The 72,089-nt window shown below is 36.0% G+C and overlaps 3 protein-coding genes and 5 pseudogenes across 5 annotated transcripts; 5 read left to right on the top strand and 3 right to left on the bottom strand.

Moving 5' to 3' along the window:
• Window positions 1-6,065: 6,065 nt before the first annotated feature.
• Window positions 6,066-6,625, top strand: LOC143560912 (11 kDa late embryogenesis abundant protein-like; annotated as a pseudogene). The gene is made up of 2 exons (XR_013140203.1): window positions 6,066-6,203; window positions 6,424-6,625. The product of XR_013140203.1 is annotated as an 11 kDa late embryogenesis abundant protein-like (transcript).
• Window positions 6,626-15,005: 8,380 nt separating this feature from the next.
• Window positions 15,006-17,258, bottom strand: LOC143560925 (uncharacterized; annotated as a pseudogene). Its single transcript, XR_013140205.1, has 4 exons — window positions 17,232-17,258; window positions 16,218-16,684; window positions 15,399-15,464; window positions 15,006-15,282 (listed from the first exon to the last, which is right to left on the bottom strand). The product of XR_013140205.1 is annotated as an uncharacterized LOC143560925 (transcript).
• A 7,660-nt stretch (window positions 17,259-24,918) lies between these two features.
• Window positions 24,919-26,370, top strand: LOC143560913 (uncharacterized). The gene is made up of 2 exons (XM_077049106.1): window positions 24,919-25,279; window positions 25,966-26,370. The coding sequence occupies exons 1-2, from the start codon at window positions 24,922-24,924 to the stop codon at window positions 26,286-26,288; spliced, it is 681 nt and encodes a 226-aa protein (XP_076905221.1). The 5' UTR covers window positions 24,919-24,921; the 3' UTR covers window positions 26,289-26,370.
• A 3,958-nt stretch (window positions 26,371-30,328) lies between these two features.
• LOC143560927 (uncharacterized) lies at window positions 30,329-30,943 on the bottom strand. The gene has a single exon (XM_077049117.1). The coding sequence runs from the start codon at window positions 30,941-30,943 to the stop codon at window positions 30,329-30,331; it is 615 nt and encodes a 204-aa protein (XP_076905232.1).
• A 5,046-nt stretch (window positions 30,944-35,989) lies between these two features.
• Window positions 35,990-36,706, top strand: LOC143560928 (uncharacterized). The gene has a single exon (XM_077049118.1). It carries the CDS (start codon window positions 35,990-35,992, stop codon window positions 36,704-36,706), a length of 717 nt encoding a protein of 238 aa, XP_076905233.1.
• A 10,012-nt stretch (window positions 36,707-46,718) lies between these two features.
• Window positions 46,719-48,622, bottom strand: LOC143560914 (transcription termination factor MTEF18, mitochondrial-like; annotated as a pseudogene).
• A 460-nt stretch (window positions 48,623-49,082) lies between these two features.
• On the top strand, window positions 49,083-67,503 carry LOC143560929 (UDP-glycosyltransferase 92A1-like; annotated as a pseudogene).
• A 1,273-nt stretch (window positions 67,504-68,776) lies between these two features.
• LOC143560930 (UDP-glycosyltransferase 92A1 pseudogene) lies at window positions 68,777-70,300 on the top strand (annotated as a pseudogene).
• The last annotated feature ends 1,789 nt before the right edge of the window (window positions 70,301-72,089 follow it).

Here is a 72,089-nt window from a genome sequence, read left to right on the forward strand (position 1 = left end):
ACATAACGTGCCCGCGCTGATTCTAACATAGCGCGCTTAATATTTACAACCACCTAATTATTAGGTTGATTACTTAGTTTATAGGATTGAGAAATTTACCGGGTGTCACACTAACTAAGCCAAAAATCGTACAAAGTATTTGCCGAGCATTTTTCGAGCGGTATCGAGCGAGTTCAGAGCATCACTTTTTTTTTTCTTTTTTTCTCTTTAAATTCTTTTATAAAAAACAAGTTTGAAGTTGAATATGATATGCATGATAATAAATTAGTAGTTTTTAGAAAAATTAGTAGTAGCTTGTAATTTTTGATGAAATTGAAGTTTGAAGTTGGATATAATGTAATAAAACAATTAATAATTAAAAATAATTATTTATATAAATATATATACACAGATATATAGCTTATTGTTATAATTATCTTTAATATTGAAATATTGAAAACTAAATATAATTATTTTTTATATTTAAAGTGCTAGAAAATATTCAATAATTAAAAGATATTATATTTAATATTCAAGATAATTATTAAAGCAAAATATATATTTATGAGTATATAAATATATATAAAATGACTTAAAAATATTCGAACCGAACGAACCAAGCGGACCTTTGCTCGTTGCTTGACTCGTTTACAAACTGAACTGAGCGGAGTGACTTGTTTACAATCGAGCGAAAAAAACGAGCCAATATTTTCCGAGCAAATTTCGAATGAGCGGCCAGCGAGTTCGAGCGACGAGCGGTTTTGAGTTTTGACAGCCCTACTCGAAACTGCCTCCTTTTATTTTCGTGGGCCTTCGGCCATTTATCCAGCCCACTAATAATGATCGCAAAACCCAAAATATTCAGCCCATTTGTGCTTTAATTCTGTTGTTATTTTACTACGTAAGTTGACGTCGGTATTTCTTTTTTTTGCCATCCTTTTGCTCTGTTTTATCATAGATTTGCCATCCATTTTTTCTGTTTTGTAATAGATTATCTCATTTTAACTAGGTTTCATCTTAAAACAAAAAATAAAAAAATAAAATAAAACAACCCAAGGTATCATATTATGTAAGCATATCGATAAAACACTTAATACGAAATATGATACGTAGAAAATGTACCGATCAAAGATCTAAACTAGTGCCAAAACTAGGTTTTGTTTTGCAACTTATATGATATTTTATAAGCACATCGGTAATATAATTTATAAATTTATTCAAAAAGGTTTTGTAAGAGCAAAGACCAAAAAACAAACTATCTGCCGATGCGAAATTCGGCAGAATAGAAGCTATGGTATGCTGGTAAAAAAAAAAAACTATGGTACAAATACGAGCTTATGAGTTTCTTGGAATAGATTACTTATACATGAATGGCATCCAACGCTGAAGGATAACCGTCATGAAAGGTAGGTGGATATGGATATAGGCATTTAAAAAGACCGAAATTTTAGTAATCTCTTGATGAGCAACCCCAAATCATTCAAGATTTTTTTTTCTTAAAGTAGTAGATTTACAAAGAAAAAAGTGGTTTTTAGATATCTGACATTGGACCAAATGGATTTTAGGTATCCAGCTATCTGAGATAGCTGGATTGAGTTTATCTCTTCTAATGGCTTTCCATGTAAGCGACGAAGTGTACATCTGTGGTTTCTGGATCAACTATCTCAGATGGCTGGATCCAAGTGGTAGCACAAGATAAGACCAGCCATCTGAGATAGCTGGATTGAACTCCTACTTTATTCCTTTTCACACCATTTCGCACGTGGCAGCAAAAGATAATATTAACCATCTGAGATAGTTGGATTAAACTTCCTACTTTCATTCACTCCAAACTAATGGGTGTACTCCTTTGAAGAAGCATATATAATTTGAAAGAATATAGCTTTAGTTGATGGAATGCAACATCTATTGAACACTATTCTCACTAGTATTCTATGTAAAGTTAATCACAGGAGTTGATAATTTTGATTTCACACACACACAAAAAAAAAAAGTTTTCCTTATATATTTATCCAACCTTTCCATCCACAAGTCTTCCATCTTTCTCAAATTACTACCTCACAATCACAATTTTTAATAACGATTTGCACTTGTGGTCAATATGTTGTTCGCACATCCTGGACTGATCGCAACCTGGATGTAGATTCTACTCATGTCCATGATTTGTAAGAACCCTAATTTTCATTGCTAATCTTCATTTGCCAATTTTCTTAAATTTCAAATATTTTACAGGGTCCCAAATGTCAAAAAATTCTAGGTTGGATAGACTCGGTCATGTGCGATCGTGTCGTAGCTATTATTCATGAACTTTTGCGTTTTAAAAACATGCTTGAATATGAAATTACCGTCCTTCTAGCAAAGCATCGTTTGAAAATCATGCTTGAAGAACAATTAATGAAAGCATGGAGTTCAATCTAGCTTTTTCAGATGGCTGGTCTCATCTTGTGCTGACATCCTGACACATGGCGAAATGATGTGTAAGGGAATAAACTTGGATCTAGCCATCTAAGATGGCCGATCCAGTCACCATAGATGTACACATCGTCGCTTACGTGGAACGTCATTAGGAGTGATAAACTCAATCCAGCTATCTCAAGTGGCTGGATACCTAAAATCCATTTGGTCTATTGTCACTTACCTATAAACCATTTTTTTCTTAATAAACCTACTGCTTTAAAAATAAAATCAATCATTCAATGGTTTCCGTCTCCCGTCATTACCCAAATAGCCAAGACGGAGGTTACTAGACACCCGAAATTAACCTCAGTCTCGTCCACGATTCTTTAATTACACCTTCTTAGGTTTCGGTTTGTAACAGGTATGACCCATTTTAGTACATATAAATCCATATGCTCACCCTTGATTAATCATCGCTAGCAGTAAATCAGTTTGAGTGATTAAATAAAAGTTTGTTTTACTTACATAACTTGTTATTTTTATAATAAAATATTTAAAATTAAAGAATATTACATAAATAAAAATTCTGTCTATACTCACTAATAAAGTTCAAATTTCGTCAGTTTTAACAAATAGCCTGGTCGGAACTCACGAATAGATTATTCGAAGCTCACAAACAAATTTGGCCGGATCATACTCAGATCTAATGAACCACCCGTTCTCAAGTGAACATTTTATAATCTTTAAATTTTCATATACATCTTATAATTGACTACACGATATTGTTAAAATGCGCATTTTGGGAATTTTCCCTTACAAACTTTCAATTGCTTTTTTTTCCTTTTTTTAATTGATCTTTGTATTTTCCCTTAGAAACTTTCTTTGTTTTTTTATTTTATTTTTTTCCCTTTCTTTAACTTATGTGTGTATGAGAATAGTTGAAGTCGTCATGACAAAATAACTCAAAATAAAATTAAACGGCAATAAGTGAATGAATCATAATCAATGTGTTAAAAACCGGTTTTTTATTCATACCGGGTTGAGCTAAAAAATAGTACAACCGGTTGAACCGGATTATACCGGAAGGTTCTACCAGTTGAATAGTTTATCTTATAATTATTTATAAACGCAACTTGAATTCCGAAAATAACCCAAAAGTAAATGATTCCATAATAAAAAATAATCCAAAAGTTAATCCATATTAAAAAAATAATACAAAAGCGGTCATTTTTAAAAAATAGTCCTAAAGTTTATACGTGTCAATGTTAATTGTTGGGTTAAAAGTAATTTTGAAAATATATGGGCCGAAAATATCAAAAAATTCTATGACTTAAAACCGGTTTGCCGGTAAAAACCGATATTTTAAAAAATACCACCGGTTCGACGTCCTAGCAAACCGGCCAAAAAAACCGGACTTAAAATACCGGCTTGTTGTGCGAAATCCGGTTCAATTGGCCAGTTTGAACCGGTTTTTAAAACACTGATCATAATATCTTACATATACTTTCAACTCATTTAAAATACTTACAATCTCTCACCCTTAACTTTTACATGTTTTGTTAAACTAAAGTAATCATACAAGTTGATCATAATATCTTACATGTACTTTCAACTCATTTAAAGTACTTACAATCTCTCACCCTTAACTTTAGGGAAAATTCTCAAAATAGTTATTTTTTAATAGAGAAGTCTTAAAATAGCCATTTTTTCTTCAAAATCTTTTATAACTTGGACTGTTATGACGCATTGAAAAAAGATAAAAATAAAGACGAGATTTCGAAAGAAAGTCAGGTAAAAGACCAGATTTGGGGAAATAATATCGGTAAAGTCCAAATTATTTGTAATTTTGGAGCAAAAGTTCAAATTTTCCAAAAACTTTTTTACTCAAAAAAACGGTCTTGAAAAACTGTTTTTTTATGTTTCCTACCTTTCTCGTCCAAATTTTCAAATTCTTGGAAATTATATTTTTTACAATTATACCCTTAAACCACCACCACCATCTTGAACCACCACCACCATCACCACGAACCACCACCATCACCGATGCCGTCGACCCCACCCCATCACCACCCACTGTCAGTACCACCCGCCCGCCCAGTCTACCGTCCACAGCCTCGCCGGAGCCGCCGCAGCTGCTGCTGCTCACTCTGCCTATGGCTTACCTTCACTCTCCTCATCCTCATCATCCTCGCCGCCGTCGCCGGCGGCGTCTTCTACATCCTGTACCATCCAAACCGTCCGTCATTCACCGTCTCATCACTCAGCTACAGCTACAGGTAGATCTGCTTGTAAAATGCAGCGGGGAGGTTCTAGGTTCTGTAAGTGGATATTGCTATTTTGTATCTATGGTTTGTTTATTTTAGCATGGATGATAGTAGTGCTCCTTGTCTTTGGTGGCAGCATAACATACAGTGGAGCAGGTCAAATCCCATTTGAATTCGAATAACCGTCTGTGTTTTTAAAAACTTGAACTGCCAGTCGATATTGTTTTAAAATGAACGGTGGTGGTGATGGGGTGGGGCCGACGGCGTCGGTGATGGTGGTGGTTCAAGGTGGTGGTGGTGGTTTAAGGTGATGATGGTGGTTCAGGGGTATAATTGTAAAAAATATAATTTTCCAAAAATTGAAAATTTGGACGAGAAATGTAGGAAACATAAAAAAATAGTCTTTCAAGACGGTTTTTTTGAGTAAAAAATTTTTTGAAAAATTTGAACTTTTGCTCAAAGATTACAAATAATTTGGACTTTACCGACATTATTTCCCCAAATCTCGTCTTTTACCTGATTTTCTTTCGAAATCTTGTCTTTATTTTTATCTTTTCCCAATGCGTTTTTACAGTACAAATTATAAAAGATTTTGAGGAAAAAAATGTTATTTTGGGACTTCTCTCTTTAAAAGAAACTATTTTGAGAATTTTCCCTTAACTTTAACATAACTAAAGTAAACATACAAGTTCGTCCCCCATTTTCAACCATATATTATATTTTATATTAATTTTAAAACAACTCCGTCAGGATTTTTAAACTGTCATTTCATACGCTAACTTTCTTTCTTTCTTTTTTTCAAAAGTTGTACCATAAAAACAAGCATTTTATATTCTTTAATTTAAGTATAGTATTGCTAAAATTTTTTCAATTAAAAAAGAATAACATGTTACGTATGGTGTTCAGGGTCCGACTTTGACAGCTTTAAGTTAAACCTATGAGTCAAACCATTAATAACGATTTTTTGTTGTTGAAAATCAATACTAAACTGTTGAAAATTGAAACCAAAAATTGAAGAAAAAAATCAACCGTGATACCTACTGAATAACTGATGACTAGTTTAAGTGATTGTAAGTTTTCATACCAAACTATAAACAATCATATTTTTTATGCAATTACCAGAATCTACGTTCAAGTACCCGTCGCATCACCACAAACACCTGTCAAGCAATTTATCAACAGAAAAATATAAGTTATTTGTATATCTTCCGAGAGGGTAATGTATATCCTAACATGGGTTATTGCCACCATCTTTTGCTACTGCACCACCTGTCCAACGGAACTCGGTGGCACGAAATGCCGAAACCACGTAGCATCCTCCAAACACGTGGCATCAACCTTTACAACCAACCATATAGCTATTTAAAGCATCACCTAAGCAGCTTAGTTTCTCACTTAACCTTAAGCATTCAGTTAATTGATCAGATCAGACAAACCTTCTGGAAGTGAAACAAGATGCAATCAGGCAAAAACGCAGCGGGCTCCGTCAAGGAGTCGGTCTCGAACATGGCGGCGTCCGCCAAGGCCGGTATGGAGAAGACTAAAGCAACTCTCCAAGAGAAGGTGTGTGTATATATATATATATAATATGTTTTTTGTTTTTCTTGAAATCATGAATCAAAAACTAACGGTTTGGTTTTATATTTTTGTAAAACCGATTATGGATTTTTGTTTCTATTTATAAATATAAATTGTAAGTTTATTATCAAAGATAATATTCTGGTTGTTTAGCAGTGGTGTTTTGTGGTTGAATAACCTCTATCCGGTGTTTGTTGTTGAATAGGGTGAAAAGATGACGGCTCATGACCCTATGCAAAAGGAAATGGCTAGAGAGAAGAAAGAGGAGAGGAAACACGAGGCTGAGTATGATAAGGAGGCCGCGAAAGAGCACAACGCCGCCCAGCGGGCAGCGGGAACCATGGGAACAGGCACTGGAACTCACAACCACAACCACCGGCCATCACACAGGGACCGGTGGAATATAAGCCAGCCGTACGTGTTCCGTGAGATGTTTTTGAATGGATTTCTACGCCTTGTGTGTTTTGTGGGTTGATGTTTTCTGAGTATCATGTTGGGTGTTTTTTTCTTTTTTCTTTTTTGGTTGTATAGTTTGCGTATCGTTGATGGCACCTTTATACTTTCGTGGTGTTAGTCAGAAATAATCGATCTATGGTCAATCAGAAGTAATATATGAGAAGAGATATGGTTTCTACTACTTTGGGATTTGCTCGTTATTACATTATTTAATTATTTTTTGGTACCCTTTCTTATTTAATTAGCTAAGTACAATTAGAACATGTAGGGAGTGTTTGGGATTTTCACCCACTTATAACTCCCAAACTTTTTTTTTAAAAGTAATAAGGTGTTTGGGATTCGATTCCTTGTATTATGAAAGGAAAAGTTAAATAAGTTATATTTTCATAACTTGGTAATTTAATAGAAAGTTATTAGGAGGTATAATAAGGAATCCCAAACACCCCTTTAGTGTGCAAACGTATCATTGCGTTTTCCTTTCTTTCCATGCCCACATTAACGTCACATGGATACATGTATTCTTCCCGGTGTTATGCGTAATGATGATAATGGTTGATACGCCACATGGATTTCCAGGTGTAGTGAAACGTCACGGATTTCCCGTATGCGTGATGATGATAATGGTTGATACGCCACATGGATTTCCAGGTGTAGTGAAACGTCACGGATTCCCGTATGCGTAATGGTTGAAACGGCACATGGATACGTGTACTCTTACCTGTGTTGATGGTTGGATTTCCCGTATGCATAATGGTTGAAACGAGTACTCTTACCTGTGTTGATGGTTGGATTTCCCGTATGCATAATGGTTGAAACAGCACATGATACGAGTACTCTTACCGGTGTTGATCGTATCCATAGGATACGAGTACTCTTACCGGTGTTGATGGTACATGGAGTATTCTTACCGGTGTTGATGGTACATGGATACGAGTACTCTTGAAGGTGTTGATGGTTGAAACGGCACAGCGTAATGGTTGAAACCTTTTAAACCGATTAAATAATTATTAAAATATATAAATAAATTAATTAAAAGAAAAACAGAAAGACGAGCGTAGTTAGGGGTTAAAAGAGGTTTTTTCTTTCTTGTCACGTTATATAGTTGAAAAAAAAAAACAGGTTTTTTCTTTTCATGTCATGTTATATAAACGTTTTCTTTTCATGTCACGATATATAGACATTCTTTTCATGTCATGCTATATAGACCTTTTCTTTTCATATTATGTTATATAGACATGTTGATATCCACTGATATTTCATATGTAGTGGGTCTAAAAATGTTTTTCCTTTTCATGTCACGTTATACAGATACGCTGATGTTCTATATCAACATATCAGTAACGGAGGGGCAACATTTTTTACCTTTCCATGCCACATTACATAGACACGAGGATATTCCATATCAAGATATCATCGACTATTTCTTGACTTGATCTAGTAAAAGTTTTTCAATTCCACTAAAGTTTTTCAATTCCGCTATATGAGGTAAGTGGCACAACGGACAAATATACAAAAGTATTTCATTTCCGCAAGATAAGTGGCACAACAAAACCAACACACAATTGCACAAATAAATATCATGTAAAACAAGTAGAAATAAAAGCAATAGGAACATAATAATTTAGCGTGGTTTGTGTCTGGAACTCACAAACGTAGAAATAGTGACGCAAACGCTAATGAAAAACATTATTGAAAGATTACCCCAAATCAAAACATACCACTAAACCCTACAAGAACTCACACAAACTATGAGTTATTCAACATTACAAGCAATCAATTGATCTATAATAAATTCAGATGAAAATAAAGCAAACCAGACAATACATAAACAAGATAAATCCTACAAGAACTCACAAACTATGAGTTCTTCAATATTACAAGTAATTAATTGATCTATAATGAATTCAGACAAAAAAAAAGAAAAAAAAAACTCGCATAAACTATGAGTTCTTCAACATTACAAGTAATCAATTGATCAATAATGAATTCAGACGAAAATAAAACAAACCAAACAATACAAAAACAAGATAAACCCTACAAGAACTCACACAAACTATGAGTTCTTCAACATTACAAGTAATCAACTAATCTATAATGAATTTAGACGAAAAAAAACAAGACAATACAGAAACAAGATAAAATCTGGAAAACTGTTATTCGATGATTGAAATGAATGAATACGAACAAGATCATGCAGGCATACCCAACCGAGAAGAAAGCGTTCTCTTTAGATCCACACATCTTTGAGATATATACACAATAAGGCCCTCAATTTATGAACAACTTTGTTCTTCAAGACTTTCTCCACATCTTAAGAAACATTAATTGATCAACATTGTATTATAGACAAATTGTCCCTTCACAAAAATTTATCACGATAGAAAATTAATACAACTTGCTAGTATATCAAATAAATTTGCAACATTAAACAGATACAAATTAAGGTATACTTTTTAACAATTCGGTCAAAAGCGACATAAATCCGAAGGCTATAACTAAGTTTTTCTTATTAACTAATTAAGAACCAAATATTATAATTACATGAAAGGATATATATATATATATATATATATATATATATATATATATATATATATATATATATATATATATATATATATATATATGAGAACCCCTTTGAGTTTTTAAGAACTCGAAAGAATTCAGTGTAACAATTTTTTTTTCGAATTTTTTTTACACATGCGTAAAATATGTAGGTTACATACACGTAAAAAAATTACAGAATTTTTTACATACCGAGTCGACTTTTTACACATGTGTAACAGACGTAAAAGTTAGTGTAACCACTTACATCTTTATTCTCTCTCATACTTTGACTTTTTTACCATATTTATGTGGTGTTTGTTTTTTTACAAAAGATCTTCCTGGCCTCTTTTGTCTTCAGCGCGCAGACCACGCGCAGACATTGGCCTCTGCAGACTGTTTGTTTTTTCGAAGACGTTTCATTAAAAAACGTCTGCGCCTTCTTCTTGGTGCAGACTTGGACCATAGTCTTCCAGCCTCTTCTAAACTCATTATTTCTATCATATATCAATTAAGTTATTAAGTTTTTGTTAATTGAATTCTTGTTAATTGATTTGTTCAATTGAGTTGTTAATTGATTAGTTTTTTTTTTGTTCAATTATAATTTTGCATAATTGTTCAAGTATTATTAGTTTTTAGTTGAAAAAAGTTTGTAGAAAGTTAAGGATTATAAAAAGTCTATAGAAAGTTTTTAGTTGAAAAAGGTTTGTAGAAAGTTTAGGTTTATGTCATCGGCTTGTGAGTTGTTTTAAGCTCGAGTTTTGGCTCGTTTCATTCATTATGTATGAACTATCTACTTTCGAAAACAATTGAAGAAACTTTTGGAGGAAAAAACGTTCACGTGGAAAATTGTTAATGTAAGTTTTATAATTTGCTAGTTCAGAGGTATAAAATTTGGATTTATATATTTTTAATTGTTGCTGGATAATTTCTGTTTTTGATATAGAGCTTATATTGAAAGTTTTAGCAGTCTGCAGACGTTAAAAAACAAACAGTCTTCTTCTTACAGAGTGCAGAGGTTTGGTCCACCTCTTTAGCTACAGATGTCTGCAGATGTGGTCCGTAGACTGCAGACATTTTAGCTCTGAAAAAACAAACAGCACCTTAATCTCAACCACATATTACAATCCATTTAATTAAAAGTATGACCTAGAATGGAGTTCTTAAGTTCTTAAAATTCACCATGGTTCTCAAAAGATCACTCCACTATATATATATATATATATATATATATATATATATATATATATATATATATATATATATGTTCTGCTAACACGTTCTGCTAATACGTTTCAAATCTTAAACATTCAATGTCAAAAACCCATCATCCAGAACTCAAAATTGATCGATTGAAGCTTCAAATTGATGATTAATTGAATCGACTTCAAAGATTAACAGATCAATCGGCTTCAATTTCAATTTCAATCAACTAAACAAACCTGTGACGAGTTTTGCGTTTTTCCGATGAGTTCGTTGTCGACGGCGATGATGGTGATGAAGACTGTTGATGGCGCCGGCGAGCGGATGTGAAGGAGGTGTGCTGATGTCGGTGAGGGGTGGTGGAGACGGATTGAGGGAGAGGAATGGACAGATGAGTGTAATTGCGATTTTGGGTTTTTGAAAAATCAACGGTTTGAAGTGTCGCATACGTAATGTACGATAAAGAATTATTGTATTTATCCTTTCTCTCTCTCTCTCTATATATATATATATGTGTGTGTGTGTGTGTGTGTGTGTGTATAGGGTAAGGTTAAAATGAAAACCTATTTGAGTTGTGAAAACCCGCGAAAACCCTATGTAACATCGTTTTTTTTTTGGTTACATGTAATATATGTTGTAACATTTAATACAGAACATCGAAACATCAAAAAAAAAAATGTTTTGTTATTTTTTAACATTTTTTTACTAATTTTTATATATGTTTTCAGGAGAGAGAAAAAGTTATATTTATATTTTTTATTCACTTTAATTGTGGACCACAAGATTTAAACATTAATTAAAAATATGTGGTTGAGAATGTGTTTTTAGAGTTTTCACAACTCAAGTGGGTTTTCATTTTATACTTAGCCTATATATATATATACACACACACACATAATAAACAAGATTATGATTAAACACTATTATGAACCAAAATCGTCCCCCCCCCCACCATAAAATAAACTAGACCAACGATCTTCAAAAACATGACACATATCCTATGCGTCCTGCTATCTCAGATAAAGGAGTACCTGAAAACACTTCATGATCGATTTGGATAGTGATCCACCTAAACAAGCAAAAACCTCATGAATACAAGTAATATCATTCGGTGAAACAATTTTTAGTATCACTATTTTCAGTATCATGTGTCCGCATATCATAATACACTATTAAAGTCTTTACTTGTGTCCAGTTTCTCACAAAAAAATCATTAAGGGATTCAAGTTTCATCAATAGATTCGTGTGTCATTGCAAGTTCTCTTAGGGTTAAGCTAAACATACATCTCTTCCCAGAACTTTCAATTCTTTTAACAATTTTTTTTTATATATTACCCTCCTTTAACACTATTTTCATGTTAAAATATTAATCATCACTTAACGTTAGATCTTTTATTCTCAATGCATAAAATTTGTTTAGTTTATCACGTAAATACACTATTTCTTTTTTAAATTTCAATCATCAAACAATATTAAATTTGTTTTAAAAAATGCAAACCATCTTTAAAAACTATTTGAAAAATCACTCTAAAACAAATAAAATAATTATAGAAAAAAGAAACTTATTTTTAAATAATAAAAAATTGTTTATTTATGATAAGAAAAGTTTATTTTGTTATTTTAAAAATATTAAAAAATGTGTTTCAAAAATACCAATAATAAGGAGGAAGTGTATTTAGTAAAAACGAGGAAAAGTAGGGAACGTTTAGCAACACCCCCTTATTAGCTCGTATGAAGATCTCAAAACGCCGGATCTAACATCGAACGAATTTTGTTCTAAATAAGCGAGGTCCCAAAACGCCGGATTTAACATCGAACAGATTTTGTTCTAGATAAGCTATCGTGATGGGTGCGGTGAAATCAAACAATCGACAAATAATATAAGATAATATAAATGACATATCATAATCGGTAAAAGATTCATATAACAAATGAACACCGATCCCACCCAAGGTGCGCTCCCCTTGGGTGGGTGATTTACACAATGAAAAACACACACATATGACAAATACAAATCTCTATTTATAACAAAATAACAAACATTCTAGAAGTTCTCTCCATTGAAGATAAGCGCGCGCACTGAAATTCTCGTCTCGTATCTGGATTCTCGCCCACTTTAATTATTAGCTTGACCATAAATATATTACGAGTTCCGCCATATTGATATCGCAAGTCACAAATTATTGTCCTTACATCGTAGTGTTTCACTCTTATTAGTGATTAAAGAATTGCTACTGTCAAGAGGGTAAAAAAATGATGATGTAGAAATTTGGTAATTAGCAAATATAATTAGCTATTAGAAGAGGATTATATGTGAATAAGATCTACAAAATAGATATAATACAAAGTTTTATAAGTCAAAATGAAACTAACACACCAAGAACACTAACAAAGTATGGTATGTATTGTACATCGTAAGAACAATGTTCATATGCCGTAAGTGTTGAGATTTATATATGGCCGGGTTTCAAAAATTTTAACATAAGAAATACAACTATAGAATGACTTTAGACTCATTTAAAACCTTCTATCAAGGATCTGTTTACATGAACTTAAGAAAGCCAAAAAGAAAAAGACAACTAAATTTACGAACTTTCTAGTAGTGTTATCCAACGAACTCAAGACGTCAGTATGGATATATATGTGAGAAAGACAAGGACATCTTGATCTACTATCAAATATAAATGCAAGCATAGCTTGGTTAGAACACTTGGACAACGCGCATATGCTACATATAAGTCGGATTAAAGGTATGTCTGGCAAGGAGCTTTTAGAACATTCTCAATCCGTTCCATAAAATTATGTGAGGAGGATTTGCAAATTATATGGTATGGTTATGAGTGGTTGTGAGTAGATGAGAGAGAATTTATATGGGAAAGTTAAATTTGAGGTTTTACTGTAAATACTGTATAATTTTTTAATATTTTCATAAAGTAGTTGTGAGTGAAAGAGAGAGAAAATATGATAATAAAAGTATAAAAAATATTATTTAATTAAACAGGAGAAAGAAAATACAATGTTATTTAGTATAACTATCTGAAAATATTAAAAAATTATGGATATAGCGTAGGGAACGGGCTGGGAATGCTCTTAGGAGCATGTTTTAATAAAAAGTCTCGTTTGGTTGGAATAGCTTAAAACTTTTAGGTTAGTAGAAAAAGTTCGTACCACTGTATAAAAATACACGGGTTTCTTTCTATTTTTTAAAAATATAGGATTCGTTCGACTTGCTTTAACAATAATCCTCGATTTGTAATATCATTAATTTTAATAAGAACTTTTAGTTATCTAACTTTTCTTTAGATCATAATTTTTCACGTTCCCAAAAAATTGAACAACGAAGTTATTGATTTTTTTTTTGTTTTCCTTATTTGAATACATTTTCGTTTCCTTGATTCCAGATAATTTAAGAGCATCCTTAATACGATTTGAAATTTGATTTTTGTTAATGGATAACTTTGAAACAAAAACTAGGATAACACAAAACTCACTCACGGTTTTTTTGAAAAAATGATGAACGAATCCTTTGCAAACTCACGTTGATTCAATTGGTTTTCTTCACGGAATCGATTTTTTTGATGATCGGATTGATGATTTTGCAGACAAAACCAATCACTACTTCCTATTCTTTTTTATCGATTATCATACACAACCCATCACCTTTCAGATTCTTTCTTTCCAATTGATTTATTCGAACCGTACTTCCTTCTCCTTTCTTTCTTGATCGATTGAATCCCTTGATCCGTTGCCTTTCTTGATCGATATCTTTATGATACAAACCACTTTCTTATTCAATCGGTTCTACTTCTTCCTTTCTGATCGATTATCTTTCTCTCCTTCTCCAGATTTGTAACCGTGTGCTCTGATACTATTGTTGGTAAATCAAAAACAATCATACATAATATGATGATAATACAATATGAGAATTGAAGAACAAGAGACTCAAATGTATATACTAAACCCTTCTACTTTAACAAATACATAAAAACATTCTATTCTAAATATACTTTCTATTAATGACGCATGGGCCCCTATATTTAGTTTAACTTCTAATAATATGTATCTTATGGGTGTGTAAATAACCAAGTTGCTTAAGATTGGCTAGCTAAAAATCCTACATTGGACAAGGTAAAAAAAATCAAACTTAAATTAACATTTATTTAATTACGGAACTCAAGCAGTCGAGCCCAACTTGTATGCTTAAACTGATATAATGGGTGTTGGATTCTTAGGCTTGGCCAGTCACGAAAAACAGAAGAGGCTGGCCCTAAATGCCCAATCCGCTTAGTTCTTTAACCTAATTATTTGCCTATATACAGACCATCCGTACTTGTAATTTTAACACCTCATAATAAGAATATCCTAGTCACTACCCGTGTTTGTAGGTCAGTTTAGACCAAGCCACGTTAGATTCTCATGCTCGTTTATTTGGTTTCTGTGTGTTTTCGGGTTTTGTGCGAGGTGAATCAAGTTATTTGCCATATGGATTAATGCTACAACCAAAGTCATTGTATGATATCATCTATAGTATGTCAAAGCAACTCTTTCCTTGAAGAGCATATCAGCCCTTGTGGCACCATAACCTTTAAACAAAATAGATTAAACTCACTAAATATTATTGAGTACATCAAACATCAAATATGTGAATTAATGTTACTTATAAATATAACAAAATACGATAAATGTAGAGAATAGGAAGCATATTGTAAAGTGAAAGAATCAAGCTAAAAGTAGTATGCTATGAAGATAGCAACCGCCAAGCAAAAGATGCTCGAAAGATCATGAACTGCAGTGCCAGAAGCGCCATTGCTACCCCCGTTTCCAGAAGGGCTCGACGCTGCTCCCCCAGGCCCTGGACCAGCTGTTTAAATTCATCCACCACAAGAAACACACAGAAGGAAAAACAGTTAGAGCGCGCGACAGTGTGTGTTCAATGTGTATGTGTATAATATGTGTGTGTGTGTGTGTGTCAGTTACCTGCTGATGATCCAGGTGTTCCACTTCCTGAACTAGGTGTGGGAGCTGATGCCGGAGAAGAACCGGCTGCAATAAAATCAAAAACAAGAAAACGTAGGGTCGCATGTAAGTCGCTAAAAATTAATCACAAAACTGTCACAAGATTTGCGAAAACAAAATTAGTCACTAAATTTGGTTGCAAACTAGGTAGTAATTAAGCTGTCACGAAATGGGGTCATCCATGGAGGTTTTTCTCACTGCGTTTTAACCTTAAATATCTAATTTTCTAGTAATGAGAAAGTGGTTTTTTTACTATATTATATGCTATATAACCCTATTTAACTAGCTTGGTACAGTTGCAACGGTGTATGACTTTTAACCAAAATGTTTGAAATATTAGTTAAAAAAAATAATTAGTAACAGCTTTTCAAATGAGTAAAGGATTCCGAACCCGTGATGTTGTACGAATAATTCACTAAATGATTCTGACATTTACCATATTATTAAATTCGAACTTGCACATGTTGATCCTAGTGATCGACCAACACAATAATAAAAAAGTTAGGTTAGCCATTTAATATGAAAGAGAGAAACTCATCATTAATGTATGAACGGTGTTTAATAATAAATGGTCCCTGTCTGTGTCACCGAACAATTTTCTTATACAAAGAGTCGTTTGAAAGTAACATTTGTTTTCTCATCAAATTCGTTTGCTTGTATAATCCATCAATAATATATTGTCAATACAAAAAACTAGTGAAATTATTATTTGCTACTTGCTAGCATATATATTAAAATAAAAATATAAAGAAAATGGGACAAGATTCAGAGTCTTTGTACCTAGGCAAGAGGCAACACTAGAAGGAAATGCCAATTTACAAGCATCTGGAAGCAGGGCTGCTCTATTGATATCTACTCCAAAGTCTTTTAGCTTGACCAACTAACTGGCACAAGCAGTTAGCATTACGTTCTAGTAACCCTGCGACTTCCGGACAACAAGGTTTGTCCGGTTTAGTCAAGTTACTTCCAATTGATACAAAACTCAAACAATCCGTAACATTAGCCAACACGGTCATACAATCCGGTTCGGGCGTTGGTGCACTTATTGGGATGCCTGGTGACAACACTGGCACTCCCATAGGTGACAGGGCTTCCAAACATGGAAGCCCTGTGGAAATCAACACGACCAAGATGCCAAGCATCATAATGGTGGTGTTTGACTTGACAATGGTTGTTAAACAATGACGGTGATGGTGGTGATGACGGTGTGGTGGTGGTGGAAGGGTAAGAAAGATGGGAATGATTTGCTAATGTGTTTTAAAGAGTAGAGAAATTGCATTGGGGGTGTATATAGGATAAAGATGGTGGTTGGATAGCATTGACTCGGAAAGGTGGAAAGATATGGCCGAACTTTAGCTGTGCAGAATAAATTCTTCTTTCATCTCCTAACTACCTAAACTTCTTTATTTGGTTTTTATTTTCCCAAAAAAATTGTCATAAACTCATACACACCTTTAACCATTATTCGGCAGTTGTCAGCTTCATTAAAGCTAGTATTTTTTTGACACTATTTTAAAAACTCTAATACGCGTTTTGGTAGTTTGACCGGACGGTAATTCGGTATACATAATTTTTGCTTTTCAAACTTTGATTAACAATATATTATGTTTAATCTCTCTTACAAATTCATTACGGTATCACTATCACCCACGAGTTGGCACCAAAATGAGCAATGCTCAAGTGGTATCTTGGTGGCTGTCTATATGAGATCATCGGTTCAAGTCTCACTTGTGACAAAAATGTGGTGTGTGAGAAAGGGGTTTTATCACAGTGAGCCTTCGGGTGATAAATTACCCTGCAATTGGTGGCGGGCCGGGTCATTAACGTTGTGTGTGATCGTGGTGGCCTTATACCAATAGTGGCCGGGTTACCCATGAGCTGGCATGGGAAGATAAACCATGTCAAATTCAGTTTTATTTTTCCAAACAACATTATACCAGCCAGTGGTTTAAAACTATATTCTATATGAAAAAAGGCGTCTTACTTTTATTCAACTATTTTGGAAAGGACATCTTGTTCTCATGTCAACTCTTTTTGGGGAATTTGTGAACATCAATTGCTGAATTTTTGTGTGATCCTAGTTATTCAAATTTAATACTTTGTCAAGCCTTTTGATATATTTCTTCCTTTTTCACACCAATAGTTGGATACACATTCTTGGAGATAATACTGGCATCAATGGGAAAACTAGGCCGACAATTAATTGGCTGGCAATTCCTTCAATTTGTATCAAGTATTAATTAGATCAAATCTAGAGTGAAAACCGAACTATGGTCTGGAAAATCTCTTATCAACAAATCCCTCTTAGATACATTAAAAGTGAGTGTTTACATCGATACAGACAGAATGCAAATAGGCAACAAGCTGCGCCGCAAACCCTTTTTGAAATAACTTTTATAGATTATGGGGTCATAACATTACTATGCATGACCCATTGAAAACGACAAAGTAGCTCCACAGCCTCATCACTAGAAAACCAAAAGTATCAATAGAGAAGGGTATAAACACGTGTTGATTGTCAAGACACGTCTTATAGTGTTTGGTCAACAAATGACTTTGTCGTTGCCAACCCCCTAGATCTACATGGTTTCTTCCATCCTATGGATGGCACATAATATCACTTATTTATATATATGTTGCTTGTGTACTTTGATACATTGTCATACGATGTCGTTTTGTTTTCTTGATTAAGATGGAAAAGAGGAGTAAAAGTTCCTACTAAGTAAGGTGATTTGAAGTTCAGTACAAAGGCTCAGCTTTTAAGTTAAAAGGGGGATTGAGTTTTTTTAGCGTTGGTTTAAAATGTATCAAAATACTATACTGTAGTACCATAGTAAGGTTATTGGAAGAGTATATTACGAAATCTCATAGCTAGCACTCCTAGTGGTTGACTACAAATAAGAGGTTTGCTGATGATAGGACAAGTAGGTGAAGGCCGTTAGGAAAAGTAAATTTCAAGGCTTTTTTGCTCTCAAGCAAACAGAATATAAACTTGTAACAAATACATGCATGTGATGATTAATCATCTATTTCACGCTATCAAAAAACAATAATTTTCCACTTAACACTATTAAACATAAATATTAAAATTTGTCGGTATATTATGCTTATGTAATCAGAAATCAAATAACCCACAACCATATTTCCACATAACAATTACCGACAAATCTCTTTTGTAACAAGCTTCGATGTACCGAATGGTCCATCGGTATAGTCATATGTTATGTAGTGTAATTAATATGCAACTTGTATTTTCATTTCTTGGCGTTGAAACTAGTTGAAATTATGCCTGGAAAAGTAGAAAGCATTTGATATGGAATTTATGGAGGTTGGTGTATGGTGATGCATTAACCAGGGCACATGACATCGACAATGTTTTGTAAGTTGGGCAATTGCTTTTACTCAACCATCCAAATCTGTGACTCAAAAACACAATATATGAAAGTAGGTTGTACCATTAATATTGTACGCTTCTTAAAACCATGGAAGTCACATGCAATGTCTCAAAGACTCAAACGCAAGCGAGGGTTTTGTGGTAAAACAAACGTTGATAATTAATGATAATGTACAAAAGGATAATCTAATAATTCAATCTTTTTAATTTAGATAATTAGACTACGTATACTAAAGTTAGTTGGTCATCAAGTATATATCAAGGTTTAATTATAAACATGTTATGGTAGGCATTTCTTTTAACAATTTAAGCGTGCAATATTTTCTTAATTTTAGAGAGTTTGTGCCATGAGTATTACGAGCTCGGCCAACTCAGGAGCTCAATTCAAGAAGCCCAACAAGTGGGATAGAAGCAATACGGTTAGGAAAACGAAATGCATGAACTGTTAGAGTTAATTCCTGAACCCGAGTTATGGGTCGGGAAGGTGGGGCCGATTCGAGTTAATTGATCGATCTCATTAATTAATTGTTGCAATTAGAGATAATTATCTATTTTATTTATTAGATAGAGATGGAATTTTATTTAATAGATAAATAGGAGTTCGTGTTCGTTTCTAATTGTAATCGAGTCTCTATATGACTTCAAAGAATTCATGTTAGGGTAAAATGGAGAATTGGTCAGATTTTGAGTTATTTTCTTAATTAATGAAATTGATGAGTTGTGTCAAATATTCTCCGAGTTTAGTTCATGTTTGGCTAACTAAATCCAATTTTGGTATCAGAGCCTCAATACGTAGACCAGAAAGCAAGCAATTCCAAAAGTACTGTGAGTTGTTCAAGAATGTGATCTAGGTTTGATCAATCAAGAGACAAGCAGCCAAGGTTACTAATCAAGACCAAGCAATTACGTTTTGATTATTAAGGGCTAAGTTTAAGAAATCAAAAATAGAGATTACCAGGTAGAAGAATTAGAAGCCGTTGGTTCGCTCAAGAAGGGTATTCAAGAAGACTCGGGATTTTCTTTTACTGCTGCTACTGCTACTGCTACTACTAAAACACTTAGGCCATTAAAGTTCTTTTGGGCGCAAGTTTCGTTGTTTTTCTAGAAGGTATTCGTGATCGGTGTTTTGCGAGCAAACGACTCTGAAAAGTGGTTCAGGACTGATTTATTTGTGTTCGTTCCAACGGAATGGAACAAGCGAGTTCGGCACCGTTAAGTGTTTACCGACGGAAGAAAAAAAAACAACGTTAATGGCAGGTGATGAAGAAAGACCAATAATCCCATCCATTATCAGTTAACGGACTGATTACAAAAGAAAAAAAATCATAATAAAACTTTAGGCCATTTAAGTTCTTTTGGGCACAAGTTTCGTTGTTTTTCAAGAAGGTATTTGTGATCGGTGTTTTGCGAGCAAACTGGTTCTAAAAAGTGGTTTAGAACTGATTTGCTTGTGTTCGTTCCAACGGACTGGAGTAAGGCAGTTCGACACCGTTAAGTGTTTACTGGCTGAAGAAAAAAACGATGTCAATGGCAGGTGACGAAGAAAGACCAATAATCCCATCTAAAGTGACCAGTGGGGTATCATTACCGATTCCAAAGCTGAACGGAACAAATTACATCATATGGACGATTGTGGTGGAAGCGATGTTGGACGATCAAGGGCTATGGGAAGTCGTTCAACCGGAAGAGGGTGCGATTATTGATGCGAAGAAGAATAAAACGGCATGATCGTTTTTGTTTCAAGTGGTGGAAGGTGATATTTTTCTTCAGATTGCTCAATACAAGAATGCCCGGATATACGCGCGGCTTTAAAAACACGGTATGTTAGAGCTGAGCGAGTACAGAAGGCTCGACTCCTAACGTTGAAAAGTGAATTCGAGAAAATCAATGTAACACCCACAAAGTTTAGGTCCAAATTTTTACAAGTTTATAAAGATAAATGACCAAAAATAATTATGAGAAAGGTAATGGGAAAAAGTATGATAAAGAAAGAAACCATATTATGTTAAGGGACTAAGTAAGGAAACTCCATCCCACATGGAAAGTGGGAAAGAAATAAAAGCACTTTATAATGAAGGAGTTTTTCCATGGTAATGTTCTTATGGGGCTAACCACTCTCACTAGTCCTAGCGGAGGGTGCGAAGCACCCGACGCGCACCGACACGTACTCGGAATCGCGCACGGACACGGACTCGGACTCGGGCGATGGGCGTAATGTGGCGTTTTGATGGCGCACTTGGCACTTCGCACGCTCGCATCGCTGCGAGCCGCATAAGGGTCGCTTTAGTATTTTTGAACTGTGGAAGATAAACCAAGAAGTGACGAGTTAACAAAGTCCAGAGGTTGAAAATAAAAATTCTGATTTTCAGACCCATCGCGCTACGCGACGGGTATACTGATTAGATCATCGCGCTACGCAATGCAGTTTCCCATGAGTTTATAAAAAGGGGCGTCGCGCTACGCGATGGTCCAGAAGGAAGGGGGTATCGCGCTACGCGATGACCCGGTTAAGTAATCGGATCAACCACGTGTCAACACGTGACAAGATCTTGTGAATTGCGGCGTCGGCCCAAGGAAAAGGGCATCGCGCTACGCGACGGTCCCCAAAACTTTGCCTATAAAAGGGGGCTACGGGTTTGAAGCATTTTCATCTCAAATTTCACACTCACTTTCACACACATAACCTTGGGGAATGTGCCCGATCATTGTGAAGTTCCGTGGTCCCGATTTCTCGTAAAACGTGTATGAATTGAAGTTTTAACGCTCCGTCGAATGTTTAAGCGAGTTTGAAACAAGGTTCTGACGGTTTAAGTAGAAGTGCTACTTGTACAAGGCTTAGGCAAATCAAAATATCTGCGTAAGGTAGGGATTCTGCTTAAGTTATTATTTTATTATTATTTAATGCCTTAGACCCTAGTCAAGAGTATAGTATATACCTTGATCAAGTAAGTAAGTGAAATATAAGATTTTATAAGATAAGATTATTGATGAAATGTTGCTCTTTATTTTTATAAAGATATTACTTATGAAAGAAGAAACTTGATATATACGTTTCTTCATGATGAAGAAACGTAGCATATAAATGTTTTACAAAATGAAATGAATATCAAGGTAAAGGTTATGCAAATAGGCTTAAGGTCTATAGCTAGATTGTAGATCTAGTTATTTATAGAATGTTATTCTCGTACTATATGTCCGAGATAAAGATCAGACATATGTTGGTGAGAAATCTGAAAATCAACAAAAGGTGAATACGTCCAAACCTTTTTATAGTGTGAAATGTTTTATGAGGTGAATACGTCTATGTACCGTATATTTTGAAAAGATATTTACTCTTTGAAACTATGGACTGTTATACATATGTAAAAGAGTTATGGAAATATTTGCATGAGGGTTGGTTCAAATCCTCTAAAACGTTTTGATACAAGGTAGTACTAAACAATCAGGCTAAAATACACATGTGTCTGGATCCTTACATATATGTACTGTAGTGGGCACACTACAGACATACTGACCATGAGGCAAGTGACTGTCTCTAGGCGAGTAAAGTCTGATTATGTGGTTTGTACGTATGTTTAGTTCCAATGAGATGGGATTGAGACCCACTGAGTCGTTGAAAACTATTGGTGTTGTGTCATTACGAATTGTGAAAATATTTTCGAGTCAGCGTGTTCACCAGCATATAGCTGACGTATTTTGAAACTGTTTTAAGGTAATCAGGAGTAAGGAATAGTGATGGATATGCCAGTGAAGATAGAAGAATACTAGGCATAGTTTACAGCTGGTGGCTCAGCAAATTTTGTATTGAGCCATATATATATTAAACTTGTTTTTTTAAACAAGTAATTTTGTAAAACAAACAAGGGTATTTAATTCTCTATGTTATGAAAGTAAATATTTTAAAATAACATTTTCCGCTGCAAACTTTGATAAATTGACAAAAGTGGTACCAACTGTGGGTCACACGCCTAGGCCCGAATGCGGGGTGTGACAATCAAGATGGCGGAAGACGAGATTGTTGACCGGTTTGTAGGAAAAATAACAAGAATGGTTTCAAAGGCAACGGGTCTTGGTCACGTATTCGAGCAAGATGTCTTGGTGAAGAAGTTACTTGACGCGATTCCAGACAGAAACTTCCACTTGGTAGCCTCAATTGAGCAAACTGTTGGTCTAGATAGTATGATGTTTGAAGATGTTGTTGGAAAAATAAAGACGTTTGAGGAACGTTTACAGAGGAGATAACGTGATTATGAGTCACAAAGTCAGCTACTTTTCAATCAATTAGAAAGATGCTACAAAGGCAAATCGTGTGATCAGTCGAGTAGCCGAGGTAGATGTGGATCGATTTAATGGGAACGTGAAAGAATTCGAGAAACTGGGGGACAAGAATCGAACCAAATCAAAGGGCATGTAAAAGAAAGAAAAGACCGCTCCCAGATTAAGTGTTTTCGCTGTGACGAGATGGGACACTTTGCGTCCCCGTGTCCGGAACAAAGACGAGCAAATCAGGAAGCAGATTTGACTGAAACAAACGAACCAGCCGATCGTGACCCAGCTGGTTATTTATATCTTCATGAAACGGTTTACTTAATAAAGAACGAGTTAACCCGAAAAGGCTTGAAGCCAAGAAAGTGGAAGAAGGCACTTGGTATCCAAAAAACGGAGCGTCGAACCATATGACAGATAACCAGTCGCATTTTTCCAAAATTAACACTAATATAACGGGTAAGGTAAAATTCGAGGACGGGTCATATGTAATATGCAACAAAGGAACCATTTTATTAAAATAAAAAAACCCGGAGATGATCGGGTTTTATCTATTTTATACCAAGTTTGAAAGATAATATAATAATTCTCGGTCAAACAGCAGAGAACGGGTGTGATGTTCAGGTGAAGGATAATTATTTTCTCTTGTACGATGACGGGGTTAAACTTATGATGAATACGCTTCAAATGAGAAACCGATTATGCCGATTAAATTGACTGTGGGAGTTCCGGGTTATGTTAAGAAATCCATGCAATTCATAAAAAGTTAAAACAGTTCGGGAACAAAAGGTGATCAAGAAAAACTGTTGTTTGCTCGATTAGATGACAAGACTCATGGGTTTTTTTTCCACAATTATGGGCTTCCTCCTTAATAAGGCATTAGAGCTATTATAATTTACGAAGATGTTTTTCTCCCATGCACCTAGTCGCCGAATTTGTTCATCTCAGCCTAAACATGCTCATTGCTTTTCTTTGATCGATCATCTCTTTATCTTCTACCCACCTCCCACCACCGATCATCTTGTTGGTTTTTTTTTTTGTTTTTGCCTCTATGCCATTCTGTTGGGACAGCAACGGTTTTAACTTTAAGTGAGAATAGGTAACGCCGACGAGCCTTCCACATGTTCACGAGATTGTTTATGAATGTTACGCTATGATGTGTATTATGTCATGTGATGTTATGAGTTCTACTAGAACTCACTCAATATAGCTTACTTTTTAGTTTGCACGTCAGGTTAATATCAGGTAATCTTTGTACTAGGATGGAGTGCACGTTGAGGTTATTTGGACTAGTGATTGGCATATATGTAGGAATTTTATGTTTGTTCACGTTCATTTTAATGACATGTTACGTTTCACTGTTTTATGACCACTAAATATTTCCATTGCCTATGATTAAATAAAATTATTGGGTTTAACAACAATGTTTACGAGCAAATCTAATCACTGAAACACCCTAGGTTCGTGGCGTTTCAAGTTCATTAATAAAATTAACGAACAAACACTTCTAAAGTCATTTACTTAATGAGTAAACACGAACAAAAAGTTACATTCAATTACATTTTCCCAAACTCCTATTTGTCCAACAAACGCTTAACAAACAAACATATCCAATAATCTCATTCAATTCGATTATGCTCCTTTACAACCCTAAATACAACTTATCAACCAAAAATGGTTGTATTAAATAATAAGGTAGCTAGCCAGCAATCATTAATATGAGTAGGGACCAAAACTAAGCATTTAATATTTAACAAGGACGACTCATGCACTTAACCCCATAATTCAAATCAGGGATTCGACACCTAACACACAGTCCCCAAAATGGCCACCAGAGAATCGGCCACAGTGGAGTCCGGCAACGGCATTCACCTGGACGTCCGAATCTACAAACCATCCGACGAACAAACCGATTCAACCACAGATAACCAAAACATCGCGGTGGTTTTAGTCCACCCGTACTCAGTATTAGGCGGCAGTCAATTCCTCACCAAAGGCATTGCTCGTAATCTCGCCTTACAAGGCTTTCCAGCCGTCACGTTTAATATGAGAGGCGTCGGGAAATCCACCGGCCGGCCTTCTATTACCGGGTTTGCTGAAGTTGCTGACGTAATTGCTGTCTGCAAGTGGACTGTTAAGAACTTGTCCACCAATCGGATTCTACTCGTGGGTTCTTCTGCAGGTATTAATTTTCTTTCTGAATTGGGTTTTGCTTGTCGGGTAAATCTGGGTCCGTTGTGGTTTGTGTTGGTGAGTTGTTTGTTGATGCTTTTGAGCTGAATAGCACAAATTAGATTAGTGGTTGAATCTCGAGCTGGTTCAATCGAAAACAGGTGTGCAATTTGTGAATCGGTTATTCCGAATCTGTTATGATTATGAATATTCTTAATCTCTAGAATCTGTCATAAGTGATCAATAATAGGATCTCTGACCGATAAACAGGTGCTTGATTTGTTGATTATTTATTTTAAATCTTCTTTGATCATGGTTTCTGTTAGTTAATATTACTACTTTGAAGTTATAAGTCTTCGGTTTCAGGCCTAGTGTTTCAATTTTGTTCAAGCTTCTTTTCAGAATTTTTTATGAATGTTCGAAATCTGGGAAACTTTCATAACTAATTCATGGTAGAATAGAACAAAATTCATCAATGATTGGATCGCTAACTGATTCAATCGAAAATAGGTGGGCGATTCCTCAATCGCTTATTCAAATTCTGCTTCAATCATGATTTCCGTTTTGGTTAATTTCGGTTAAAGCTCTTCCATTTGAAACCTAATGTTTCCGATTTATGTCAAGTGCTTTACAGTTTGTTATGTGTATTCCAAATTCATAGCTAATAGAATCTCTAACCGATTCATTTAAATACAGGTGCACCGATTGCAGGCTCAGCAGTTGATCAAGTGGATGAAGTTGTGGGTTATGTGAGCGTGGCTTACCCATTCGGGTGGATGGCTTCTATTTTGTTTAGAGGGCACCATAAGGCTATATTGCAATCTCCGAAGCCAAAATTGTTCGTTATGGGGACGAAAGATGGGTTTACGAGTGTAAGACAGTTGAAAAACAAGCTTAAAAGTGCAGCAGGACGTACAGAAATGCATCTGATTGACAGCGCTAGCCATTTTGAACTGGAAACTTCGGCTTTTGATGGTGAAAATGCTAATATTATTGTTACATTCATTTCTTCATTGTAGTATAGTTGTATCGTCTTAAAGATATAGATTGTGTGATTATGATTACTTAAGAACTTGTTTGTGTCTTGTTGTATGATCGAATAAAACAGTCTCAATCAAATGATCATCTTGTTGTATCTTGTTGTGTGGTTATGTTTACCTGCGTGCTCCTATCTTTTGAAAACGGCTTATATGGATTCATTCACATTGTTAGTTAATTGTTTTTCTAAGTAACAAATGCAATTATCATTTATCATTCATCTATCCAATGCTACAACCACCAATATAGAAAGAAGATATAGTACATACTGTTAACTTCACTTGTGGTAGTATTCTTCATACCCACAAGAATTAGTACTATATATAATATAATTTGATTGCGAAAGCTAACTTCACAAGCTTTATTGAAATATTAAGTTGATTACGAAAGAAAGCTAACTTCACAAGCTTTATTGAAATGATAGCATTAATAATAGATTGATCGGCCAACTAGTTTCTTCTTTTCGATAATACATCTTACAAGATGGGGTGCATTATTTGAATCTTATCTTGTTTTCACATTATCATATTTGGAGTTCGCATTCAAGTTTGTTTTTCTATCTCATAATCAAAATTATTTTGATATCGAATTCACAAAAAAATATTTTAAATGAACACATATTTCTTTTCTAATAAGTATAATTGTTAACTTTGGTGCCGCTAAACCCCTATTGGGTCAAGTGGTGGCACCAAAGTGGTCCACGCTATTTTTTTTTCTTTTAGACTTTGATAATTACCGACCTTTTTGTTTACTTTTGGTATCGTAACGAATGTAACTAAAACCAACCTTGCGTTGACTCACCACCGCAATGCCCATAACACTTAAGTTTTACCAGCTTCGGGGTCCGGAAACGCTAGTGTTTTATCAACGCTTAAGTTTTACCAACCCAATTTTATTTTGTATATGTTAATTGTCGAATTTATTTTCTAGGTTTTAACGCTTGGATTTTACAAACGTTGTTTATACGATGGCGTAACGAACATAACCGAAACCGTCCAAATTCATGTTGACTCGCCGCCACGACCAACGGGACCTACAATTCTTGGGTTTAACCAACGCCCGGTTTCACCGACAGAATAAATATCATTTTAAATGTTTGTTTGCTTATGTGTTACTAACGCCGACAACTTGGGTTTTTCTCAACGTTGCATATATTGTAACGAACATAGTCGATATTGACCGAATTCGCGTCGACTCACCGTCGTAATGCCTGGTTGTTTTACTCCAAGGGTTTTACCAACGCTCAAGATTTACCAGCGTCCAGGTTTTACCCACCGTATAAATATATCATTTTAAATATTTTAAATTTTATATGTAAATAAACCGAATCCGCATTAGTGCACCAATGCAACATGAGCGGTACATAAATATATCTGACCTATCCGACACGTTACCAAGCATGCTCGGCGCAACGGGCCGGGTAGAACACTAGTAAACAATAAAATGTTACCTTATCAAAGCAAATTATGAACTCTTAGAATTGTATATCTACAATCATGTTGAAACAATGAAACTCAGAATAATAACGATGGGTAATATTAGTTCTTTATCTTTGTTTTCTGGGATAACCATTTTGACTTTTGACTTTCTCGTATCATTTAATCGTATTGAAGAACTAGGTGGAAAGAGTCGACTACAATGGTTACATGTTGTGGTATTGAGGATCTAATTGTTTGATAGTGGTTACTCGGTTATCTTCTGTTAATTGTTACTTTTACAGAAAACTAATTAGAATGTAACTAAATGCCTTGTTTTGCCACTAACCATTTTTTGTGTGGAAATTCATGACCATATGGTTGCATTGATCTATAATCAAATATGCTTTGTAATGATATATTTTTATAAGCTTGATTTCTCATTCGGATTGGATCCGATGAAAGCCACTTATATTATTACCTTTGGGGATAGTTTTGAAACATGAAGATCCGAGATAGCCTTTTCTTTAATAAAGATACCTCCATATTCACTAAAAGTTAAATCCAAATCCATGACACGGAAATAACAATTAACAAAAACAAAACCATCTAAAGTTAGTTAAATGAATAAGTAAGCAAAATTAAAAGCCATGGAACAATGAATTATAAACCACAAATAATTTGGTAGCAAAGTTAAAAAAATTGATGATCAAATTTTAACTAGAAAAAAATGTCACATCTTCTAGCTTCTATATCTAATAAATAAAAATAATAGGGGTAAACGTATCAATTTGTAGGTCACATAAAAGTTTGTTTCTCACATGTGATTTCTAGTGAAGTCTAACAGTCTACAGTCTACTGCTCAAAAGAAGGAGGAACCCCCCCCCCTCGGCGCGCGGGAGGGGGGGGGGGGGAGGGGGGTGTGGACGTCTAGTGAAGTCTAAAATTTGATTCCCGCATCTCTTTCCTATTAGATAATAATAATAATAATAATAATAATAATAATAATAATAATAATAATAATAATAATAATTTTAACTTGATAAATAATATGATTACAACCTAATTCATATTCTTTAATTTTTCATAAAATGTTTATGAGAATTATATGATATGTTATTTAAAACAAATATTAAAAAAAACATTTATTTAACCGGTGTAATACGTAAATGTCAAACATTAATTAGATGTATAAATAAAAATTTATTTATTTTTAATGAAAAGTATATATGATGAGGTGGCCCTCAGAATTGTTGATGGGAAATTGGTGATGGCAAGTGGCAATAGACAACAACTCGAACTTTATACTTTGAAGGATTCCGTTTTGAGTGTCCTGCAGTCACAGAATGAATTTTCAAAATTGAACAAAGTCAGTATGTGAGGCAGATGTAACATTTAAACAGTTTGTTTCACAGTTCGTTTTTAAAGGTTTAACGGTTTATGGTTTGGAACTTGGAATTGGCCGCAAAAAAATTATCATCTATTCTTTTTCATTTTATGAATATATAGTTATGTATATATATTGTATTCATGAATAATCTATATCAGTTTTTTTAACTTGATACAAAATTATGTTTTTTTTAATAAAAACTTATTTAAACCGTAAAACCGTAAGAGCTAGCCAGTTTGGTTGACACCATCAACCCAACTAGTTCGCTTTGTCTTTCTTCAAAACCATAGTTAGCGATTCGACTCAAGACTTTTTCTCGAGAGTCGAGACTGGCAAACCAATCGTTGGGTTTACTTTGTTACAAATATTGCTTCATGTAGTGTATAAAGGTACGGCCTGTTCGGCTTGTTATTAGGATTGGGCTCATGCATTCTAGGCCCACTAGGTTATAACTCAAATCGTTTTTTCATATAAGGGATGGCATACTAGGCATTAGGCAAGCAGAGAATTTCGATCCCCGTGACCCTGCCCATCTGTCTCTTCCACACGTACATGTATACATCGATAATGATATGTTTTAGGCTAACTTAATAGTTAGAGGTTTACGGCCTTCGGTCTCAAGTCCTCTTCTAACAAACTTGTGTTATAACATGTTTTGGTTCTCGGGGCAAGAGAGGCCGCCTTAACCCAACTACAAGGATTGGCACATCATATTGTTAATGTAACATGGGGATCTACCAAAATCATGAAAATATTTTACCTTTACAACATAGAATACAAAATTACAAACGGGAAATAAAAAAAACGATTAAACTTGCAACTGTTGATCAATCATTCAATTAGTACGCACATGGACATCCTTGAATAGAATAGTTATACTTTAGTAAATCATATATAATACTAAATAATGTTTAGATAACTTAATATTTTTATTTATTCGGATTTAACATTTATATCATTTGCTAAGTAATCAAATGCATGCATTTAGCTTTGAAGGGTGCGAATGAAGCATAATTAATCCTAAGATGATCCACTTATAAACACAAGAATTACACAATTACAAAAACTCCCTTATCTTCTAAACTCTCTCAAAATTCCATCTTGAAGCTAAGAAGTTTTAGAAGAGCCCCTCCCCATCATGCAATTCTTGTGTTAACTATACCTTGCCAACCCCTTAATAAGGGATATAAGCCTATAAAGTGATCAAGAAAGACCTTCAAATTCCAACACTTCTAGCCATCATTTCTTGATATCTCCTATAAGATTCTTGTTTCTCGAGCCTGAATTTCTCGTGACAACTTGCTATAAACTTATCAGCTAGACGATCAATCTCATTCATCTCATCAACGGTAATCTCATGATCATTACCATTTTCATTACCTATGTTCTTCTCTTCAAGCCATCGAAGGTACCCTGAGAGCTGAGACTCTGGCACCATGTCGTCCACGAAGGAATTCCATGTGGCATCATAGTAAACATGATTGTTATACAAGTTGGGTGAAGTCATTGGGACAACATGAGATGAGCACCAATTATAGTGGAACCTAAATGAACCAAAATAAAGCTTATTCTTGTTCTTATTCTTTTTCAAGATCAAGGGTTTCAAAAAGTGGACATAATTGAGATGAATATCCTTGAAAAGCTCAAGAAGTATGGTCTTCGCCTTTGTGAGGGCTCGAGCAATGCGAAAGATATGAGAGAAGATGAAGTTGTGGATTAGGGTTTTGAATTTCATGGATGTGGCCAAGGAAGAAGAAGTAGGTTGTGGAATTCTCATGGAAAAATCATGAGGGGATGAAGAGAGTGTTTTTAGTTGAGATGGATTTGCCATTTTGTTGCTTTCTTGGGGTATGGATTTGGAGCCTTACTTTCATGTGGTATTTATAATGGAACATGCATGACACTTGTTTTTTTGTTTATAAAATAGATGAAAAAAGATATTATGTGTCTATTTGTTTATATAATATTAAAATAAATAATTAAAATCCATAACTTTAAAAATACACATAAAGCAAAAAAACTACAACCTTTAAAACCATGTTTTTAAAAATATTAGAATATTTTTTTTATTAAATGCTATATATATAATAATGAAATCTTAAGTTCAAGAAAACAAGTATTAATATACTTAGAATATGGAGAGGGGGAGTAGGTAATTTGAATAAAAGGGACGACAACTTCGCAGATTTGAAGTGCCCACTTTTATTTTAATTCTTTTTCCTTTTAACTTGTAATGTATGCAGGACCACATTTGATGGCTATGCAGTATGCAGGACCACATTTGATGGCTACAAGACCCGACCCGACAAGACCAATTCTGCTACCATGTCTTTCTTTCTTGGATCAAAGTATGCATCAAAAGTTGGACCGTAAAGAAAATGAGCTGGTACCTTTAGAACAAAAACAAAAAAAATATATGTTGGTGAAGGGAAAAAAAGATAACAAGTTGATTATATATTCATGATGGAGTAACGAAAAGGTTATAAAGATTTTCCAACTTAAAAGAAATATACTTTTGATCGTCACTTAAAATGCGCAAGAAAACGCCCAACGATTCAGACGCATAGTTAATCACAAGATACACATGGAAAATGCTTAGTAGATCTAAGAGGTAGCATAATCTTTTATACATGGATTGGAGAAAAACAAAGGATTACAAAGATTTTCATATATAAGCAACTAATCAAGTATACTTTTATCGAAGTTTGTAATCATGGGATCACAAGATATCCCCAAAAACGAATGACCTGGACATGTCGACACATAGTTAAATAGTTAAAAACAGTTTGTCCGACTCTCAAACCTAAATTAGTTTATATGGAGCCATTGACATAACCAGGGGCGGATCCAGCATACAAACGGGTGGTTCCCCGTTACCACCCGAGTTTCGAAATAATAGTGTACGGATATATAGAAGACGTGTAGGAACCACCTTATAAATTAAGAGGGAACCACCTAAAAAAAATTCCTGGATCCGCCACTGGACATAACTATGATTTTTTACTGGCCTGGTGTTATATTTCTGTGTCACTCGATTGTCTGATACGCAAAAAACGAATATAAGATACTACATAACACATAAAATACAAAATACTACCATTTTCACATGACACTAATCTTTAGTTCTTTACCACTTCCACATCCGCCCCTCTTTGAGCTCTGGTTTCAATGCCGTCGTAGATATTTTCAAGTTTTCATTCATTTTAATAATATTTTATCGCAAAATGTTTAATCATATATATCATTAATCCTCGTGTGTTCATAGTTGTGTAATTAGTTAGTTCTTCTTGATAAGTCTTAATCTATAAAATGCCACTCTAATGTTAAGTTTATTACTGATAAAAACCTCAGGCCTTAAAACAAATTTCTTATTTTGTAACTAAAACACTCACACATTTACTAAATCAACATAAATACTTGTGTTAAAAAGTATATGAAAATTTTGAGTGCATAGTTTTCCGGCTTTCCCTTTTAAATACTGTAGCCCTGATAAAGCTCCCGAACCCGCTTGATTTATTTGAACCCATATTTTGAAGTGGTCAGTTTGGTCAAATGAGTCATAAAAAATAAACATAAAAATAAATAAAAAAACTAAAAGGTGGACCATGGGAATCAGAAGAAACAAAATATAAAGGACGATCAGTCTGTGCAACTCGATGAGGTAAATATGCCCGATTCCCCGCCGTAATTACTACCCCAATATCTTTTTTTTATGCAAAGGTTACAAAACATAAATATTATTAACTTATATATCTTATCTTGTAAATATATATTTAATTATTTTTAAATGGCATCATCAATCTCGAGTAATCCTATTTATTTTCTAGAGTCCAGAGACCCGCCTGTTTAATTTATGAATGTTTCTACTTTCTAGTGATTATCAAGTAAGACTATTATGATAGTGTCGAGGTTGGCAGTGACATAAACAAAGTCTTTTAAACAGTTAAAGATTTTGCGTTCATATACTAAGGAACTAAAATAAATTTGACTTACAAATATCAAATATACATGAATCACTTTTTCTCAAACAACTAAATATTACACTGCATAGGGATTGAACACTTGATCTCCTATTCTATAACCAAATCATCTTACTTTGGTTACTGAATATATTATAACTTATGTAATACAAAGTTACGAATAAAAGAAAGGAAAAAAAAATCCTGAATCCACACTTAAAGGAATAGTTATCATGGGATTCAAGAACCCCTATCTTTGTTGACTTAGTATACTTATCCCGACTTGATCTGGTTAAAAACAGTCAACAATCTAATTGTTATAGTTTTCCTCTTGATAAGCATACGAAACCTAAATAATTGTAACCTTAGGTCCATAACTATATGATTCCCGCTTTTGCGATTCATACTTTTTCAACTAACTTAACTTATTCATCTTGAAAACATCCCTTATTAACGTATGACGTTTCTCCGTTTGATTACCAACAAACATATATAGATTATATAGTTCAAAGTACTGGATCGAACCAATAACTAAAATAATGTATTTACGATGAGGGTGAATCTACATAAATGATGTGGGGATTAATGTAATTGGATACCTGGATAAATTAATAAAATAAAAAAGGGAATATTTTCATTCTGACAATAAAACATTAATATACAGAAGGAATGCTTGCAATCAAAGATACCGCCGTGTGATGTTGCCTTGAACTACGCCGTATAATTGTACTAAGCGAAAATTCCCTAAATAGCCCAATTTTAAAAATAGATTTTATTTTTGTCTATCAAACTTAATAATTTCAAAAATTTTCCTCTCTAACTCATCTTTAACCATGTGTTAGGAAATCTAACGCGTCTCTAACGCATCTTTAGACGTCGTCAAAGACGCGTTAGATTTCTTAACACGTGGTTAAATACGTTAACTTGTCGTCAAAGACGCGTTAGATTTCCTAACACATGGTTAAAGATGAGTTAGGCCTCCAAACACGTAGTAATGATAGTTAGCATCAAACGTATAGTCAAAGATATGCTAACTTTTTGCTTGTTTTTTTAATATTATATTTTTATAACTAGTTTTACTTATATTTGCTTTTCTTTTATAACTTTTAATATATAAAGTTTTATATTATTTCGAATATACCGACGAGACATGCTTACTTTTACCTACTGACCGACATAAACTTACTCAAACTCGAGCCGTGCAAAATCAATATCGAAATGTTCAATAAAATTTGGCCCCGCTCGGTTTTAAATAAAATTTATATTAGTTCGTATATAAAAGTAAACATTTCTCGTCTGCATATTCGAAATAATATAAAATTTTATATATTAAAAGTTCTAAAAGAAAAACAAATATAAGTAAAACTAGTTATAAAAATATAATATTAAAAAAAACAAACAAAAAGCTAACATATCTTTGACTATGCGTTTGATGCTAACATATCTTTGACTACGTGTTTGGAGAGCCTAACTCATCTTTAACAATGTGTTAGAAAATCTAACGCGTCTTTGATGACGTGTTATGCTAACATGCCGTCAAAGACGTGTTAGATTTCCTAACACATAGTCAAAGATGAGTTAGAGAGGACAGTTTTTTGGAATTATTAAGTTTGGGGGATAAAACTGAAATCTATTTCCAAAATATGGTTATTTTGAGAATTTTCCCTTGTACTAATTATTTGTATATTAATACAGGAGTATAACTAAAAATAATATGCCCACACACTTTTAGGTGAGGAGAGTGAATATTGAGCTATTAGACATCTAATCTTAGACGCGAAACCTCACAAAACTACGTAGTTTTGGTTCAAATCAATTAAAAATTGATTTTATTTATTATCGTGATTTCTTTCCATCAATTTCTTATCCCACCTTCTCATTGAAGAATAATCTTGAATTATTAATAAAGTTGAGGGTTTGTTTTGTAAGTTTATTTTAATATGGAATATTCTAGAATAAGTTTGTCTTGTTTCCTAAGTTTAGTAGGTTTATAAATAGAGTCTAAATTATTAGTTTTATTTGTATGAGTTAAGAGAAGCCTCTTCTCCTTGTATGTTTGTGAAGTTATATTCGTTTGATAAGTCCGTTTGATTATATGAAAAGAGTCGAGGGTTGTCACCCCAAATATCTCGTGTTTGTTTGGTTGTTATGATTGTTTGATCCGTCTGGGCCAACAATAGGTATCAGAACTACGGCTCGTATCCACGGAAAGTTTCGTATTGTTTCAGTTTGTTCGGCTGAGAGGTTTTGTTATTAAGTTTGTTCGGTTCTTCGTTATAGGAAGCAAGAAGATAAAAGGTGTTGCATGGATTTCAATATATAGTGCTCTTGCTATTAATTTGTGGTTCAAAAGAATTACAAATTTTGTTTTGTTACGTCTGTCGTGACTTGCAACTAAGGAAAACAATCAAGCCTTGGAGATGCCATATTTTTTTTTGTGTTAATAAGTTTTAGCGACTGAAGTTTTTTTCTTTAAAATCTTGAGTAAGCACATATATATTATTTTTGTTGTTCATCGCTGGAACAAGGAAAAATTCCAGTTAGCATTGTGATATGGCTAGTGATAAAGAAGGGAACTCAGGAACAGTGAAAGAATCGATAGGTGGTTTTGTTTTGCAAGCACCGAAGTTAACTTCGACCAACTATGCATCATGGTCGGTTACGGTGAAAATTATTTTGGGTGCGAATGGTTTGCATGACGTGATTGATAAGGAACAAGGGACTGGAATTGAAGAAAGAAAGAAGTTTATGGCGTTAGGTGTTATCTTCCAAACCCTACCTGAAGACGTGATGCTTCAGATGGCCAAATATTCAAAACCGAAAGATGTTTGGGAAGCGTTAAGAGTTCGTTATCTTTGTGCAGAAAGAACTCAGAAAGCTCGTGTTCAAATGCTAAGAGCCGAGTTAGATGGCTGAAGATGGGGGAGACAGAAAGTATTGATGATTATGCAGCGAAGTTGGGTGGAGTACAATCAAAGTACAAGAGCTTGGGAGCGGTACTTGAAGAAGAAGAGGTTTTGGTAAGAAAATTCTTGAACTCTATGCCAGATAAATATTTACCTATTATTTCTTCAATGGAGCTACTCGCAGACATTGAAACAATGGCGTTTGAAGATGTGGTTGGACGTTTAAAGGCATATGAAGAAAGAAAAAAGTTCAAGAATTTGAGTGGAAGTTCATCCAAAAGTCAGCTCATGTTCACCCTAACTGAAAAGAAAGTTGTAACCTACCGAGGACGTGGCAGAGGCCGTGGAAGATATAATGGAGGAGGGAATCCAAGATGGAATGATGAACGTGAGAATGATGAACGGGTTGAATACTGGAGAAAGAGCCCGGGAGAATGGCAAGATAGAAGGAAGTACGTAACATGCTACAACTGTGATAAGATTGGGCACTACTCGAATGAATGTAAAGAGCTGAGCAAAGGGAAAGAAGAAGTGAATTTGACAAAGAAAAAAGATGATATTGATCCTTCTTTGTTTATAGCAGTCTGCTCATTAAAGAGAGTAAGTTTGAATGAAGAGAGGGTTATCCCTGGTGTGTTTGAAAATGATGAAAAGAATGAAGGAACGTGGTACTTAGACAATGGTGCAAGTCATCATATGTCAGGAACGAAAGATTTTTTACTACATTAGATGAACGAGTTTCAGGTCAAGTAAAGTTTGGTGATGGATCCGTGATCGAAATCAAAGGTAAGGGTAATGTGACTGTGGTAAGTAAGACATGTGAAAAGAAAACGTTTTGTGATGTTTTCTATATGCCTAAGTTGAAGACCAATCTTCTTAGCTTGGGTCAGTTGGATGAAGAAGGATGTAAGATTGAACTAGCCAATAGGATATTGAGGCTATATGATCAGAAAGAGAGATTGTTGATGAAGATTCAAAGAAATCTGAATAGGACGTACAACATTAAGCTTCGGGTATGTTGTAATCCTAACAACTTTGAAGTTGAAAAGAAAGTAAGTTATGATGTGAAATCGATTATGAAAGTGAAGGATATTCGGTTTGGAACGATTCCAATGATTTGTTTGGAGTTCATGAAAGTATTGGTCAAGAACGAGTTGATGAGAAGAAGCAAGTTAAGAAGGAAAATAACAATATGACTTCAAAGTTAAGCATGAAAGGAATGAATGCTAAGTTTGAGGAATCGGTGAAGCAAGTATGTTATGATCAGCTGAAAAGAAGGAATAAAAGAGAGAAGAGGAACAATTCAAGATTAAGGGGGTGAATGAAGAATAATCTTGAATTATTAATAAAGTTGAGGGTTTGTTTTGTAAGTTTATTTTAATATGGAATATTCTAGAATAAGTTTGCCTTGTTTCCTAAGTTAGGTTTGTCTTGGAGAGCAAGTTTAGTAGGTTTATAAATAGGGTCTAGATTATTAGTTTTATTTGTATGAGTCAAGAGAAGTCTCTTCTCCTTGTATGTTCGTGAAGTTATGTTCGTTTGATAAGTCCGTTTGATTATATGAAAAGAGTCGAGGGTTGTTGTGACAACTGCCCAAATCCGACCCGACCCAGGTACCCGTTTTCGGATCCGATTTTAAGATTTAAAATTTGATTATAATCTTTATAAATTTATCAAATAAATATATATATATATTACTAATAATAATGATAATAATAATAATTCCTTTCCGCCGTCCCGCCCCTTTTTCTCTCTTGTCGCCGTCCTGCCCCTCTGCTTAACCCTTAAGCCTTGAACCCCTTTTTCTCTTCTCTTTGCTTGTCCTTTGGTTCTTCCCGCCTAAGGATGTCTGCGCAGCTCCACGCGCCAGACTCCTTACAAGGAAGCCTGCGTGAAGACCAGCTGTTCATGCGATACGCGAGGCGAACTGTTCCCGCGGCGCGCAAAGGATTGTAGTTCTTCCCGCGGCGCGCAAAGGATTGTAGTTCTTCCCGCGGCGCGCTAAGGATTGTAGTTCTTCCCGCGGCGCGCAAAGGATTGTAGTTCTTCCCGCGGCGCGCTAAGGATTGTAGTTCTTCCCGCGGCGCGCTAAGGATTGTAGTTCTTCCCGAGGCGCGCTAAGGATTGTTCTGTCTGCCTTCGCCCTCGCGCACTCAAGCCTTCTCGCGCTAGACACTTAAGTCTTTTCTCCAGTTTAAGCCAGCATGTATGCTTTTGAAATATCTTATCTTCTGTGCTATACCTGCCAAGGTATGGGCACAGTAGGCCAGATATGACATCTGTCCGAAAAGTCACTTTCGGCGCAGCTTGCTTACCAACCCTCTTGGTTGTTAGAAAAAGTAACTGGCATAATCTTTTAAAATCTTCTTTTCCATGTCTTGAACAGTACTTTGACTGACCCCTCCCATGCTATGAACAGTAACCTGTCAGCCTTCCCCATCCCCTGCAGCTGCCACCATATCTCTTGCTTTTGATATCTTTTGCTTTGATTTGATAAGATCTTTTTCCCCAATTCAAGGGATGTGTTCCCTAGGGTTTTCCTATAAATAAAACTAATTTCTTGGATAATTAAACACTCAAACACTTAAAACACTCCCCAAAATCTTTCTCCCTTACTCTCAGCCGAAGATCCTCAGCGACGCCTCCACTCCCCTCTTTGCAATCCGTCTTCTCTTCTTTTCTGCCCAGAAATCTCGGTAAATATATAATATATAATTTTTTTTTATAATTTGTTTAAGTGACTTACATATATTCGAGACATTAAAACCAATCGTTAAACCAATAACCTCTTATTTATAGGTTAACTTTCGCTTGTTTAAAAGTTGGTTCTTGCATTATCTTTCAACGCACCTTTTACATGTGAGTAATCTCGTACCTAATCCCCTTTTATTTTTAACGTTTTGGGATGTTCATGTGTTCGTACAACTTGAGTCTTAAACTTGTTTATGAAATTATGTGCGCAAAACCCATGTGTTATGGACGTTTACTAGTGTTGTATATTTGTATGTGTTGATCATTAACCGCTTTGATCGGCCTATTCCGAAGTTTTCATGGATCCATTAGATAAACACGGGAGACCTATTGTTACGATTTTCTTGGTTTGTTTGCACATACACTAATGATTATTTGTTTTTGCTCGATTTGGAGCACGCTATGAACTATGAGCTATGATCTATTTAGGCTTGATCACAATCTGTTTACACACTATGTTGAACACCAGTTATACACATGTTGCGCGCAGTGCTTTGTTATTATCCATTTATATCTATTAAACTTGATTTCTCACCGACACGCAAGTGTTGACGTTTTATTTTAACACATGTTCAGGTTTGCTGTAGCTGCTTTTGGAAACTCGAGGACACGTAGGATGTTTTCTTTTACTTTGGACCTAGTTTAAAATATAACAAGACAAATTTATGTATTTGAATATTATGAGTTATATGTGATTTATGTTACTTTATGGTGTGTTATGCGCTATGCGCAATGAAATGTATTTATTAAATATTGACACCCAAATAGTGTCACGAGTAATGAAACAATTCGTAGCGCCCCGATGTATAATCCGCCATCGGTCGGGGTGTTACAGTTGTCACCCCAAATATCTCGTGTCTGTTTGTTTGTTTGTTATGATTGTTTGATCCGTCTGGGCCAACACTGATGTCTTTCACATAACCTGACAATTTATATCCAAGTATCCAACTTCTCCATTCCTCGATCACATATTGGACTTAGAAGCAATCTTCTTCATCCATTATACATCCAAATTGAACAAATAGATAAATAACTTCTTGGTCGCCAAACTGGTAAATAATGCCTCCAAAATGATGCATCAACCATCTCCTCCAGATTGATGCATTCAAAGAAAGTTATTATTTTCTTGTTTTCTTTTAATCAATTTCTAACCTAAATATTCTTATTTTTACATTTAAATTAACCTAAAAAATAATATTTTAATCTTCTAATATAAATAAAATTTTCTTCAAACTTCCTCATTCTTAATTAATTGCTTATGGGATTACATGGAAAGATGGTTTAATTTTCATTGTTACTAAAAAATTTGATGTACATAAAATAAGAAAGAAAAATAGATAAAAGAATATTTAAAAAGTCCCATTACATGTGGATAAACAAGAATCGAGGTTATGGGGTGGTTTACAACCTCTTTATTGAATTGCAATAGATCACAAGGATTGGTTATTTAGGATTTCTGATTAAAATGGCGGTAAAGTATTAATCTATAATGGTGCTTATGTAACAAATTGGAGATGAAAAATTGATGAAAAGAAATCAAGGTAATAAAAAAATCAATTTTTAATTGATTTGAGCCAAAACAACGTAGTTTTGGGGGTTTTCGCATCTAAGATTAGATGCCTAAAAGCCCTATATTCACTTTGCATACTAAAATAGGTTACAAGATATATTTTGGCCGCTCATCCAAAAAAATTAACCTATGAAGATTATTAGGTTTTCTAAACATTACTTGTATACTTATGGTGCTATTAGCTATTGTTATTTATGACACTAATGCAGACATCATGGACAAAAAAAACGAACTTATATGCGTATATCTACATATTTTGTTCGTTTGCCTTAACATGTTTGCTTCTTTATCTTTTTTTTTAAAGAAAGTTACAATTTTTGTCATTATGAATTAACCAAATTATAGAATTAGTCATGTCCGAAAATGATTTTCACTCAATGTCCTTTATTTACATATTTCACTCGATAGTTTCCTTTACACTAACAAATGTTAAGTTTCTCTGTTAAGCCTCCTCATGTGTTTGCACATAAGGGCATTTTGGTCATTTCATCCGTATATTTATAAACAATAATAAAAAAACAAAAATCTTTACCCAAACACACATACTCTCTCTCTATGTGTGTGCACGCGCACGCACGCGTTTGTGTGTGTGCAAAACCCTAGCGGCCACCAACAACTCATCTTCTCTAGCCGTCAACTCTTCATTCCCAAATCTTAATTTCAATTTAAACTCAAAATTGATATCAATAGATTGACATGCAAGAATATCCAGATCCTTCCAAAACACCATTAAAGATTGATTTACGAGCTCTTTGCAAATTGGTTCACACCCGTGTCATCTTGTTGCTCCTCGTCGTCGTGTTCATCATCAATGCCATATTCATCACCACCAAAGACCACTGTCACCGACCTCCATCTTCACTCGTTCCATATTCACCACTATCGTGTTCATTACCACCAAAGATACCCACAAACATAACCAAATACACCCAAAAATCTGATGCCCACCCCCAAATTCCACATAGCTTTTCATATTTGAAATAAATCATCGTTTTCCTCGTAAAGAAAAGTAGTTCAAATCCATTAACTTGTTCAACACAAATTTTAAGCAGAGATCTTTAAACCATTTGTGAATTGAAGAAGAAGAAGAAGAAGAATAGTTAAATTTCAAATGACTTTGTTATGTTGAGGATCAAAACCCTAACAATTTATCACCATTAAGCTGGTCAAATCTTTAGTTAAAGAATAGAAAAGCACTCGTCCATGTCTTTTTCTTAACCACCATCAACCGTCGTTCATTCTACTGGGAAACTATTACCACATCGTCACCACTATCGCCACGTTAGCCAGGGAATTCAAAAATTGTTTTTCCTTCTCCCCCCTTTTGAATAAAGAAACCCTAGTTTCTGATTCTCCATAAATTGCATCCTACGATTTCAACACCCTTCTTTCCAATGAAACACTCCTACAAATCCCTTGAAATTGTGGTTGAATAATTCGTTAGGTAAAATCAGTTAGAGATTTTTGGAGCTTTATTGTTACATAAATAGCCCTTCAACAGGTAAAAAGACTAATTGTCCTCATGTGCCATGCACATGAGGAGACTTAATAGAGAAACTTAAAATCCGCTAGTGAAAAGGATAAAAATCGAGCGAAACATACAAACACAGAATACATAGTGAAAATTGCTTTCGAAAGGGACTCATTTCATAATTTAACTAATGCAAAAGGTTAAAATTTATTTTTCACTTTTGTTTATTACACATTTTTTCAACGATATAAATTATGTTTAAATTACTTTCAATTACCTGCGACGCTTCTAAAAATCACTTGTATACTAGTGATGGTTCGTTTGCATATGCCTGAATTTTATAGACCTGCATTCGTATGTCTATTATAAGTTTGAACTTTAATTCTAAGTAGTTGGTACTTGGTAAACAAGTATATATTTATACATTCAAATACACTTTTTATATATATATATATTCGCATACCACCCTAAGTAAATATAACAAACACAAATACACACGTTATATGTAACGAAAATATGCAAAACAGATAAACTAGTTATTTTTTCAATCTTGATACAACTAAAAATGAAAGAAATGATATAAATTTAATATTTATTCTTTTTTCGTAGACAATTATATATATTATAGATAGATTCTGATTTCTTACTCTCTTTTTTAAAGACAAATTTACTTTCCAAATCTTGAATTAGGATGTGCAGTAGTAGTAAAAATCTTCATAGTTCATAAAACGACGTTTGGTCGTAATAATCTTCTTCATAAGACGTATCATACAACCTCTTTTTTTTTATTCATCCATAGGGTCAAATAGTACCGGACCCACATAAACCCTTTATTACATTATTTTTCTTTTGAAGTTCATGATTTTTAATACAAAAATATTTCATTTTCATACATGTACGTAGCTAAAGATCGACACAACTCAAAAATCACATAAAGGAAGATTGTAGGCATCACCCTTTCACTTTATTACAACTTCCCGCCTCTTTTACAAAACCTAACCCAAGCTTTATAGATATCCATAATATTTTTATTCGCTATCTAATATTTGTTACTAATATAAATATAATTGAAAACATGCAAAAACCATTATGATTTTATGTTTTTGACTTCGCGGATTAAGTATCAAAGTCCATTGTCATTTATGTTTACGCTAGTTAGCAATGATAGTTGGGTTAAGTGTGAGGCAAGGGGGATGCAACGGGCTCGAACCACGTGTGGCAAGAATGGAACAACCTGGCATCCTAGTTCGATTCCAACAAAGAACATTGCTCTAGGATTCGAAATCAAAAAAGGTGGGTTGTATGTGGGTTGGTAAGACTTTCAGAGTCACTCGACAACCAGTGGTACCAAAGCCATAAAAAAGAAAAGGTACCAAACTCCGTGGATTAAGTACCATTCAAATACCTGTGGCACAAGAAATGTGTTTCTTGGGTTTAGGGGCATGCATTTTTAATATGAACACGCGAGTTTGGGAGATGTGGGGTTGGATGTATTTTGATGTCCTAAGGAAAGGAGAGGTTAAAATAAGACGCAACCTTGTGTGACAACTGGCTAACATGGATGACAATAGAATATAGACGTGTTTATCTGATGTGTAAAACGAATACAGATGTACATGATGAGATCATTTGCGTACCATTTCTTCTGTAATTATTTAATTCATGAAATGAAAATGGTGATTGCATGTACATATATATGAGATTGTTACATTCTAGTTAGCCACTTATTATGTAATCGAGACGTGCGACACTATGTAAGTACAGCTGTCATCTGTAGATTTTGAGAATGCTTACATGTATTAAAGTTTAACTTCCGTGTCCTTAGATGTCTGCTCAACCTTCAAAAAGTAAAGTTTTCATGAACACGTATGTAATCAATCATATCGATCGGCTCAATGATTAAGGTTTACATAATACCATAACAAAACTAAAAAATTATATAGAAAAACACATAAGCAATTTGCATCATCCATGTTCTCTACCTTTTAATAAATCAACCCATCTTACATGACAAAACATAGCATAGCAACTTTCTATGTGAGTATAATATCAAAAACAAGCGTGATGGATTTTTTTTAATTTCAGAAATCTAAATGCTTTATTCTTTTTACAAACTTTTAGTGAAGTTATTGTCAACACTTAACGGTTAAAATTAGAGGTTGAGGACTTGAGGGCCTATGTTGTCTCGTACAAAGAAGCGAGCCTCTTTTTAAGCCCAAAATAAGTCACTTAATTTTAAATACAAAAGAAGAAAGCTAAAAACCGCATCCACAAACATAATGAAAATCCATTAAAACCCAAGTCCATATTTTATATTTGTTATTTGTAGAAAAACATCGACACGTCTCCGATCCTCACAAGTCACAAGCCACAAACGTGATTCGTTCCACAAATGTAGTAGTCTTCTTTTTAGTTCATTAAGGGTTCAAGTGTTCAACCATTTAGGTTGTGAGCGTTATGGATTGACAGATTTGACTTTGTAACATAGGTTGAACGTACACTAGTTTGACCGATCGGTATTTGACAAGTGGCAACCATAACATTCATTAAAGAACAAGTTGATTTGGATTAAATAACTACCTATTGATCAAATTGTATCATCTTAAATTATATAGCTCGCCAATTTGGGCCTAGTTAAACTATACACGGGTTAGGGTCACTCCTATGAAACTTGCTTATTTAAAATGAATCCGAATGGATCAAAACAACCCTCGGCCATTGTTTGTCGTCAATAGGGTTGTTTAAAAAGCTCGTTCGTGGCTCGCTCGATAAAAACTCGAATAAATCTAGCTAAAAAAACTTGAACGAAATAAGCTGAGTTAATTGGCTCATTTTTGTAACCGAGCCAAACTCGTCCCAAGCTCCGCTTGGGTCATGGCTCGGCTCATTGGCTCGATATTAGGCTCGTTTAACTTCAAAATCAAGATCGAGCCTAGCTAAGTTGCCTCGTTTAACTTCGAGCTCGAGCCCACCCTGGCTCGACTCGTGAGCAGCCCTAGTCACCACCACCATCTTCACCATCCCTGTAGCTACCACCGTTTATACCATCTTCATCACTACCTCTACAGCCACCACCACTGCCGCAAGTACCTTGTGCCCTTGTCAACGCCGCCACCAATGTTTCCGCCACCGCCACAGCCACCATCTTAATTGGTGCCACCACCATGGCTACTTTGTCGTCGCCATCCATATTGGTGAAAAACTAGAGGCCATTAACATGACTAAGATTTACGAACGTAACTGAATGGGTATTAACATCCGTGCAAATAAGTCTTGTGGCAGTATATGAGGTAAAAGAAAGTAGAATACAAATATAGAAGACAAATGAACATCAAGTAGCATATCCAATTTCTCGTGAAGAAAACATGTCTAATTTCTTGTATAAGGAAGGATTAGGAGACAACTGAAAAACACTACTAATTCTTTTTGTACCACTCTAGTAGTTATCGGCACCCCAACTGCCACCACCGCTACCTTGACCACCAACATTAGCGCCAACTACGCCACGGCCACCAACACCATCACCGCCCGTGGCCGCTATTCGCAGGTGAACCTATTTTGAATATTTATTTTTCTAAAACAACTCACTCAACACGAGTTCATTTCGGTCATAACCTGGTTTCACCAAGAGGTACACAAAAAAGCCGGTTCTGGACCCGACCCGGCAGTTCATGCCCAGAACCGGACCCGACCCTACCCGCAGGTACGGATCGGGCTTTGGGTTTCTCCCCCGACCCGGACCCGCTGGAACCGGTTCCACCAATACCCGGTCAAAACCCGACCCAACCCTACCTGAAACCCCAAGAAACCCGGAAAACCCGATCAAATACCCGACTATACCTGGAGCCGATTCCTACTCTACCCGGTTTTGACTTTTCGGTTCCTGAAAATACCCAGCTTGTGCACCTCTAGTTTCACCCAAGCCAAATTGCTACTTCTCTAAAGCACCCTGTTTTAGACTCGAACTCATTTTGCTCCAAACCCGCATAAGGCGCTCAGTTTAGCAGACTTAGACTATATGTAAAACCTCAATGCACAAAACCTGCCAATGTTCAAGAGGAGCGCGCCTCGTGCACTCATGTACACCCATCACCTGCGGTAGCTTGAAGCGCAAAACTCTGCACTTGAGGTACCCTTTTTTTATAAATCATGCTTGATTATATAGAACTTTCTGATATTCAAAACAAATCAAATAATAAGATAGACTGACTTCTTGAATACAGGTACCTGCTTGCAGACTGTTTCAACGATCACCAGCCCACATATGCATAACATAAGGTTAAACTGTTTACACCATAGTTACCTAAATCGTGGTACTCTTCGGTACGAGAACGAAATACGGGTACGCAATTCGCTCAAAGGTGACGTATTCGGTACGGAGGGGGTAGGTTCATTTCGGTACGAGCCGGTACGGTGTACCATAGAATCCGGTTCGGTGTACCCAATTTAAAACAAAAAATACCAAAATACATAATTACATATTACCAAAACATTAATTCTATAGCAGATAATCAAATGTCATATCCAAAGCTAAAATTCCATAACATACTATCCAAAAGAGATTATCCATATTCCACAACAGATTACAATGTTATGCATAGTTCCATAAGAACCATAACAGATTATCCAAAACAATTTCAGAAATTGAATACAAAAAACTGAAATTGAAGAGGAGAAAGGTAAATTGAGGATTTAATTTTGGGGAATTGGTGAATTGATGATATAATGTGGTGTTTTGGATCAATAGATATAGATGATATAATGGTCTGAAGACTCCTGAACTCTGAAATCACCTTGGAAATAGGTGCGCCGTGCGCTGGTGGAATCAAAGAGGCTGTACCCATTTCCCGCCATGAACACCTCTGCAATAGCAGGAAGCGCAAACAAATGCATACCAAATCTTTTTATAAAAAAAAATAAATAAATAAAACCGTTCGCACATTATACAATTAATAAATCTGTTGTTTTAACATCTCATAAACCTCAATACCTTTAGGATGACTTCTAACTTTATCTTTAATAAATTGTTTTTCTGAGCAAGCAAGAACTAAGAGCCATACTATTAGTCCCCCTTTGCTCTTTTAACCAATTATAAAACATACACCTAAGTTTCACCTTCTCTATAGCATATGACAATGAAGACGGGTATCCCGATATCGATCCCAACGAGTACCCCAACTCGTTGACCAAAAAGTCAACCTTCAATTCAAGCACCTCTTTCGACTGGTTAACAATTTGAGGAGCTGATTTCACCATTTCCATCACAACTTCTTGGTCAAACCCTGCATTGACCAAACAATAAAATCGTTCACGAAGCTCATTCGCTCGCCCACGAAACCGTTTAAGCGCGCGTTCCATCTCCTTTGAGTTTTCAACGAACCCTAAATCTAGTAAAAACTTTGTTTTTTCTATAATACGTTCCTTTGATGACGGAAGTGGTGTAACTTTTGATCCGATAGCTAAATTCGTTAACTCCTTGGGGTTTTTCATTATTATTTCGCAAAGACGTTTTTTCCCCGAATTCAAACAATTTAATGCCGTTTTCACACCCTTTAAACTACACGACCCAAGTATATGCGGGTGCGAACGAAAAACTTTCCCAATATTATCGACATCCATTTCAATTCCTAATAAAAAACAATACGACCGCCGTAGATTCGAAAAAAAATCCCGCATATTAATTCTGGAAACCGAGAAAATAACAATATAATATCCGTCTTGGAAGCTCCAAACTTAAGCAAAAATGTTATAACCAAAAACGTAGTAAGCCCCGAACCTTCTAACAAAATTGTCGAATGTTTATGCAATAATCTTCCTAAACGCGCATTGTCACACTCTAATTGTTTTAATATACACAAAACTTGTACCATACGTGTCCAATTGTAACATTCATCATCTGATATATTCTCAACAAACCAATTATTCAAAATCCCTATATTCTTTAACTCTGTAACAACCTTAAAAACAACATCACTGTTTTCACCCCCGATTAAAACATTAGGACACGAACCTACAATTTTAGCAACGGCAGATTGATCTAACAAAAAGAAACCTTCAACTTCACGGAGGCGTGACAACAAAACCCCATCATCAAACCTAAACACTTCATTAACCTCCTTATAAATCTTTCCTATACTTTTACTGGCAAACCCGTATTGACATAACACATGATATTTCTCCAACAACACCTTATCATCAGTTAAGAACATTAAATCACGCGGCAAAAGCGTTGTAAACTCACTCAGGTCCAACCCCATGCTCTCGAAAAAGGGCTCGAACTCGTTAATCGGATGGTACCGCAAGAACCTGGCCACGAATTGCCCGATATTCTCATTATTATTAACATTATCATTAGTAATAACCCCTTTCAGCAGCTTTTCAAGAAACCTAGGGGAATTTCGACTAATGTTTTCGGCATCGATAAATTGTAAGTTTCTAGTGGAATGTAAGTAATCTAACAACGCATCTTCGGCTTCTCGATAATCAGTAAAATCAATCGATTTAGGGCTGTTTTTGGGGTTACAAGCTGCTTTTGTGCGATAAATTCTAGGGCTTTGGATTGCAGGGTGTGACCCAATTGGAGAAATTGGATTTTTGGTCAACTTAATAATAACCCTTTTGAGAATAAGTGATTTTTTAAAGTTCTGGATGTGATACATGAATGGGTTTAAGTAAATTTGACAAGAAATTGATGAATGTGAGGTTCAATAATAGTATATGCAGATGCAAAGGTTGAAGATAAAAGATTTACCTTGTGATTTGAATGGTTGTATAGGTCTGATTGTGACCATTATTTGGGGGAGATGAGATTGATGTATGCAGTAATAGCCATTGGAGAAGAAGCTCTCAACGAGGGTTTTTGGGTTCTATGTGCTTCACTGGTTGTTATTATTAGCCCTTGTGGTATAGGTATTTTCATAACTCTGTCCTCATGTTTTTGTTTCTTATTTTTTTTTAGTCTTTTAGAAAGGCCGAATATATTAAAAACAAAAAACGAGAACAAAATGTTTGATGTTTTAGTGTCGATTTAGCACAACGGGGTTGAGAACTTATATTATTACCTATCACACATATCCTAGATGATGTCGTATAAACCGATTTTTAATTAGGGTTTATTACACTGATATAGCTTGACAAAAATAAAACATTGTTGTCATCTTATTGTTTCTTTGTGTTTATGTTCATTTATATAGTAATTTAATAAGATATAGTAATTTAATAAGGTGAAATTATTATTTTATCTTTATTTCATGTTTTTTTAACATGCTCATTTTAACCAAGCCTATTTTGATCTGGCCTAATGTAACGCTCTGAACAACAAACACATAATAATGCTACCATTCATGGCACAAGGTCATCTCATACCCTTCTTAGAACTAGCCTATAGGATTGTTAATCACAATCCTAATTAATTCAACATCACCATCACCAATAGCCCTCTTAACATTGAATGCCTTTGTTCCGCCATCGCAAACCACCCTTCTCTGCCCTCTAATATCCATCTTAAGTCTCTCTCATTCAACAGCTCCGATCACGGTCTCCCTCCCAATATAGAAAACACAGATGGCCTATCTCCGCCACAAATCGTAAAACTCTTACATACCTCCACCGCCCTTGAAGCCCCATTTCGTATGTTCATCTCTAAGGTTATTTCTGGTGAAGGAAGTATGCTGATATGCATCATTTCAGATGTGTTCATGGGGTGGGCTAATAGCGTGGCTGAATCTTTTGTCATTTTTAATTACTCATTCACCACTATGGGGCGTATGGTACCGCGACATATTGTTCGATTTGGTTGAATATCCCTCATCGGAACCTAGTCGATGGTGGAACCCATGACGAGTTGTCAATGCCGGGGTTCCCAGAATCTTGTCGGTTTACGATCACACAACTTTCTCGACATGTTTAAGATGCTGATGGTAACGATGAGTTGTCAAGTTACTTCCAACCCCAAATATTATTATCACTTAATTCTAACGGCTGGTTATGTAACATGGTTGAAGAGATAGAAAAATTGGGGTTGGAGGCCTTGTGAAAAAACATTAAACTTCCGGTTTGGTGTATTGGCCCTCTTGTTCCATCAAAATTGCTACAAAAGAATTTGGGTTGGAATATGAGTTTGGGTAGTATTGGTCAAAGATCTGAAAAATAACCAGGTATCCAACCCAAAACATACATTGAATGGCTAGACTCGCACCTTATCAAGTTGGTGCTTTATATTTCATTTTGGTCTCCGAATACAATAAGTGAGACCCAAATGATGGAATTAGCAAAAGGGTTGGAAGAGAGCAAGAAGAAGCCTTTAATTTGGGTAATCAAGCCACCGATTGGGTTCGATTTAAAAGGAGATTTCCGGTCTGAATGGTTGCTTAATGGCTTCAAGAATAGAATAGAGAATCAAGGATTGGTGGTACATAACTGGGCACTTCGAGAATAGAATAGAATAGAATAGAGACCATTCCATCCATCAACCGATGTTTTTCTAAGCCATTACGGGTGGAATTTTTGTGACAGAGAGTTTGAGCCAAGGGGTGCCACTAATTGGATGGCCGTTGGCGGCAGAATAAGGCTTTAATGCAAAGATGTTGATGGAGGAGACGTGTTTGTGTGGTATTAGCGAGAGGGGTGCATAGTAGGATCATGAAAGAGAATGCAAAGATGTTGATGGAGGAGACGTGTTTGTGTGGTATTAGCGAGAGGGGTGCATAGTAGGATCATGAAAGAGGATGTGAGTGCGGTGATTAGTGTAGTGTTATGTTACAGAAAATATCAAAGAAACAATTAATATGGTGTAGTCGAAAGCTTTATTATCATTGGCGATTACAAGAATAAAACCGAAATTAAAAAGGAATTAAAAAATTGAAAAGTGAAAGTAAAAACTAATTTAATTAGGAAATTTATGAACCCGAACCCCCAAATCACCAAGTAACCATTCTTAACAAACTAGCAGGGAGATTAGGCACAAGTAGTCCCTATACTATTGTCTTCTATCACTTTAACCCAAAGTATGATTTGTCAAGTTATCATCTTATAATATCTTTAACAACTTGACACTTCTGACCCTTAAACTTTATTGACTGAGTTGGCTTGATGCAATTTTGACTTACCAAACAATTCTCCACCTAAAGTCACAATTGGCTTTAACCAAGCCCCAACATCTTGACACAATACTCCAATTTAGGCTCTGGAAGAGTTTTGGTAAACATATATGTAGAATTTTCATCTGTTTTCACCTGCAACACTTTGACTTTCTTATTATTGACCACTTCTCTAATAAAGTGCAGTTTGACATTTATGTGTTTTGATCTTTCAAGAAACATACTATTCTTAGACAATTAAACAACCCCTGGTTATCACAAAGCACACCATTGTATCATCCAATTTGACTCCCAAATCTAACACAAATCCTTTTAACCAAAGTGCTTCTTTAACTCCTTCTGTTAATGCAAATATATTTTGACTCAGTTGTTGATAGTGAAACAATTTTTCTACAACTGAGCCTTCCAGCTTATAGTATTGCCAAACACTTGAAATACATAGCCATATATGGATCTTCCTCTCTCCAAATCTTTAGCAAAGTCAAATCTACATGGCCAATTACCAAATTGCTACTATATTCAAATCTTTGTTTAAACACTATACCAATATCTTTAGTACCTTTTAAGCTTAAAAATCTATTTTACTGCATCCCAATGATTTCTTCCTAGATTGTCCATGTATCTACTCACAAGACTTACTTCATAGCCTATATCTGGTACAGACCATAAGATACATTAAGCTACCAACAACATTTTATATGGTATATTTTCCACATCAATTCTTCATGCTTCATCTTTTAGATCATTGGCAGAAAGTTTAAAATGTGCAGCAATAGGAGTTGTTACCACTTTCACATTATTATCTGACATACCATAAGTAGCCAAAACCTTCTACACATAAGAACTTTGTGACAACTTTAATAGCTTCAAACTCCCATCTTTTTGAATCTCCATGCCCAATATCTGGCATCACCTAATTCTTTCGTATCAAAGTCCTACATCAAAATTTCTTTAGTTGCTTTAATCTCATCTTTATCTTTTCAAGCCACCAACATGTCATCTACATACAAAAGTAAATAGACAAAACTACCCTTGTAGTCTCCCCAATGATACACACAACTATCATAGGCACTTCTGTTGAACCCATTACTTATCATACACTCATCAAATCTCTTGTACCATTGTCTTGGGGACAGTTTAAGTCCACAAAGAGATTTCTTCAATAAACAAGCCTTTTCCTCGTTACCCACCACCTCATACCCTAGCTTTTGGTTACTTCATATAAATCCTTTTTCTAAACTTCCATGAAGGAAGGCTATTTTGACATCTAACTGCTCTAGTTCCAAATCTAAAGAAGCAGTTAAAAACAAAATTATCCTTATTGAAGAATGCTTCACCACAGGTGAGAGAATCTTATTGTAGTCAACACCAGCCCTCTATGTAAATCCCTTGGCAACAAGTCTTGCTTTATACCTTGGTTCTTCTCAAAGATTCAATCCTTCTTTCACTTTGTATATCCATTTACAAGACACTAACTTTTGATCTTTAGGCTTTTCCATCAGTTCCCATTTACCATTCTTGTATAAAGGATCCATTTCTTCATTCATGGTTGCACACCATTTGTCTTTATCTCCTGAACTGATAGCCTTCAAAAATACTTTCTTGCTCAACAGCCATAAAAGCTAATGCAAATATGCCTTTAGTATCTTTAAACCCCAAAGGAGGTATGTAGTTCTTCTATGTAAGGCCCCGTTACCGGTAACCCTACTTTCGTGTTGGATTTACTCATAAACACAGTTCTAAATATCAGAGTTAATTAAAAACTTTACGCGGAATATAAAACTTTCATAAAACATTACATATCGATTCATAATCATGTCTTAAAACATTCCTCTTGTCTTTCAAAATCAAAACATAACTTATAAAACATATCAGATCTTCAGATGCCAGGCTTTAGTCTTCTGCCATGTATCCTCCACTCAAGCCAGCTGTCTCAACCTACTCACCTGCGTGCATACTAAAAGTCAGCTACGCTGAGTGAGTTCTAGTTAATCATACAATACTATACAACACCTTCTTACATACATACGTACTTAACCTCATAACTTTCTTTTATACACACATAAGTACTCATACCTTCATTCTTACTTACATACTTTCTTTCTTACTTACATACTTTCTTTACATTCATAATCATACGTTTTAAAGAGCCTTTCGCCCTATAACCTCACAGATATTATAAGGGTCTGGTCCCTAACGTCACAGATATTATAAGGGTCTGGTCCCTAACATCACAGATATTATAAGGGTCTGGTCCCTAACATCACAGATATTATAAGGGTCTGGTCCCTAACATCACAGATATTATAAGGGTCTGGTCCCTAACATCACAGATATTATGAGGGTCTGGTCCCTAACATCACAGATATTATTAGGGTCTGGTCCCTAACATCACAGATATTATAAGGGTCTGGTCCCTAACATCACAGATATTATGAGGGTCTGGTCCCTAACATCACAGATATTATTAGGGTCTGGTACCCTTTTCGTAACCATACAACCATACAACCGTCATTTCCTTCTTTTATTAACTTTATTACGTTCATACACATAAACATACATATCATACTTGCCATATTTATAACGTTGCAACCTGACAGTACGTGCAATATCCGAAGATCGTTCACGAACCATCAAGCAATCATTCATACATATCACATATATCACATATGGCATACACTTATCACTTAGGATAAATGTATTAACAACACATCAAGTATGCACACAGCCCCGAAAACATAACAAGGAATGGGGCTAGAAACTCACCTGGATCCTGTTACGCTCGCCGTTGATCGTAATTCCTTTCTTTAACTGGGCTCGGCTAACTGTATAATATTTACACATATCAATTAACTACTACTTCTCGTTTTGTATTTCTATCTATATATGACCCACAACGAACGGGGGTCCGGGGGCAGCGCCCCTGGCAGCGGGGTTCTAGGGGCGGCAGCCCCTAGCGGGGTCCAAGGGGCAGAGCCCCTGGCTGGGGTTAAGCTGCCAGGTCAGCTTGGAAAAATTTTATTTTCGATAACTGTCTTAACACATTTTCCATTAGGTTTTTAATTTATTTTCTAAGCGAACTTCACTTTTAGGCGAAGTTAAACCTCAGGCGAACTTGGCTTTTAGGCGAAGTTAACCCTCAGGCGAACTTGGCTTTTAGGCGAAGTTATCATTTCAGCGAAGTTGCCATCAGGCGAACTTGGCTTCAGGCGAACTTATCATCAGGCGAACTTGGCTTGCAGGCGAAGTTCATCAGGCGAACTTAGCTTGCAGGCGAAGTTCATCGCTTGAAGGCGAAGTTGCCCAGATGAAGGCGAAGTTGTCGCGCTGCAGATCTGTTTGCCCATAACTCCTTCGTTTCTTAGCCAAATAACTTGATTTTGGTACCCACGGAATCGTATGATCGGCGCCTACAAATCCCAACCATCAAATCGGCCTAAAATCGACGTTTTAGGGGTCCGATTTGGGCAGTTGTGTTTCGGGTCCGATTAACCCGTCAAATCCTAACCATTTTCAGTAATAATAGCTTTGCGGGATTAGTTCTTACCTTTCCAACTCAGATCTACCAGCAAAATCTCGGGTCTCGACTTCGGATCTCGGTCGGTTATGTGTGTGTTTTGAGGAGTGTGTGGAGTGTGTGTGGAGTTTGGTGAGAAATGAGATATTTTGGGATTTTGGGGGTATTTATATCCCTGAAATCCCATTCTCATTTATCCTATCTCAATTAATCCAAGTCCATGACCCGCTCCTACCCGATATTAATAATTAAAAACGCGAAATCACTAACATAACTTTCTTTATTCAACATAATAAATTTTAGGATGTTACAAGTCTTCCCCCCTTAAGGAGGTTTCGTCCCCGAAACCTAACTATTACATAAACAAACTAGGGTAAAACTTGCGCATCTCGTCCTCGGCTTCCCAAGTAGCATCTGATCCCTTGCGGTGTTTCCATATTACTTTTACCAAAGGTATAGTTTTGTGACGAAGCTGCTTCTCCTTGCGATCAACGATCTTTATCGGTTGCTCGATGTAGTTCAATTGTTCATCAACCTCAATGTCCATTAATGGCACGTGAGACGTGTCATCAGCTAGACACTTCCTCAGATGAGAAACATGGAAGGTTGAATGAATTCCTCCTAACTCATCGGGTAAATCCAGCTTATAAGCTACTTCCCCCACACGATACAAAATTTTAAATGGTCCAATATACCTCGGACTTAGCTTCCCTCTCTTTCTAAAACGGATAATTCCTTTCCAAGGCGAGACCTTAAGCATCACATAGTCGCCAACGTTAAACTCAATTGGTCGTCGCCGCTTGTCTGCATAAGACTTTTGTCTGTCTTGAGCGGCTTTCATTCTTGCTTTGATCTGATCGAACTTTGAAGACGTTTCTTGAACCACTTCTAGGCTTCCCATTTCCTTCTGACCAATCTCACCCCAACACACCGGGGTTCTACATCGTCGACCGTAAAGCATCTCAAACGGTGGCATACCAATGCTCGAATGGTAACTGTTGTTATAGGAGAACTCTGCCAGATGCAGATGATCATCCCAACTTCCACCAAAATCTAAAACACAAGCACGTAGCATATCCTCAAGGGTTTGGATCGTCCTTTCGGACTGTCCATCGGTTTGAGGATGGTACGCCGTACTGATGTTCAACCTCGTCCCCATAGCTTCATGGAATTTCTTCCAGAATCTTGAAGTAAACCGTGTATCTCTATCAGACACGATCGATAACGGTACTCCATGCTTGGTTACAATTTCTTTAATGAACAAGCTTGCTAACGTTTCTGACGAGATGGCCTCTCGTATGGGTAGAAAGTGAGCACTCTTGGTCAAACGGTCCACAATCACCCAGATGGTATCATGTTGCTTAGCTGTACGAGGTAGCTTAGTTATGAAATCCATGGTGATGTGTTCCCATTTCCACTCAGGTATCTCTAGCGGTTGCATCATCCCATAAGGCTTCTGATGTTCGGCTTTGACTTGTAAGCAAGTTAAGCACTTACTAACATAATCCACTACATCATTCTTCATTCCTGGCCACCAGTAATCTCTTTTCAAGTCTTGGTACATCTTTGTAGCCCCAGGATGGATTGAGTACCTTGACTTATGAGCTTCATCTAAGATTCGACTTCTAAGATCACCATGGCGTGGAATCCACATACGGTCAAATCTAGTTTTAACTCCATGAGTGTTTTCCATCAACTCATCTTGCTGGCCATAAATCCTTTCTTTCTTTACTAACCCTTCGTCTACTAACACTTCAGACTGCACTTTGATGATTTCTTCAAAAAGACTTGAGTTCATGATCAACTTGTATGACTTCACGGTTGCAAGGACTTCCTCATTCTTACGACTTAACGCATCAGCGACCACGTTAGCTTTACCGGGGTAATACTTAATCTCACAGTCGTAATCCTTTATCAATTCTAACCATCTTCTCTGTCTCATGTTCAGTTCTTTCTGCTCGAAGAAGTACTTTAAACTCTTATGATCGGTATAGATAGTACACTTAGTACCGTACAGATAATGCCTCCATATCTTAAGAGCATGCACTACGGCTGCTAACTCCAAATCATGCGTCGGATAAGTACTCTCATGGACCTTCAACTGTCTAGACGCGTAGGCTATCACCTTCCCTCGTTGCATCAACACGCAACCTAACCCTTGATGCGAGGCATCAGCACAAACAACAAAATCCTCATCACCATCGGGTAAAGTAAGGATTGGAGCTTGCGTGAGTCTCTTCTTCAATTCTTCAAAGGCTTCCTCCTGAAACTTTCCCCAATTGAATACTATCGTCTTTCGGGTCATACCGGTCAGCGGTGCGGCTATCTTGGAGAAACCTTCGATGAATCTCCTATAGTAGCCAGCTAACCCTAGGAAGCTTCGTATATCAGTCGGATTCTGCGGAGTCTTCCAATTCGTTATCGCCTCAATCTTAGCTGGGTCCACGGTAATCCCTTCCGAATTAATCACGTGACCTAGAAATTGCACTTCTCTTAACCAGAACGCGCATTTCGAAAACTTGGCATACAACTTCTCTTTCTTCAGAACTTCCAATACTTCTCTCAAATGCTCCGCATGGTCAGACTCGCTCCTTGAATATATTAATATGTCATCAATGAAAACGATAACTGACTTATCCAACATTGGTCGACACACCCTGTTCATCATGTCCATAAATGCTGCAGGAGCATTTGTTAGACCGAATGACATTACAAGGAACTCGTAGTGTCCATACCGCGTTCGGAACGCTGTTTTAGGGATGTCTACCTCTTTCACCTTCAGCTGATGGTAGCCTGATCTGAGATCTATTCGTGAGAACCAACTCGAACCTTGCAGTTGGTCAAACAGATCGTCAATCCTAGGCAAGGGGTATCTATTCTTTACCGTAAGCTTATTCAACTCACGATAGTCTATGCACATTCTCATACTTCCATCCTTTTTCTTCACAAACAAAACCGGTGCGCCCCACGGAGAAACACTCGGTCTGATAAACCCCTTGTCGAGGAGTTCTTGTAGTTGGGACATCAATTCCTTCATCTCGGACGGTGCTAGACGGTAAGGCGCCTTCGCGACGGGCTGGGCTCCTGGTACTAGATCTATCTGAAATTCTATCTCTCGCTCAGGTGGCAACCCCGGAAGATCCTCAGGGAATACTTCTGGGTAGTCGCGCACAATAGGAACATTCTTCATTTCTTTCGTCTCGGCCGTAGCGTTGACAACATACGCCAGGTAGGCACCGCACCCTCGCCTTAACAAACCCTCGGCTTTTATCATCGAAATGACATTAAGCCCATAACTCTCCTTATCACCATAAACCGTCACCGCACTACCATCCAATGACTTTAACCTTATCATCTTACTTTTACATACTATCTGAGCCTCAAACTCAGACAACCAATCCATACCCAAGACTACATCGAACCCTCCTAAGGCCATAACATACAAAGTAACAGGGAACTCATGTCCCTCTAACTCTATCTTACAATTCTTAACCATTTTTGTTATTTTCACCGAAGTGTCACTTGCGGTTTCTACTACAAAAGTTTCAGACACTCGGCAGCCTTTCATTTAGCTAGTTTACTAAACGTCGTAGCTACAAAACTTCTATTCGCACCAGAATCAAATAATACAGAAGCGGAAACATCGTTCACTAGAAACGTACCTGTGACGACATCCGGAATCTGCCTGGCTTGTTCCTGGGTCAGCATGTAGGCTCTAGTTCTGGGCCTAGCTTGATCGGCATCCTTCTTTCCACTACCTCCAGCTACACCTTCAGTGCACTCCCTTGACATATGGCCTGTCTTGCCACATTTGTAACATGCTGGCTTCGCACTGCACTCATTGGCATAATGCCCTACCTTCCCGCACTTATAACAGGCATTCGACCCCATTCTGCATTCTCCACCATGAGCCTTTCTACATTTGAGACAAACATTAGAACTTTTACCCCACTTGCACTCACCACCATGCCTCTTTCCGCAGGTCTTACACGATCTCTTCTCCCACACTTTCTGTTTCTTATCCTTGGAGTTCCATAACTGAGTACCGGGTCGTTTAGCAGGAGTGACCCCTTTCTTCTCTTTCTCTTCGTCCCTTTCCACCCTATCATCCGCGGCCACGTCAGCATAGACCATTTCCGCGAGTCCAACAGCCGAATCAAAAGTAGCAGGTTGAATCGCCCTGACTAACATGCGGACCTTTTGTGGCAACCCCCTCACATAACATTTGATTCTCTTGACCTCGGTGTCAACCATGTCAGGCACCAACCTAGATAGTCGGTTGAACTCCGTGGTATACTCACGATGCGTCATCATACCGGCTTTTAAATTCTGGAACTTCATCTCCGTTCTTTCAACCTCGGCATCTGCACAGAACTTCTTCATTACCAACTCTTTCAAATCTTCCCACCTCATCTCTTTGATCTCTTCACGGGTCTTCCTCTGCTCCACACTCTCCCACCAATACATAGCCTCATCTACGAATGACTGAGTAGCATAACCCACAGCTTGGTCGGGACGGCATTCGCTAATGCGGATAACCTTGTCCATAGCGGTTATCCACTGGAGAGTAGCGATTGCGTCTCCTAAACCAGTCAGCTTAGGCGGGTCACAACCTTTGAAGGACTTATAGCTGCACCCACCTTGTCCTCCTCTCCTATCATCGACTTTCACAGACTTATCCCCACTCGAGGCCCCTCTTTCACCTTCCCCATCTTTTCTACCATCACCACCCGCCCCTTCAGCAGTTCGCTCACGGCTTCCAGCAGATCCTTCGGGATTCAGGTTCTTCACAGCAGCAACTACAGCCTGAACGATGGCTGCTTGAACTGCGGGGCTAAGTTGAACTTCTTCGTTGTTGTTCTGGTTTCCTCCAGCTGCGCTTCCTTCATCTTCGGTGTGGGAAGCTTCTTCTACCGAAGGTTGCCGGACAAGACGAGGCCTGCCACGACGTCCAGTGCGACCCCCAGTTTCAACAAATTCTCCAGCTCCAGCCATTAGTATTCTAAAGGGGAAAACACAAACATCATCACTCAAGGAACTATCTAGTACAAGGATAGTAAGGCTAACAGGTAATAACAGTGGCCAGTTGTGATTAGCTGATCACGTTACTTTCCGTGTCCTATACACTTCCTTTTATGAGTCTATTTGTGCTGGTTCTACTTAAGTAGTTAGTCAATTCAAACAATCAATTTTTCCTATCCGTACCATTCTCATATCTTTTCTTTCTCATTAACGTATATCATTTAATCGTACCTTTCACCTTTACTGATCTTGCTTGAGCGACACATGGCATTCTTGAACTGGCATCTTCTTTCTTTTCTTACTTAAATCCCATTCTCTGTTTGAGTCTAAGCATGTAGGATGCTTAAATCTCTCGAACTTTGCTCTGATACCAACTTGTAAGGCCCCGTTACCGGTAACCCTACTTTCGTGTTGGATTTACTCATAAACACAGTTCTAAATATCAGAGTTAATTAAAAACTTTACGCGGAATATAAAACTTTCATAAAACATTACATATCGATTCATAATCATGTCTTAAAACATTCCTCTTGTCTTTCAAAATCAAAACATAACTTATAAAACATATCAGATCTTCAGATGCCAGGCTTTAGTCTTCTGCCATGTGTCCTCCACTCAAGCCAGCTGTCTCAACCTACTCACCTGCGTGCATACTAAAAGTCAGCTACGCTGAGTGAGTTCTAGTTAATCATACAATACTATACAACACCTTCTTACATACATACGTACTTAACCTCATAACTTTCTTTTATACACACATAAGTACTCATACCTTCATTCTTACTTACATACTTTCTTTCTTACTTACATACTTTCTTTACATTCATAATCATACGTTTTAAAGAGCCTTTCGCCCTATAACCTCACAGATATTATAAGGGTCTGGTCCCTAACGTCACAGATATTATAAGGGTCTGGTCCCTAACATCACAGATATTATAAGGGTCTGGTCCCTAACATCACAGATATTATAAGGGTCTGGTCCCTAACATCACAGATATTATAAGGGTCTGGTCCCTAACATCACAGATATTATGAGGGTCTGGTCCCTAACATCACAGATATTATTAGGGTCTGGTCCCTAACATCACAGATATTATAAGGGTCTGGTCCCTAACATCACAGATATTATGAGGGTCTGGTCCCTAACATCACAGATATTATTAGGGTCTGGTACCCTTTTCGTAACCATACAACCATACAACCGTCATTTCCTTCTTTTATTAACTTTATTACGTTCATACACATAAACATACATATCATACTTGCCATATTTATAACGTTGCAACCTGACAGTACGTGCAATATCCGAAGATCGTTCACGAACCATCAAGCAATCATTCATACATATCACATATATCACATATGGCATACACTTATCACTTAGGATAAATGTATTAACAACACATCAAGTATGCACACAGCCCCGAAAACATAACAAGGAATGGGGCTAGAAACTCACCTGGATCCTGTTACGCTCGCCGTTGATCGTAATTCCTTTCTTTAACTGGGCTCGGCTAACTGTATAATATTTACACATATCAATTAACTACTACTTCTCGTTTTGTATTTCTATCTATATATGACCCACAACGAACGGGGGTCCGGGGGCAGCGCCCCTGGCAGCGGGGTTCTAGGGGCGGCAGCCCCTAGCGGGGTCCAAGGGGCAGAGCCCCTGGCTGGGGTTAAGCTGCCAGGTCAGCTTGGAAAAATTTTATTTTCGATAACTGTCTTAACACATTTTCCATTAGGTTTTTAATTTATTTTCTAAGCGAACTTCACTTTTAGGCGAAGTTAAACCTCAGGCGAACTTGGCTTTTAGGCGAAGTTAACCCTCAGGCGAACTTGGCTTTTAGGCGAAGTTATCATTTCAGCGAAGTTGCCATCAGGCGAACTTGGCTTCAGGCGAACTTATCATCAGGCGAACTTGGCTTGCAGGCGAAGTTCATCAGGCGAACTTAGCTTGCAGGCGAAGTTCATCGCTTGAAGGCGAAGTTGCCCAGATGAAGGCGAAGTTGTCGCGCTGCAGATCTGTTTGCCCATAACTCCTTCGTTTCTTAGCCAAATAACTTGATTTTGGTACCCACGGAATCGTATGATCGGCGCCTACAAATCCCAACCATCAAATCGGCCTAAAATCGACGTTTTAGGGGTCCGATTTGGGCAGTTGTGTTTCGGGTCCGATTAACCCGTCAAATCCTAACCATTTTCAGTAATAATAGCTTTGCGGGATTAGTTCTTACCTTTCCAACTCAGATCTACCAGCAAAATCTCGGGTCTCGACTTCGGATCTCGGTCGGTTATGTGTGTGTTTTGAGGAGTGTGTGGAGTGTGTGTGGAGTTTGGTGAGAAATGAGATATTTTGGGATTTTGGGGGTATTTATATCCCTGAAATCCCATTCTCATTTATCCTATCTCAATTAATCCAAGTCCATGACCCGCTCCTACCCGATATTAATAATTAAAAACGCGAAATCACTAACATAACTTTCTTTATTCAACATAATAAATTTTAGGATGTTACATTCTAGTCCTGTTTCTAGCCAAACTAGGACTATTTTCAATAATGCTAGAACTAATCTTTGCCTGGTTTTCTTCAATATTCTTGAAAAATGGCTCCAACTCAATCTGAACACCCCCTTGATTGACATAAATACCCTCAGATGTACCTTCACCCATGTTCATCACATCTCTATAAACCATGTCTTCGTTAAACTTGACATCCCTACTAACAATAATTCTTTGATCATTCCCTTATAGTCTCCACAACCTATACCTCTTCACACCATCTGGATAACCTAGAAAAATACACTTCAATGCTCTAGATTCTAACTTCCCTTGGCTTATATGTGCATAAGCCAGTGACCCAAATACTCTAAGATCACTATAATCTTGCTTATAATCAAACCAAGGTTCCATAAGTGTCTTCATGTCTAAGGCTGTTGATGGTGATCTATTGATCAAATAGGCTGCAATAGTCACAACCTCAGCCTAAAAACATTTTGGAAAACCAGAATTAATTAGCACACATCTCATTTTTTCACCAATAGTTCTATTCAATCTCTCGGCCAAATCATTTTGCTGAGGAGTTTCTAGTACTGTCAAATTCCTAGCTACCCACTTGACTTGCACAAATGATCAAACTCCTTATTACAAAACTCTAAACCATTACCTGTTCTAAGTTTCTTAAGCTTCTTCTCAGTTTGTGTTTCTACCAATCTTTTCCATTATTTAAACTTCCCTAAGGCATCATTCTTATTCTTAAGTATGTATACCCAAACCCTTCTAGAATAGTCATATATGATTGAGAGATAGTATCTTGCACCACTCAATGAATCATGTTTTGAAGGGCCCTACAAATCAAAGTGTATATAATCTAAGATACCTCTTGTGGGATGTTTACGCCTGATAAAACTGACCCTCTTATGCCTCTATAACACACAACTTTCACAAAATTGATGTGACAACTCCTTAGTTTTCCAAGAACTTGTTCTTTGTTCAACTCAGCAAGCACTTGTATACTAATTTGACCTAGTCGTCTATGCCAAAGTAATGCATCATTTTTAACACTAAATGATGCAACATTTATAGAATCTGACTCTTTAACCTTACATCTAAGAGATAGATATTATTATCGTTTCTAGATCCTGTTAACATAATCATAGATCCTTTTACTACTCTAGCCTTACACAGGGACAGACCTAGTTAAAAACTAGGGGTAGCCTTCGCTACCTCTCAACTTTTCGTCAGGAGTGCAAATTTATGTTTTTTGGGTCGGTTTTCGTATTTTGCTACCATTGAAAAATATAACGTTACCCCTATTTGTTTAAAGCCTAACCACATTAAAAGCTAAAAACAATTAAAGCCCAAACAAAGTTTAAAGACTAACCAAATTAAAGCTCAAACCAAATAAAGTCATTGTTCATTGTTCCTCCGGTCAGTGGGCCTCCACATTATAGCCAAGTAGCTAACAGCCTGTGTTCCCTCAGTCCCTCTTCCACGGTTCAATTTAAATTTTCTTCTACTTTTATCTAAAGTTGAAATTGTTAATTTGTTTATATAAATTATTAACTTGGAATTGTTTACGAGCAATTGAATATTTGAATGATTGATTATGGTTTATTGGATAATGTAAATCGAGAATTTTAATTTATTAGGGATTTATGGTTTATTTCTAAATTGGAACTGATTAGGGATTTAGGATTTACGTATAAATTGAAATTGATTATGGGTTTATGGTTTAAATTTTGTTTCTTCTAAAATTAGGGAATTTGGAAGATCAAATGACAAAGTCATATTATCAATCATTTTAAATGAAAATTCCATGAAAACGATGATATCGGTTAATATGGTCTAAAATATACATATTATTATATAAATATTCCCTACACTTTTAAGTTCTTTTAAACCATGTTCTTATTAAATATTATTCTTAAGTGGTTCATATGTTTATTTTAAAGGTTTCATGAGAAAATGAGCTAATATAAGTGTTTAGTTTATATTAAACTTTATACAAGCAAGTGAATCTCCAAACAATTCTATATGTGTATTATTTCTAATCTTTTCAACATACACTGTCTCGTTTACAAATTGTGGAGTGGCTAGAAGCTAATTATATCAAGTGTGAGAGAATTAAATGAATTAAATATTGCATTTAATAATCATTCTAGTTGGTAAGCTTTGAGGAGTACGTATGATATATGATATATGTGTGTTTTATTGCAGCTATTTCTAGAAGTAATAATAATGGAGAGAGCGACATTTGGCTGAATACATTTAAAAAGGATCAAGTGGGCCGCTGAATTAAGCCACTTTGGGCGTTGGCAACACAAAAGCAAAGTAAACAAATAAATGAAATTGGGCCTGCTTAAAGTTAGATTTTAACTTTGGACACAAGAAAGGGTTATGACAATTGACATAAGGTCAGCTACATACATTTAGAGGAAATATTATATATAGAAGAGCCGTCTCCTGTTGGAAAAACGAAAAAAGACAGAGAGGGGAATCAAGCAACAGAGGCCAGCCGCAAAGCAGTTTTGAAGAAAGAGAAAGAAGCTTTTTGTCCGGGTTCAATACCTATTCATCCAAACATACTTATTATTCAGTTTGAATTTATTGTTTTTGTCATGAATTCATTATTTGAACCTATTTACTTTCCTTTGGTCTTGAGTATGGTTGTTGGCTAAACCCTTAGACTGCCTAGGTTATGATGAACATACTTTGATGTTTTGATTTGACTTGGGATTATTTATTGTTATGGTTTAGTAAAAGATTTATTTATATTAAATTGATGCATATGGATGCTTAGGATTGTTTGATGAGTTTTATTCCATAGTTTCCTTGATTAGTGTTTGTCATATGATAGGTTGCTATTAGATCAATTACTTTGTGTTTTTGATTATTTTATGATTGATGTCATGATAAGATCATAGGAATAATATTGCCAAATAAACCTAAGTGTGTTGCTAACCTAAAATCTGTAAAGTGCTAGGTTATTGATAGATCTTTATTATTTAATCTTACTAGATTTAGTTCTTCGTAAGGAGTCCGTCTATGGTTGATTATTTATTATTGTCTATTAAATCAATTAAATATTTTGAATTGCCTTTGATTTCCGTGCTGTAAGGTAGGATTTCGTATAAAGGAACTAGATCATAATTAATTAGGTGACCGTAAGGGAACTTAATTTTTAATACTGGTGTGCGCTAAAATTTATTAGAAACCCATAGGTGTCTTCTTAAGAAGGGTCAGGGGTCCTGTTCGGGTTTTCTTTTAAGTGTCTATTTTACGATCCCAGTCCATAACTAAATATTTTCCCGGGTTAAGTCATAACTGAAATTTAGGGGATTCTAGCCTAGTAGTTTTCTCATCATCATCTTATTTAAATCACAAACCTTTGCTTTCGTTTAAATTACTTGTTTTCTTAATTAGTTTTAAAATTATAGTATTAAATTAGTATTTTAAATAAAAACCCCCCAAACAAATATAATTAATAAGTCGTGTTTTTAGTCGAGTCTAATTAGCTAATAAACGTAATTTAGAGAGTCTCGTGGGTTCGATATCCGGACTTACTTAGCTTTACTAGAGTCGATCGATTCACTTGCCGGTTAGTAGTTTAGTCGAGTTGTAGAGAGTCTAGAGTATTACTTAGTGTTTATTTTTAGTTAATTTAGTTAATAGTTATTAAACTACTTTTAGCACATTATCGGTCCAGCACCAACTTCAAACAAAAAAAGTTATTGTATGAAATACAATAAAAAAATTTCGATTACTGTATCAAATACCACAAAAAATCGTTTACATTATATGAATTACGCTAATTTTTTTAACGCTATCCCTGAGATTTTGGTCTAGATCCGTCAATGGCCTTTCCATCTCTTAAACTAACATGATACCCTTCTTTTTCAAAAATACCTAAAGATAAGAGACTTCTCTTCAGATTAGGAATATACCTCACATTCTTAAGATCAACCTCCATTCCACTAACCATCTAAAGTGTGATAGTACCTATACCAAGAATTTGACAAGAACTGTCATCACCAGTTTTGACAAGACGAAGATCTTCATGTCTAAGATCTTTAAAGAATTCTTTCAAAGAGTCATATGGAATGAACACCGTGAGTCCATTACCCATTGCATCTTTCCTTCATGATTATTCACACAATACAAGTCAGCACTATCATAGCCATCTTCTTGTGCAATATGACTATTTTGCCCCTTTGATGAACTGTTTTCACCCTTCTTTTTCTTGAACTCCGGGCACTCTCTTTTGAAATGTTTCTCTGAGTTACAAAAGAACATCTCTTTTTGATACTTGATTTAGATTTGGCTTGATTCTTGAACTTGTTACCCTTTTGATCAGAACCCTATTGATCAGATCTCCAACTTACAAACAGTCCGTCTCCACCATCTTCTTTATAATATGATCTCCTTTCAACTCTTTTGAGTTTAATGCAGGCAACACTTCATACATGGTAAGAGTTTCTCTACCATACATCAGTGTATCTACAAAATGTTCATAAGATGATGGAAGGGATGCCAAGAAAATAAAGGCTTGATCTTCGTCATCTAATTCCACCTCAATGCTATCTAAATCCAGGATGAGTTTATTGAACTCATCCGTATGATCTTCAAGTGTCTTCCGAGGGGTCATATGAAACGTGGACAACCTCTTCTTCAAATACAACCTATTAGCCAGAGACTTAGTCATGTAAAGCGACTAAAGCTTGGCCCAAACTTCGGCTGCATTAATTCTTTTAGATACTTCTTGCAGAACTCGATCTCCCAGGCTGAGAATGATGGTACTTTGTGTTTTTTCAAGAGTATCTTTCTTTTCTTTTTCATTGAGACCCTCCGACATGTTTGATTCTCCCAGCAGGGGACGCCCTGATGAACCAACAGAGCCCTCATCTTGACTCTCCAAAGGTGAAATCATTCCTTCCATTAAATTTCTCTAACACGAACTTGGTAGACGCCATAACGATCACCAATTGCGGAAACCATCATTGAATTCTTCAAACAATCAAGAGCTTAGCTTAAGCTCTTATACCAGTTGTTATAGAAAATACCAAAGAAACAATGAAATTGGTGTAATCGAAAGCTTTATTATCAATGGCGATTACAAGAACGAAACCGAAATAAAAAGGAATTACGGAACTGAAATGTGAAAGTAAAAAATAATCTAATTGGGAAATTTATGAACCCTAACCCCCAAATCACCAAGTTCCATTCTTAACAAACTAGCAGGGAGATTAGGCACAAGTAGTCCCTATACTTTTTGACTTCGTGCCACTTTAAACCCAAAGCATGATTTGTCAAGTTATCAGCTTATAACCTCTTTTAACGAATTTCTGACTCTTCAACTTTAATGACTGAGTTGACTTGTTGCAAGTTTGACTTGACCATAACATGCTAGATAAAGTTGAAGGCAGAAAAGGTGAAGATATGAGAAAGAAAGCAAACACGCTAAAGGAATTGATAAGAAGTATTGAAGTTAATAATGGTTCTTCTTCTAAAGCGATGGATGATTTTTTGATCACCGTCCTTTCTAGATTTTTTATTATGTTAATATATGAATTTAAGATGCAAATAAACTGATCTTTAATATGCATCGTGTAGAAATTCAAAATTTTAAAATGATCGTTAAATGGTCCTTAGTGAGTCATTCAGAAACACCATTGTATTGGTTTGATCTGTGACGCACTATGGCCTCTTTACATGTGAATTGTATTGGTCCTTAGCGAATCCACCGATATAGTTTAAAAAGATATGGGCAGAAAGAATTCATGGTGACACGTTTGGTGAAAGAGACTTTAGATATATCGGATTTTTGTTTGAATGAAGTTGAAAGGATAAATATATAAATATATAAATGTTTTAAGTCTAATTCAAGTGCCATATAAAGTCTCTAGGTTTTGATTAAATACTAAAAAATATTTGACAAGGAATTTGAGATAACTACCGTTAACATTAACAAATAAAACAATTGAAACAAAACTGTTAAAAAAAAGTAATAAGTTAAATAATTTCGAGTATATACATAAAAGAGAGATACCATGCCTTATATTGGCAGATTTACAATACCAAAACAAGGAAATTGTACATGAGTAATTAAGTTATGCCTCTATACAAGGTCGAATTGCATCCTTTTCTATGTTGATTGTGTTGACACATTGATATTTCTCATAAATTTATAAAAACTAATAAGTTATATAAAACTATTTGCTGAAACAAATAAATAAAATAACTAAAAGAATTTTAAGTCTATGAAACTTAATATACGTCAAGAAAACCAGGTATCAAAGAAATTAAAGAAAGAGCATGAAATAAAACAAAATAAAAGAAAGCTGCCTGCTGCCGCCCATTCCAGCCAATCATTTTAGTTAAGGTTTTCAGAATGTACTGTTTTTGAATTGATGAGTTTTGAGTGTTTTGTCCAGTTTTGTAAATGAAATCAATGCTATGAAAATAGGGACGTGACTGACATACTGTTTGGAATTAATGAGGTTTGAGCATTAATTATCGTTTTGTAAATTAAATCAATGTTTTGTAAATAGGGACATGATATTATGAGAGTTCAGATGCATGTGTAGATTGATGGGCATGGCTTTTAAAATATTAACACACAAGATAAAGAAAATATTAATTCAAATATTTTGAATTAATTCCATTGCTAGTTTTGGTTATCTGCACGTAATTCTATTGATTGTATTATTTAATATATCACTTCTTGATTTTAGCTTGTATAACTACTATATATTGTAACTCTTCTAAACAATAAAATCTATCTTTTGCAATTCTTTCTATTCTTCATATAAAAGACCTAACTGTGGATTCGGTCACACAACACAAACAATCACCTTAATCTACCATGGAAGCTCAAGCTCTAAACAATAAACACATAATAATGCTACCATACATGGCACAAGGTCATCTCATACCCTTCTTGGAATTAGCCTACAAGATCCTTGATCACAATCCTAATTTCACCATCACCATCGCTAACAGCCCTCTCAACATCGAATACCTTCGTTCCACCATTACAAACCGTCCTTCTCCATCCTCTAATAATATTATTCATCTCAAGTCTCTCTAGTTCAACAGCTCCGACCACGGCCTCCCTCCTAATTCCGAAAACACTGACGCCTTACTGTCGTCCCAAATAATAAAACTCTTGCATGCCTCCAACGCCCTCGAAGGACCTTTTCGTGGGTTCATCTTGGATGCTATATCTTGTGAAGGAAGTCAGGTTGTATGTATTATCTCAGATGTGTTCATGGGGTGGGCTAATGACGTTGCCAAGTCTTTTGACATTTATAATTACTCTTTCTCCACTAGTGGAGCGTATGGTACCGCCGCATATTGTTCGATTTGGTTGAATCTCCCTCACCGGAACCTAGCCGATGGTGGAACCCATGACGAGTTTATAGTGCCAGGCTTCCCGGAGTCTTGTCGCTTTACAGTCATGCAACTTAATCAACATGTTCGAGATGCTGATGGAAAAGATGAATGGTCAAGAGTCTTCAAACCGCAAATTGCATTGTCTCTTCAATCCAATGGATGGTTATGTAACACAATTGAAGAGTTAGAAACATTGGGGTTGGAGGTCTTGAGAAAGTTTACAAAACTTCCTGTTTGGTGTATTGGTCCCCTTATCCCGTCTAAAATGTTAAAAAAGGATTTGGGTACGGATATGAGTTCGGGTAGTATTGATCGAAGATCCGGAAAACAACCTGGTATCCAACCCAAAAGATGCATTGAATGGCTAGACTCGCACCCTACTCGCTAGGTGCTTTATATATCTTTTGGGTCTCAGAATACAATTAGTGAAGTTGAAATGATGGAGTTAGTGAAAGGGTTGGAAGATAGTAAAAGGCCTTTTATTTGGGTGATTAGGCCGCCAATAGGGTTTGACCCGAAAGGTGATTTTCAACCCGAATGGTTGCCTTCTGGATTTGAAGAGAGAATTGGGAAACAAGGACTGATGGTGTATGAGTGGGCACCTCAACTAGAGATTCTCTGTCATCGATCAACCGGTGCTTTTCTAAGTCATTGTGGGTGGAACTCTATAATTGAGAGTTTAAGCCAAGGGGTACCACTGATTGGGTGGCCGTTGGCAGGAGAGCAAGGGTACAATGCGAAGATGTTGGTGGAGGAGATGGGCGTTTGTGTCGTGTTAGCGAGATGGGTGCATAGTAAGATTACTAAAAAGGAGGTGAGTCAAGTGATAAATGTAGTGTTGGATAAACGTGAAGGTGGAAAAGGTGAAGATATGAGAAGAAAAGCAAGTGAATTCAAAGAATTGATAAAAGCAAGTATTGAAATTAATAAAGGTTCTTCTTACATAGCATTAGATGATTTCTTACCACCATTCTTCATTTCTAGATGTAAATAGTCAATTATGAAATATGAATTAATGTTGCAAATAAAGTAAGTTTCTTATCGAAACTTGTTTAAGCTGAAAATAGCCTTAAAATATAACTTTCCACTATTTGGATTTCGTAACCATTAATGTTGATTTCCTTTAGATTATATTAGTCATTTCACCACTACTGCCATCATTCCGTGCCTAGAAAAAGGGTATACGTACGTGAAAATGATTTTTTTAAATAGCGATTTATGTATCAAGATTATGGAGATTCGTTACAATTTAATAGCGCATGTAAAAGGGTAAACATTGATGCAAAATTTAATCGCGCTCCAATGTTTAGAAATCAAAGCTTTTAATTGGTCGCAAGCTTTGTTGGCATGAGCATCGAATGGTAGATTGACTTTTATAAATGCCTACTTTGGACTGATCAAAGCCTTTTCGTATGAAGCATATTGAAATAGTTAATCAAATGATTTTCTTTAGCAACTTTTACGCGTCTCTTAACTTTTGTTTACTTCGATTTCTGTTTGTTTCAGGGCAGTTAGTTCCGGTTTACGATCCATCTTTGAATTCGAAGTGCTACGTTTGAAAATTACATGAAATCAGTAAACCTTCAGTCTAGGATTCGAACGCAGGTGAATCGATTTCCCTACTATTAGCTTTTCTGTTAATTCTTTTTTGATAGTAACAGTGATATCTCTTAATTTAGATGATTCAAAGAACATTTTATATATTGACATTTAGAATGAAAATACATCGGTAAATAAATAAAAGACATGATGGCCAAAACATAGAAATCCCTATAATAGTTGCAGAGATAGTGGCAGGAATTATGGATGGTCAAAGTTTAATAAAGAAAGAAATATTAATTCCAATTATTCTAATACTCCCCCCCCCTCTTAAGTTGGAGCGTGCAAGTTTTTAACACCCAACTTGTCAAGAAGAAACCGTAGTTGTTGACTGCTGAGTCCTTTTATGAGAAGGTCCACTATTTGCATCTTGGAGTCGATAGAAAATGTTTTAATGTCAGGAGAGTCTACGCGTTCTCGAACAAAATAACAGTTCATTTTAATGTGCTTGGTTCGTTCATGGAAGACGGGGTTATTGGCCATGTGGCGGGCAGCTTGAATATCACAAAAGAGGGGGGTTGGTCCAGCGGAAGCGACATTTAATTCCTTCATTAACCATCTAACCCATAAAACTTCACTTACAGTAAATGCCATGGAATGGTACTCTGCTTCAGCAGAGGAGCGTGAAACGACAAATTGCTTTTTTGTTTTCCAGGAGATCGGTGCGCCACCGAGGAGAAGGACATAACTGGTTCTAGACCTTCTCGTGTATGGACATCCTAGCCAATCAGAATCACAATAAGCAGTGAGATTGAAACCTCCTTTTGGAAAAAGACCCAGTGTAGCTTTTAAATATCGTAGAAGCTGAAGAACAACATTCATATCGGCTTGTCTCGGATCTGCCACAAGTTGAGACAAGATGTTCACAGAGTATGCAATGTCGGGTTAAGTGGCCTGCAAAGAAATTAACCTTCCAACGATCTGATGGTACCGACTAGCATCAACTTTGGGTTCATCTTCATTTCTGCGTAGCTTGAGATTTTGTTCAATAGGAAACGACCTAGGCCTACACTCTTGTAAGCCACAATCTTCTAAAATATTGTATTTGCGTTGACTAAGCACTAAGCCCTTGGTAGTACGAGCGACCTCTATACCAAGAAAGTATTTGAGGTTCCCAAGGTCCTTGATGCTAAATCTATTGTTGAGTTCATCTTTGGTTTGATGAATTTTAGATGTATCATTTC

Source organism: Bidens hawaiensis, unplaced genomic scaffold (genome assembly GCF_021521415.1).
Source record: "Bidens hawaiensis isolate Kalapana, Puna unplaced genomic scaffold, B.hawaiensis_p1.1 tig00020514_1, whole genome shotgun sequence".
Taxonomy (NCBI): Eukaryota; Viridiplantae; Streptophyta; class Magnoliopsida; order Asterales; family Asteraceae; genus Bidens; species Bidens hawaiensis.

Excerpts from the sequence above, each read along its gene's own strand:
- LOC143560913 (XM_077049106.1), top strand. The coding sequence starts at position 24,922 with ATGGCCACCAGAGAATCGGCCACAGTGGAGTCCGGCAACGGCATTCAC. Across the intron at positions 25,280-25,965 it reads ACTCGTGGGTTCTTCTGCAG|GTGCACCGATTGCAGGCTCA; the intron begins GTATTAATTTTC and ends ATTTAAATACAG.
- LOC143560927 (XM_077049117.1), bottom strand. The coding sequence starts at position 30,943 with ATGGCAAATCCATCTCAACTAAAAACACTCTCTTCATCCCCTCATGAT.
- LOC143560928 (XM_077049118.1), top strand. The coding sequence starts at position 35,990 with ATGGGGGAGACAGAAAGTATTGATGATTATGCAGCGAAGTTGGGTGGA.